Genomic DNA, 67,236 nt, shown 5'->3' with positions numbered 1-67,236 from the left:
TTTTGTCTTTGTTTCATCCACACTTGTCCTGTCCCTATTTTTCAACCTCTCCCTTTTCCTTGCTATTGGAAGTGCTGCAAATTGTATAATGCTGGTCTTTGTTCTACAGAGTCAAGCCACATGAATAGCCGTCCTGAGCACACACAAAAACACACTGACAAACTGATCATCTTAAAAAAGCAACGCCCTGGTGCTCACTTGGCCTACTTTCCACGGCAGCACTGGGACGTGGGAAGAGGAATAGAATTCAGGGGAGGATGTTCTTGCACTCTGGGAAACATTCAGTATAGCGAGTGTGATGCACATAAACATAGCCTTTGCATTGTCAACCTTAGACCGCATTTGCCCCAGATAACTAGTCCCCATGTGCAAGACTATTCTCTTTGACTTTGCAATTGAAATCCTGAGAAGATTATGCCAAAGCTAAAAGAGGCAAACTCCAGGGTGGGATTTCAATTGTCAATTCCTGTTGGATTTTATAGCATTATGACATATAGTACACCATCTGTTACGCTTTCTAGGTCTACGTCTGCACAAGTGGAGCCTACTGATGTGGACATTATTACAACTAAGACCTATGGTTTTGAATGGACAGCACTATGCAGTCACCAATATTTCTTCTCTTACACACTCTTCCACACAGATGTGTGACTAAGCACGGGGAGGTCTCCAGGTTACAAAACACAAGGGTACATTAGGAAGGTGCAGGAAAGTAACCACTCCTAACTTTAGCTAAACAGACTTCCTGAAGCGCTAGATAATCTGGGGCTTCTATGTACACCGCCTAACCAAATGTCGACATCTGCGAGGGTGTGCATAAAGAAAAGCTCCTCAGAGAAACGGGGGATAATAATCTTAGTTTCCCTCACCTTCAGTTTGCCCATAGGGGTTTAAAAGGGAGATGAAGAAATCCTATGTAAACATGCCAAGTCAAATTTTCACTTGAAATGTGACATGGAGGCAAAGGCCAACCTCGGTGCATCACTAATGTGGTTCCACACATGAGTTTTCAGTGCCCCTGGATGTAAACAATTGATGTATTCAGTCCATGGTTTGAGCACTGACTCACTATGCACACTTAGCATGTTTGAACATCTTTTTATCCACGGCTGTGCGTTTAGTGCATAGGTGAAGAGCCCGGAGAAGTCAACACGAAGCTTGTACACAATCACAATCTCTGTACTCAGTAGCTTCCATGAAAGTGAGTTTTTGCTCTCCTGAGAAACATACAAAGTTTGAGCATCTGTTCCATCATGTAGTCTTTGTTGAGAAATTAAATATTGAAATGATCTAGTGTACCATGAATGTTTCACTCACATAGTGATTAGACAGACTGGAGAGGCAAGACATTGCAGCACTTTACACTCTACTTTAATATAGTGTATTTGCTGTTCTTGACTTTAAGTGTTTTATACACCAGATTATATTGTTGTCGTAGAAAATGGTTATAATTGCTGCTTCAATTAGGTTTAACATGCATCTGTAATTCCAGTACCCACTATCATACATGCAAATTTAAATGCATGTTATGAATACGTGTGCACAAACACAATCCTCCACTGAACACAATGAGCTTTATGAGTGCAGTCCGGCTGATAGTGCACATCAATTTAATTGAAAAACAAAAAGCTCAAATTAGAGTTTTGTTTTTTATGATTTAATTATCAACTTGGTGGCATCTGTTTTGACACTTTTATGTTATTGCGCAGCATATAGAAAAAGTACTGATTTTAATTGGTTTTCTGCTTTGCAGTTAAAATGTTAGGATAAAGGATTTTCTGTCTTCCTCATCCTTTGCTCCAAGTCAACAATTGTCTCAAGGGAGAACCCCTAAGATGTTTTGTTTTTTTTGACATTAACATTTTTTGGATTAGATGAGCAGACCAAGGTAACAAGCGAGCAGGAGAAGGAAACGGTATCATCACAGAGATCATAAAATGGTGTCGTGAGTAGTCTTTTGTCCGGGACCATAGGAGAGTTCTGTTGCTAAAGGGAAGGACAAAAGCAGAAGGCGCCACGGGTATAAGGTTCCCCTGAGCAACAATGCTGAAAGTTTCATCTTGCAGCACATGGGTGTAACTTTAACTGGAATACTGTGGATCAAAGACTCACAAACAAAGTGGGTGGAAATGCTGGAGGAGTGTCTGTGCTCAAGTGAAGGACAGGTTCACTAGAGAGAACGCGGGAGAGACCATTTATGAAACACAGACCAGGCAATCAAGGCTAATTACTGAGACTGTGTGTTGTGAACTCAAAGGGCAGCATGATTAAATTAACAAAATTGATGTATATTATAATCTTTGCTCATTTTGAAAAAAATAAATTACCCCACCTGCAAAATATGTGGTGAAAACGAGCTTATCAGATATAAAACAGCATCCGACTTAAGTGTCGCCGCCGCTTCGTGCACACTCAATTTAGGAGAGAATACACAGAAGATTTTGTACCGCGTCTCAACATTCATTGCACACTCCTGTCTTCGCCTGTCATCTTGTCGAGAGTGAGGGAATTATTTAGTTCTGCTTCTTTAAATAAGAAACACAGCCTTGAAATTTGTGGGGCTTAAGGCAACTCATCAGGTTAGATTAGTGCAATGTGGATGTGTAACCTTTACACTGCAGTTGAACCTGCACATACACGTGTTATGAAAGGTCCCTGTGGCGCTCTGCTCTTCTGACATGGATTTGAAGACTTGCCACTTTATTAGCTGCTAAGCCCCCAATACTTGTTCTATATAGTGGAAGGCCTATGTTATGAGCTGGGATCTCATTGTCTTGCGTTATTAGAGGAAGAGTCTGCAGCACTCTCTTGTCCCCCCCGAGAGAGTAGCCTGACTGTTTGAAGGGAAGCTACAAGTGCAATTTAACCCATCTTATTTACAATATGATCTGTTACAAGGACATCATCGCTGCAAGGATTCACATCTAATATATCCCCTCAATGTGATTCTTTTCTGGTTTCATTGATTCACGAGAGTATTTTGTTTGATGTTCACTTGAGCCTTTAAAAAAGAAAAAAAGAAAAGTCTCTGAATCTGTCAAGTTAGAGTAGACTTGGAGATAAACACAAAACTTTAGCGATCGACACTCCAATTATGTGTTTTCAATATGTGTTTCCCGTCAAAATCAAAACAGTTGCTTTGTTCTTAAAGGTCAAAATGGTTCATTAATAAACGCGAGTGGCTAGGAAGTTCTTTGTGGTAGTATCAACCTCAGCTCGGGGAAAACAAGCAGTTTGTGATCATCACTTGTGTCAGCAGCACACACTTACCCTCCAAAATGGAAATTATCTATTGGCATTGAATAATAAGTGCCATAGTGCCATCTAGTGCACACATTTGCACACTGAAGAATGACAGACTCTGTATGTAGAACGCACACTGTGCTTACATATGTAGGCATAAAGCCTCACCAAAGAGCTCCAGCTGACAGAGAAACAACACACACTTAAAGGACAGTGTAGCATTTACACTGATTGCTTGTGTGCTTCCATGTGAGGTTTAACTACACCGAATGACCACTCTGAAAATTTCCACTCGTGGGGAAAATAAACTCGGAGACAAAGGTTTGTCTTCCAAACCAGGTCTTCGACTACCCTCAGTTGTGGAAAGCCGCAAGGATAATCTCCTTCAGACAATGAGACGATGTTGAAGGCTGTGCATGCAAATTATACTCTGCAATCTAAATTACAAAGACATACACAGACCTCAAGTCATCAGGCCTCGTATCCCACTCTTCGGGCCTCCTGGCTGTTAGGTTGCCAGAGGATACTATAGAAACAACAGAACAGAAATAATAAGAAAAAAACACATGAGCCAAAACAAGAGTCTTGAATAATTGATTGTGTTTGTCTTTGCTGTTTGTGTGTGTGAGAGAAAGAGTTAAGACTGAGGGTCTGGACAGAGCTTATGCCCCTGAGCAGAGCAGACACATCCACCGGCCAATGGTTTGTGTTAAAAAGCGGTCTGATGGACCAAGTGTGGGGGGAAGGGTATGTTTGTGTGTATGGTTATTTACTGTACGTGAGTGTAAATACAAACTGAAATAGATGAGGAGAGAAGCAGAGTTTGATTTAGTCAGAAGAGCCTTGATGAGCTCCTGTTAAAATCACAACTGTTTGTGTACTCAGTTACATGAGAATAAAATGAAGTAAAGATTTCCAGGAGAACAAATGCTTGTTGTTGAACGGCTCAGAAATAGGTGTGTTGTGAGATGTTAAAAAGTCAATATACCTTCATTTTGTCTGCGCTGGTAATGAGCCATATTTTCTGGGGAAAATGGCTGCTTCTCCGGAGGCACCATGTCTACTGAATGTGGCCCTGATCCTGGATAAAACAGAAGGCTCACCAATCAATCTCTCCAGGTTGCCCACAGCCAGAGAAAGCAGCTGCACCACATGTTTGCCTTGCGCGATAGCGACAAGTTAACATACGGGCAGCACAGTAACCATCCACAAGCAGCCTCTAGCTGTCTTATAATGAATTCCCACAGGGATGGGGAACTATCAGAGTCAGTGGTGTTACTGGAGGCTCGGAATAAAGTCAACACCTCTCCTTATACCTGATGAAGCTACGGCACGGCAGCACACACACACACACACACACACACACACACATAGCCACAACACTGAACTTGTAAAAAAATGTGAAAAGTCGAATGTACATAACAATTAGGTTGTACGGTTTGTTAAATCACAAATTAGGCTGAGATCAAATGTTTCTCCTTCACACTGTGACGGTGAATACAAACATGTTTTTAATAGTGTGCTATTATTCAAGGCAGCTTTTTTTCTTCACCGTAATTTAAAAGTGTGTTATAGAGTAAAGACTGGTTTAGAATGTGAGGCAAATTTAAAACAAACCACTTGTTTCAATTATTCAATCATAATTATCTGAGTTGCATTTAGCATCAATGCTGCAACACAACACTTCTTAAGGCTTTCATGTATTTACTGTATCCTACAAATGATGTGTGCGCCGCCTCATCACACAGCTACACCATTTGTTGCATTCAGTGAGAGGCAGAAGCTATCAAAGTAAAAGAAACCCACTGCAAACCCATTTGGTGCGGTACGGAGTTATACACGGCTCCTCGTGTAGAAGTCAAGGATGTTTTAGAGGTTCAAGTGGTTCTTAAAATAATGATGGTTTAACAAAACACTGGTGAACCATCTATTTTTAATTTGAAAGGGAACATCCTCACATCTACTAACTACAAATGGGATCAATAGGCAAGTAAGTGTTAAATGCTTACCGTGGTTAATTATGTTTAAAGACACTATTCAGTAGTTCTTTTTTTTTTTTTTAAGCATTTTAGAGAACATGTGTAAAATGTATAATTTAACACTAATTACACTAATTAAAATGTGTGCCTTGTGAGCTGGTGTAATGCCACATTCTATGCATGCTCCTTCATTTCTATGAATAGTCTTAAGACCATCTAACGTGTACTTAAACTGCAGGTACAAGTTGGTCCACCTTTATATATAGATATTGATATAGTCTTCCTAACCTCCAGGCCTCTGCTCTGCTTCTCCCCGAGGGACGCTGTGTGAGTGATGAGAGGGGATGTGGAGCCCGGGAGATGCTGGGGAGAAGGTTTTGGTGAGCTTTGGTCTTTGTGGGTGCATCTCTATTTGTTCACTTGCCACCTCCAGGACAATCTGCAAATGCGGCAAAACACAAAAGTTTAAAAGCACGACGGAGACAACGCCAACAGTAGTAATTATCCAGAGCCCATAAACCACATTTGCTTAAAATCAAGACCGGTGATTAACTAGCTTCAAAAACACATGTGACCTCTAATACTCTGTTAACAACGAGCAGTATGTGTTAACGACCACTTTTGGGCCACTATGCTATTTTAAGATGAAAAGTAAAAGATGAATATATTGGCAACTGCAAACAGAGGATCTTATGTCCTTATTCCCTACCTTATTTCAGCAGAAAGTGTATATTAGTTGTGTTTATATTAACTGGTGTACTAAAAATAACATATCTCTGTTTATTCTATTTTATCCGCTGAAATGTGGCCCAGATATTATATATTCTCAGACTTTATCAGCATTTGCCATTTTTATATTTTTTGGAATGTGACTTTTTTCCCCCCTATGGGCTATCTTCCTCCTCCCAATTCTTGACAACCTCAACCCTTTAGAGAGCGCTGTTTACAGAAAAATAAACTCAAAACTCAAAACAACTACCACAACTATAACATCTATTTTTGCATATATACTTTGCAGAGTGATTTTTGAGCAAAAATAGAGACATAATAAAGGTATGAATGCCGTACCTTTTGACGGATTCTGAGCAGAATTGGGTTGAGCCGAATTTGAGAAGTTTGTTCCCAAATGTAATATTCCCAATTTGAAGAAAACAATACAAAGTGATTGATAGTGTACACAAAAGTGCTCGGTTGACAGTCTGAATCAACAAAAAGTAAATCTGTGTTTTCCATTTGAAAATTATGTGGGAAAAGAAATCTACACAGACAGACAGATAGATGTCCACTGTGACACTCTCCAGGGAAAACAATAATAGCTTCCTGCAGTTTGCAAAACTATAAACTTTCCTGTAACTACAGTATTAACTTATTGTATGCGTGACAATTCTATGGCAGGCCTACACCCTGCATGATTATAAGAACATGATGTAGAGGTCAAGCCTATAAGACTCGAGCAAATCATTTCTTATTCTTAGAGGCCAGAAACTAAAACTAAAATGATGTATTTTAACACTACTTGTGTTTGTTTTTATTGGACTTGTTTGATAGGTCAGGTTTTATAGATCAAATAGTGAAAGACTAGGAAAATAGAAAAGATTGATGTCTGTGAAATACGGACTAATGTGCATTCAGTTTATTAACCATAGAGGTGCAACATAGCCAACAAAAATGAACTGGATTTCCATCATTTCCCCACTAGATGTCACCCACCGACCATACAATACAAACTGGGGTACTTGTAAGGTGTCATCCAATTTTGAGTTAGGACACACTTGATATCTAACATCAACAACGACCAAGCGAATACAAAAAAGTGTTCATCATGAATAGTATAATTTGTTAATAGAAGTTTAAATGCTTTACTCGCATCTGTGCAAGAACTTCAGCAATTACATATATTATCAAATCACATTTATGAAACATACCTGGCCAATAAATATAAAAATACAAAATGCCAATGCTGTTTATGTTGGCTATTTTTTGTTTATTGTATTTTGTTTGCTTCAACTTTAATCAAAATACCAACATCCTGGTGTCAATGCCATTAATCCCACCGATCAGAGGACATCTAAAGTGGCTTTAACAGGCTGTATAAGCAGGTATTGATGCAATGTAATGAAATAAAGTTCAATGCATAGAAAACAATGACTGAATGCACATTTGTTAATATGATGCTCAGGAGGATGGATGGAGCCAGGATGTGGCATGTGTGCATGACGTCATTTCTCCATGTACTGTGCGCCATTTTGGAAGAAAAAAATCTCGGATAATTTCCGTGGTCTTGACAGATCTGGACCCGAGTCTTCACACTGATTGTGGATGCTATCTATTTCCCCGAGCAAGCCTCATTGGTTGATTAGGTATTGGAAGCCGTGTACAGCAAGAGTTGCTACATGAAGCAATGGCGGGTAAGCTACTTTTGAAGGGAGGAAAAGGACCCACCTCACTTGGTGTGTGTGATGGCCTGAATCTGCAAGTTAGCTAGCCAACGTTAGCGCTGGCAAGCTAAGTTGCTAGTTGTCAAACTGTGTCACTGTCAGATCATTTCATCGCCAGACGAAACGTGATTCAGATGCAAACTAACGCGTTGTTCTTTTTTACAGGAGTTGCAGGAGGAAATGATTTCCAGTGGTGTTTCTCTCAAGTGAAAGGAGCGATAGATGAAGATGTTGCGGACGGTATGTAGCTAACGTTAGCTTGGCGGTTAGACTATAACGGTGGGTAGCTAGCTAGATGGTCTGATGATGATGATGCTCTGTGGTCTTCACATGAGATGCACGATGGCAAGATGGTCACACATGTTTTAATATAAGACGGTTCGTGTGAGTCTGTGTGTGGATCAGTTACACAAACGCCCTTTCCTCTGTACATTACTGTATGTCGCTAGCTAGCTGTATGCTAGGTGGTGGCTAAGCTATTAAAGGGGAGCGACCGTGTCCATGACGTCAATGTGCTGCGTCCATAAATTGTCGAGTGACATCATGCTTGTTTTCATTCATTCATACATGAATGGGTGTACACGTTTTGAGTGTTTGGCTAAATGTGCCTGACGCTTTATTTTAGTAAAATGTCACACACACAGTAGTATGATTCTAGCTGTCATCAGAACTATGATCGTGAAAACTGAGCTATAAAGTGTGATTCATTCTGTTGTGTGTCTATTTTCAGCTGACATAATCTCAACAGTTGAGTTCAACTATTCTGGAGAATTGCTTGCAACTGGAGATAAAGGAGGCAGAGTAGTGATATTTCAACATGAACAGGAGGTAAGACCCATGGAGTGACAGATGAGATGCTCTTCATCAACAGTATTATTTTGGAAGTTATATGTTGACTCTGTGTTTACGATGATAATGTATATACCCTGTGACTTGTGTTTGTTTTCAGTCCAAGAATCGTCCGCACCTGCGCGGGGAGTACAACGTCTATAGCACTTTTCAGAGTCACGAGCCAGAATTTGACTATTTGAAAAGTTTAGAAATCGAGGAAAAAATTAATAAAATAAGATGGCTACCCCAACAAAATGCTGCTCACTTTCTACTTTCGACAAATGGTAAGAGTTTGCTTTTTATCCATTATTTGAAACGGATGCTGCGTGATCCCTATAAGGTTCTTCACCTCTAGATTTTACAACTTTGCTATCTGTTTTTGTCAGATAAAACTATCAAATTGTGGAAAATAAGTGAAAGAGATAAAAGAGCAGAAGGTTACAACCTGAAAGATGAAGATGGACGACTCCGAGACCCTTTTAGAATCACCTCTTTACGGGTATGCTTGATTATATATCAAACCTGTCCCAACATGGCTTTTTATGTTGTTGTTTTTTTTATAAAATATTGTCTAAAAATGCATGTTTTATGTTTCAGGTACCTGTATTGATGCCAATGGATCTCATGGTAGAAGCAAGCCCACGGAGGATCTTTGCAAACGCGCACACCTATCACATTAATTCCATTTCTGTAAATAGTGATCATGAAACGTACCTCTCCGCAGATGACCTAAGAATAAATCTATGGCACTTGGAAATCACAGACAGAAGTTTTAGTATCCTTTTTTTCTTCATCGGAAAACAGATATTAGAAATGTGGCTTATCGGCCGATAGTCTCTGCGTTGTATCGGTATGAAACACAGGACTGTTACTTCCTTAACAGTGTGTTCCCAGATATTGTAGACATCAAGCCCGCCAACATGGAGGAACTGACAGAAGTAATCACAGCTGCTGAGTGCCATCCACACCAATGCAATGTATTTGTGTACAGCAGTAGCAAAGGCACCATCCGGCTGTGTGACATGCGATCAGCAGCACTCTGCGACAGGCACTCAAAGTGTAAGTACCTCCACTGTATGCTGCAATGTCTGTGTGTCAATTGATTAGTCTATCAGTGGAAAATTAATTTAGAATAATGTCATACTTATGTAATTAATGAAAACAATACTTGACAGTGTATCTAATACTTAGATTTACTGCTCTTTTATTTACATTTTGTGTATTAATTTAAGTAGATAATGTTTTTTACTTTTAGTCACACGATAAATTAAGGTTTTGAATCACTACTAAATCTGGTAGCGATAGGTGTTCATTGTTTGACGTGTTCCAGATTGTGATGATTTTTTAAATTATTATTAAAATAGAGCTGATGGGAATGATTTTTAGAATTAAGAATTGAGGATTTTTCTTTCTTTTTGTTTCAGTCTTTGAGGAGCCAGAGGACCCGAGCAGCCGATCCTTTTTTTCTGAGATCATCTCCTCCATCTCGGACGTGAAGTTCAGTCACAGCGGACGCTATATGATGACACGTGACTACCTCTCCGTCAAAGTTTGGGACCTTAACATGGAGAACAGGCCAGTGGAGACGTATCAGGTGCATAAACATACTTCTCCAGTGACTTCATATGTAACATTAACCCTGTGTGAGAACGAAGTAAGCAATATATTATTATGAAAATGATGTCTGATACAAGCACTAAATTATCTTTGTGATCAAGATAAAATAACCCATATATATATATATATATATATATATATATATATATATATATATATATATATATATATATATATATATATATACCCAAAATGAATATAACAATAAGCATGTTGTGCTGCTGTCTACCCCTCACCTGCTACCATTTATGTTAATTCCTAATTTTAAAGAATGTTTAAATCCACACATTCATCAGTTTTGCAAACATACTTTCTTGAAGCCAGTAATGAGATTGTTACATAAAATGATTAAGAAAAGATCAGAGAAATGCAGAAGGATATGATCCCTTCAACAAATGGTATGCAAGCTCCCTGTGACTATAAATAGAACAATAATAGCCTCACAGGTGTGTCTGGTTAGCCAATCAATGTAAGGGGGCAGTTCTGTTAAAGTGGAAACATTCACTGATGTAAAAGTGTAATATTTAGACTAAGTATTGTGTTAGCTGGATGATCCCTTTCACACTTAAACTATATCAATAAAGACGTCAGGCTCAAGTGAATATTTATGTTAAGTTATGCGTTTTGTTTCAGGTCCATGAATACCTTCGCAGTAAGCTCTGCTCCTTGTATGAAAATGACTGCATCTTTGACAAGTTTGAGTGCTGCTGGAATGGCAGTGACAGGTACGTGTCCATGCTCACATAGCATAACATTTGTAGCAGTTTGTTTTGTGTTCCTGAATTAGAGATTTGATATATCAATCACCTGTATGATTGTGTTTTTATTTAAGTTAATTAAGACGAACAATTTCTATTTTCTCTCTCCATCAGTGCCATCATGACCGGCTCCTACAACAACTTCTTCCGAATGTTTGACCGCAACACCAGGCGGGACATCACACTGGAGGCGTCCCGGGAGAGCAGCAAACCACGGGCTACGCTCAAACCGCGCAAAGTGTCCACTGGTGGCAAGAGGAAGAAGGATGAGATCAGCGTGGACAGCCTGGACTTCAACAAGAAGATCCTCCACACTGCCTGGCACCCCAAAGATAACGTGATAGCTGTGGCAGCCACCAACAACTTGTACATTTTCCAGGACAAAATCAACTAGAAGATTTGGGGCTCCAGAGGATAGGGCTTTTACCGTACCTGTGTAGTTAAGCCTACTACTTGTCTATCTGTATAAGAAGAAACAGCCTCGTTGTCCTCCTGGTGAAGAATTCAAAAGCACGTGTCTACTTTTTTTTGCCACAGGAGGTTGATCCATAGGCCTGTTTTTATTTTGAGTCTGAACTTAGGTTGTTTTTGCCTTTGGCACCAGGGCAATCAACATGCCCCCCTGACCCAGAAAGCCCAATTCGGGTCTAATTGACGGAATGGCACTCCCTAGAGGTCAAACTCTTGAACGTTGGTGTTTGTGTTGACATTTTAAGCCTTCATTTCATGATTTAACGACAGAACTCTTGGAAGCCCTTAAAATGACGTCTTGTCAAAGTTGTAACATCATCTCAAAGATTTTTGGGCCTTCTGAAGCACGGATTAATGGCCAATAAGCCTAACTGTAACATTCCCCCCATTGGCCATGTATTCAGGCCAAACTACTGGTGGAAGAGGCCATGAATTTGGAAAGTGGACTCGTTTCTTTTCTCTCCCCTCCCTCTTACTTTACCCCCAGTCAATACGGTGACATAATTTCACTGACTGTATCTACTCAAGTACACCTTGTCATCCACATAATAAAAAGAAACTAAAACTACAGATGTGTTTTTTAAATTTAGAAGTATGTATTAAAACATGTTTATTGCTTTGCATGTTTTTATGTTGTAGAGAGGTGGAAAAATGTCCAGTCACACCACTGTCTTTGAGCAGATCTCAAGCAAACTTGTTATGGAAATACTATTTGGGGGGGCTACCAGTTTCAGAACCACTGTGGGAGACGACTGATAATGTTTGTGTCCAGAGATTAATTTCTAGATTTTTGACCATGTGTTAGGATGCAGGCTGGAAAGTACATGGCACAAGATGGGGCCCAGGACAAAGGGAATCTGCAGCCTTAATACCTACTTCTATCAGTGACAGCTACAAGTTATGTCCCCAAACGTTTTACAAACCTCATGTGCATTATTTGTAAATCCTATTTTATAGAGTTATGTCCTCATATACTGCTGCTATATGTGGCTGTCTATGAAAACAAAAGGAGGAATATTGCACACCATACAGTTTATGTAATAAGTAGGAAATTCAGACAGGCCTCATACATGTGCCCTTATTCATTTATTAGGGATGTCACTCAAATTTGAACCGCGTATTGCAAATGTTGATCTTATCTCCGTAGTTGTGAATGCAGAAATGAAGGTTGACTACACACCATATACTGATGACATTAAAACAAACACATAATAATGCATTGTCTTTGTCCATTGATTCCTAACATGGTGGCAATGTATTCACTTGTTTATTATTTTTGACCAAAGTTCAATAAAATTTTAATTGTGTTCATCTGCATGTGGTCCTTTCCTTAATAAATCCATGTTTCTGAATATTAACTGATTTTAAAAATCACTCTGGGCCATATGTGTATTTTCCAACTTTTATTTTGTGTAGGTCGGATGAACAAAATGGACCACATCAGTCCTTAATAATTCTTATAATCACAATTGCAACAAAAAAAATGGAGCAAGCAGTGATAGATGCAATCATGTTAACACAAACTTCCTTTCTCCAAAGCTGATCGAAAAAAAACAATTATAGTATATCATTTGAATTCAAAAGTGATTTGTCATTGCAAAACGAAAAAGGCAACATCGTACAATATATATCCGTTCCCTAACGTGAAGATTTAAGGAGCAGGAAGCAGCAAAACGGTCATTTCCAGGGCAGAACAGAGACCACAGCAAGGAGCAGAGGATTGGTCGCTGTTGTGTTCAGGAGTAAACGCCATGAGACAGCAATGAAATATTCTAACTGTCCTCGCTGTTGTGAGCTAAATGGGGCACTGAAAATGATTTTGACCGTGTCACATGGCCACCTCCCTTTGATCATCCGAAGGTCCCATTTTAAGGCATGCCGAGGTGACATGGTGTCGCAAACACACCAACATCCTACTCAGTAGGTGTTGTGGGAGGTCAGACGCTTCCCAATATATATCCTAAAAGAAGAGAGACAAACATGTCAAATGTGATGGTACTGAGAGCAAAATATACAAAAATAAAAAAAAACATGGTGAATTGGAAAATTGTCCAACAAATGTATATTACTATAAATACACTGAAGCCCAGATTTGATGCCTCTACATAAAAATGTGCTTTTTTTAAGAAAGATTGTTAAAATGTTACAGAATACTAGTGATACTGTTCTCTTCTATTTTACATGTTAGGAGTTAAAACTGTTGTCCCGCTACCAAAAGTCTAAGCACAACACTGGAATCCATCATTCTCAAATTAATTGACAGGCCATTTAATGCAGAGACTAACACTAGACAACCACTAAATTATGCATGTTGTGTTGGTGCAGTTAAAAGGTCTGTTTGCATCAGTGAAGTTTCTTAGCATTAGGATAACAGGTCTATATTTTCATGTATGATTATTTATGAAAATACCAAATAAATATTTCATCTGTAAGTCAAATGATTCCATTATTTATGTGAAGATACATCAATCGTATATGGTCAAAACTCTGGGCTTTAAAAATTATTTTAAGAAGCCCTCTACAATGTCCTCTAGAGGTTCCCATTGAATATTTTTTTAGTTTTTGAAATACTGTAATATTGCCAGGTTTAGAGATTAAATGATGTGGCTTACCCGAGGCCAACAGCCAGTATGTGAGAAATGATTAATGAAGGAAGGAAAAGCTTCAGAAAATCAGCAGAGAGAACGCCTCCCTTCTTCATGACGCTGGTGTTCCTAATGCTGAGAGAGGTCGAGCGCTTAGGGTACTTCAGCAGGAACTCCCTACAGAGGTGCACATTAATATTTCACTGTTTTGAATACATTAAAAATCAATGAGTGCCAGTCTAATGTCATAACGACGCCTCTGCTCACACAGACATAATTATTTCAAATATTATTACAAATCACTGTATAAAATACATATACATATTGTAAGAGATTAGCACAATAGAGTTAATAACTTCCTATTAATGCTAGCTCTACCATCACTGTAATCAACATTACACCATCGTTCCTACTGGTGGTGATTAGTTGTGCATCAACGTGGTTCATAGTCATCAACAATTTGGATTAAAAATGTTGTAACAGTCCATTTGTGTCTTTAATCTTAGAATAATTATGTCAACTAAAATAACACCACTGAAATTACAAAGAATAATACCAAATACTAAGAGTTACTAAATTAATACATACTTTGGTGGATTGTTTTCAGGTCGACTGGACCAGTCCCAGATCCAGTCAGCATTTTTCTTCATCATGTTTTCGACTTCCCGTTTTCTTTCTTGAAAGTCTTCATCTGACTAAAAAAAACAAAAACAATTATGGACAATCAAGCAACAACTCGGCCATCATTGATATTTAAAAAGCAACATTATGCCATCACACATCCTATAAAGTATTTAGTAAAACAACATTCATTAGACTTAAATAAAAGGTCAGTGGTTCCAACAAAATCTACCTGTGAGCTGTTTGCCTCGGAGCCTCTCCACAGAAGAAGGGGGGTCAGGGCTCTGAGTGGACTGTTGTGAAGAAGACAACACGTAAGGGAAAGTTCGTAGTGTCTGTATTACACAACATATAAGAACACCAACTGTGCTTCCCTATTTTCCCCACACACCTGTTGCAGTGAGAGCTTCCTCTGGAGCTGTTTTTGCCCGATTCATGCTGTGCATCCAGCAGCATTTTCTCCATGTCACCCTGCTGGATGGACGTGGGGATTTGCTCCTGGCTTTCATGATGGCTAGTACTTTGAGAGACATTGCCACTGAAATGCAGCTCAACCCAGGAACCTTAAATCAAATACACAGTCTTAACACATTACATCTGATGGGTATCCAGTACGGTATCATTGGCCTATATAAACTCGGATTGCTGCACAGGCTAAGACTACAGAAGAACAATAAACAGAGAGGCACACTGTCCTTGGCTTGAAGGCATTTTGATTTTACAACATTGCAGATAAGCCTCATTAACTAACTAGGGCACTGGGATGTCCTCCTGGTGGTCTCTCCACATCTCGATTAAATGATGTAGTAATGTCAAACCAGATAGTTAGCTAGATACCTCGACTGTTTAGCTCAAGGGCGAAATTATGTGATATAACGTTACCCCATGTCCTCTCAACTATCAACTAGCGCTAGCATAAGAACAAGCGAGCTACAAGATGTTTGGTCGGTTATACTTTACCTTGTAAACTCTCCTCCGATGAAATTTCCTTTTGCTGCGACATTTTACTGATATGATATTGCGGGTCCACTCGTTAACGCAGTTATAGAGGCATGCGTGAAAGCGAAATGATGGCGAAATCTCAAAGTAAGTAGCTGGAGCACCAGCCAGCACAATAACAATGACGCAATGTTGTTTATCTTAAATGTGATTGGCTCGCACAGCACGCAGACCGAGTTCGAGTGTGCCACCCCAAAGAGCGCGCCGCGCATGCCCGGACATGCTTCTTGAACAACCTCAATAAAAACATGATTAACCAGTCTCATGTTAGCTTTGTTATAACATTATGTTTTCAACCGAAAGAGACCATGTCAGAATATTTTACATTTTGGTTGAACCTTACTTATTATAGCAGTTACACACACCTGTCTGAAGATGGCAGTCATTGCTCGTTACTCCCCATCTCTTTCAGTTGCTCCATATAGGCCTACCCTTTGTACAATATACCTATGTTATAAAAGCCTAACATCTCCAACTATGTAACACATTGTGACATTCTTTGGCCTACATTTTTAAATAATAAAATGCAATATTACATGTGCTGTGTTCACTATACTATATTATATGTGCATGTTCAGCTGCATTGTCTTTCTCCTTCTGTCTTGTGAGCCATCCATGAATAAATTAATGCTTTTTGGTTTAGAGTTTGTTTGCAGCCTGACCTGAGAAGCATATAATTGTATTAACCACAAAAGAAAACTACTACTAAGTCTTTACGGATTTATTTTAATTAACTATTCCTCAAGTGACTTACAATGTGCCGTATTTTGACGAGGTGAAACACAATATTGTTCCTCATTTCTTGAAGAGGCAACTCCGAATTTGAGGCTGGCAAATTTAATTAAGTTTGCTACCGTGGAGATTAGTATGACTGATTATTCTTGCAAAATTAAATTATTTCCACAATTGAGAGCGCTCATTATTCTGTGGTGTGTACTCCTTCCTGGCAGACAACGGTTTACATGGAGCTTACTAGATCATTTCAAAACAGAGATAACTTCCGTGGGTAACCACAAAAAAAGTTTTTCTCAAACAAACAGGCACGCACAAACAAGCAATACTAATTAAATTCCCTTTGGTGCTGCATCAGGATTTTGTTTTGCAATTAATCTTTTTCATTTTCTGTAAGCTTACTGTAATCAGTAAGTACGTCTATATTTTCTCTAACATTTCATGTATTTATGTGGCTTAGGACCATGATCACATGATGTGGAGCACAAACAGCACACATAATTGTCACTGTATTGAGAGAGAAGTGAATTAAGAATTATACATGGACAGTCTCAAAGAGATACATAAAATCATGTTAAATTCTGTTTACACCAGCAATGCAGAACATATGCCTTTTACCACACTGCACATGGGAATACCTGGGATTTCACTTGTAAACCAGTCAGATATATCATTTAGAGTAGACATATTAACAGATTATGGCATTGTAACTTGGTGTATGGAACTAGAACTACTGGATGCCGGCCAAAAAAGTAGCTAATGCTCAAAATGCCAATTGTGTTAGAAATCACATGCTTTTCTACATTTTAAAAACAAAGTCTATATTATTCTAATATCCAAGCCTCGTTGGGGATTACAACATATAATATGAAAAAATGTCAGTAATGTTGATTCAATCCACAATGCACATGGTGCTCAATAACCACTTAATAAACATTTCTGGAAACATAAGCGCTAAAGAATTTATCACAGATAATATCGCCAATAATATTATATTCTGTTGGTGTACATTTTTAAAGGTTTTCATGTATTGCTATCAGAATTGATGATGGATGCAATACTGGCTGTAATTATGTTAAGTGTTATGAACGTTACACTCCACATCCCAGCTCTCATTACAAAAATGCTCTCACAAGATCGTTGACATACCAGAATGTTTTATAATTAATTTCCATTGCTACAGTGAGCTATTTGCCATTTCACATGGCTTCAATTTAAAGCTATATTTTGAGTTCAAGACTGAATCTGATGAATGGTATACAGTTGTTAACAACAAAAACAGGAAAAGCGTACTTTTCTCCATTGTTGAGCTCACATGAGCAATGAGCACTGGCCACTACTGAATTCACACATCCTGTGATATCTTTAAAGAAAGAAACTCAACGCAGCTCAAACATGGGAAACGGTATCTGTCCAAATCAGGAAGAAAAGTATGATGGTGAGATGTAACATTTACAGTCACACACACACACACACACACACACACACACACACACACACACACACACACACACACACACACACACTATCCTGTCACACTGTCTGGAAGTCTATCACTGATCACCACAGATAATCCACAAGACTAAGAGGTCAGTAATCATGTTACAACGCTTCATACCGACAAACTAAAATTATCCAAAACTATAATGCCCTGGGTCTGATGTATTCCTTTACATAATGTTACTCACTTCTGTCTTGACTCCATATGTAGCAGGCCTTGTAATATGTTTATTGTAGACATACCCACTTGGTGCAAAGTTCATCTGTGTCATCAATGAGAGCAGCCATATATCCTTTCCCCAGAAACTTCCTCCAACACCTGCTGCAAACACAGTAGTGGACCGTAAACTGTAGCTACAAGACAAACAAGGTGAACAATAAATATCTGGGAATATAATAGATACAATATTACATACAATCATACCTATAAATGGTAACTTAATGCTAAATTATACAGTTGTTCAGCTGCCTTAGTGAGTAAGCAATGCTTATGTGATCACTTTGCATTGATATGGCTAACGCTACATTTGAGACATGGAGCTAGCTTGAGTTGTTACTGAATGATAAAGTAAGTCCAGTTGGACAACACTTCCTACTGTTCAGATTCCTTAACGGATCTGTTATCCAAGTGGAAAAACCATTAAATCAAATAAAATACATTTTTAACCAGTCGCTTACTATTTTCTAAGTTGTATGTTCAACAGAAGACAATTTAAGCCATATATAAACCTCCTTGTTCCGCTTCCATCTAGCACACACCACCAACGTTTAATTGCTCGGTTTCTTAAGTTATTAATGTTATTTACACTTAATTTATGTGATCAAACCATAAAGTATTGCGCTCATATTTTTTTGCTTGCGTCGTATTCAATTAGTAACCGAGGATAAATCGAGTAAGAAGAAGTGTCACTTCCGGCTACCATTTATAAAGCTACTTGGGAAACGAACTAGCTAGCGGCCATCCAAAGCTAGCGACACGAAGCATAGCGATTATATGTCGTTCCAGTTGAATGGATTAATTGTCTCTTTGAGGAATATGGAAATATCTTCAAAATACATGTAAGTGTTGCCAATGTAAGTGTTTTTCCAACTTGATTAAACAAATGTTAGCACTTAAATCAATCCAAGTGTAAAAGTATTAACGAGCTAACGTTTGTTATGTTAGTTAGCTTCATGAGAGGCACATAGTAGCTAGCTACAGCAGGCTGATATAATAATTTATTAATTAAATAAGTCATTTTATACAAAATAGGTTATTCGTCAATCACAATATAATATAAATAATGTAAAATAACCAACAATATTGTCAATGTTTCAAAACAATTGGTCCTCGAATAAAATGAGGTAATCTGCAAACCAAAAAAGTTAGCTAGCTAACCCCACTTGCATAACGTCAGCCAACCTACTAAGTTGAGTTGTTTCTAACAATATCTTAAACTTACTAACGTTACATGCAATACTTTTTAAAATTATGATTTACTTTTTCAGAAATGATCAGTCAACCAAGGGAAACCTGTCAACACCTGGAAAATAGCCGCACGAGGCTCCATCTGCTGACCAGTAGAGGTAACTGCCACAACACGCTCAACTGAAACCACAGATCAGTAGTATACCAGTATAGTAGCAATCATACATGTGTCACAAAGTAAACTAAACTGTGCGTAAAGGTAATACTATACCCATACAATTCAATTGAATATATTATTTTTAGCTTAATATTTAAGCCAGTGGATATCCAAAATCAAAAATAGATGCAAAGTCAGAGTGTGTTTTACTCTTTAATTTTGTTGAGTTTTAGAAATGTAGTCACACACAGAACCTTCCAAAAAGAGGTAAAACAATGTTGACACCTCCAGGAGCATGTGGGTGGGGTGATGTGTGGTGCAGAAGCTTGATCACGAGGAGAAGACTAGGCCAAACTGGAATTGGATACGATCGATAGCACAGACGAATTACGGTGTCCGGAGCAGGAGATTTACCAGACCTTATTTTGGTATCAGCGAGGATTCACTGCAGATCATAGAAATCATTGCTGTAGATGGTGCTTGGAGTTTCACAGAGGACAGAGTATCTCTAAATCTGATGGTGATGAGCAAGAATAATCAATGGTTTCAAACTCATTTAAATTGGAAAAAATGTAACTGGTTATTAAATTAAATTTGAACTTACTGTCATTATCACTCAAGACAAATGAGTAAGACCCTTATGTTGTGACTACAGTTCAGCCTTTGACCTTTTCACCCCATTGCCTCTTTTCTCTCTCTCTCACTCACTCACTCACTCACTCACTCACTCACACACACACACACACACACACACTCACACACACTCACTCTCACACACACACACACACACACACTCTATACCCTAAGGCACAGAAATTCAGAATATCCTGTAAAACAGATGTTGTTTATAGTATAAAATGTCAGAGATTTTCATATGCTTAAAATTAGTATATCATTTCTGTTGTGTCTATAAACAAAGAGGAGGTCAAATATAATTAAATTAAAGCATAAATGAGTAAAGAGTATATTGGCTGTCCTAAAGAATGAACTTCCATCTGTTGATACATTTGATATAATTAGTAAATTCCACATCATCCATGCGCTTTAGCTTTCTTAACTCTTAGTGGGGTCCTCATTCCCCTGGGGCATTCTTGAGCCTGCTTCCAGAGGAGAATGTTTTGCTTTTTAGATGAGCTAAGAAAATATAATAACCTATTAGTTGGCTTGTTTTTCATCCTAAATACCAATAACAAGAATCCCTTTCTCATGGACTAGACATCCGAAATGGCCTCTAATGGGGCCAATCGTGCAGGCAGAGCCAAATGGCCTGGCAAGTCATTCAGAAAATACTCATATTTTCATGTTGTCAAGCTGATAGTGGGTCATTTCGTAATTGCAGTCATCTTGTGCATACTTAGACAGCTAGAAATATTGTAATTAAATACAGTAAACACATTGAGAAACGGAGGCGTAAAATAAGACTTCTCCTTGCGTAAAATGTTCATCTCAGATGCAATGGTGAGCAGAGGGAGTAGAGAAAGTAACAGATTGCATGAGGCAAATTAAACAGGATCTTCCTGCTGCCCCCTCACAATGTTATTAGATTATCTCACATCCTTATCAATTCAAGAGGGAGGAAGTATTGTATGCCCCAGTGTGCCTGATGCATTGTGCTCAATTCATAATGAATGACCCAACATTCAATTAAGAACACTCTATTCATCACAAGCCATGATTTAAACTTGTTTGTATGGTCTTGAAGCCTATGTCTGACTCTGTGCAATGCCTATGTATGGGACGCAGTCTATTCTCTTTGGTCTTTAATTGCCTTTATTGCCCGAGATACATGACGAGCAGCTTTAAAAAGCACTTATTGAGCTGTAGATGGGAGAAATAAGAAGGAAATGGAGAAGTCTGACCGGGGAGCTGTGTGAAAGTTCTGCGAACGCCGGCCAAAAAGGGCTTATAAAGCATAGTTTTATTAGCTGTGGTGTCACAAGCATAAATCGTGATGCTCTGTAGTGGCCTTTAGAGGGGGAAATAAATCATTATCTCGGCAGAAAGTGTGTGTGTGTGTGTGTGGTGTTGTGCGTGTGCGTGTACGCTGAGAACAGCAATAATAACTGACTGTTTACAGTTTGTAACCAAACGTAATTTATGGTGATGTGGAGTTCGGCACAGAAGATTGAAAACTAGCCCACATTTCAATGACACATTACACATTTGAAAACCTTCAGTAACGTGACATTAATTGACATTTACCAAACTAATCACAAAATCATCTCTTGATGATTTTGTTTCTGATTTCCACTCTGGGTATTTTAGCATTTAATCTCTGTTGCTTGGAGAGAATTTGCTTTACACATGTAATGTATGCACCCTGCTGCTCAAGCACAGCGACGGACTCCTTTATAGTTGTCGTTTTAATTGAAGAATACATTCAGATGGTATTGACTGCACTTTAATCTTTCAAGACAAATTGATGTGCCACGGATCAGGGCCAAGAAGAAATAGCTTAAGGATTGTCTTGCGAATGTTTCATGGTACTAAATGTTACATAATGTTGATTGCTCAGTAATAGTCTATCTACTTGTTTTTAAAATATTCCAACAACCATTATAACCTATTGGAGTTTGTTTATTTTCACTCTTCATTCATGCTGTTATGACGGGGCTTTTATCCTGTACAGTTTTAAACATATCGATGCCAACTGTCAGCATCCGTCCTAACAAAGTCTTGCGATGATTTAACAACCTTGGGAAATAGCTTTATCTTGGACAAATGATCATTGCCACAAAGCCTCAAATACCAATGTTTTCTAATAATTCTCGTGTCAAATCGTTCGTGGGAACTCTATCAGCAAAGAGTGCATCTATAGTTTACTATTTGTGGTGAGTAAAATATGTTGTATTTTAAGACTCGGTGACATGTTTGAACCCAAACATGTGTACCGCAGGAATCTCAAGAGTCCCAGAGAGCAAGTCATGGGAATCACTCTGTTATTAACTGTAAATATGAGAGGTTATTGCTGGAAATGTTTGCTAAATTAAATTAAATTAAATCAATTATGGATGGTGCATTTAATTTATTTCAGGTTTGCAGACTGATAGTGGCCCAGAAGTCTATTTGTTAAAGCAAAGTGGATGTAAATAAAGGTTAAAGTGCTGTGAACAGTGTGCGTAAAAAAAAAAAGAGACTCGATGGGGAATGTGGATATCAGACCACATGATAAGCTTGTGTGGATATTAACCTCTCAGTGTAATTTGAAGCAGCCACTCATATCTCTATCGCTGCACGGTTTTTGTTTGACTCCAGGGGCTGATTTAATGATATCCTGATATGAAGGGCTATAATTCATGATAAACTCAATATTGTTGTGCCACCCGTACCTCGGAGGCGTAATTTTCTTTTCATATAATTGTCATGTTCTCGTGCTTGTTATGAGTGAAGGAGATTGTTGGTGGTTAGGGAATAATATATTTTGGGGTAAAATTTGCTTTTATGTGCTCTCGCTATTGTTTGTGCTATTATGCAATAAGATGCATTATTTTCTTTTTCTTTTTAACTATGCAATACTGTAGCATAGCATGTATCTACTTTTCTGAATGCCTTTCTCTCATTATGATGAGGGGCATACTTTTCAAAAAGCATTCGTCGCTTCAGCATGACATTTCTCTTGCTGAGTAATTGCTGTCATGAGCACATGATTAAAATTTCAGCCGTAATGAAATTATTGGCCATGTTTGTTTACAAACGGTTGACATTGTTGTGGATATATTTGTAACATATTGCACATTATTATATTCGCGGAAGACTTCTCTTCAGAATCTTTCTCTTCATGTCTGAATCACAGTCGGTCGGTCTTTAAAGCCTTTACAGTTTGAAGCAGGAGAACCCAAACCATGAAAGATGGCTGATAGTTGACTGATACATTCAAATGCGGTTACAAATGACATGTCGGAAATGTCTCATCCATGTTATCACAGTTGTACGATGTAAACTCACAGGGTGTCGCTGAAATACTGCACGTTAGATAGTTTTGCATGATTTTATAACACAAACATTTAGAGATGTGGAAGTACACAAAATGTTAAAACACAAACATGCTACATTTCACATTTTCTTTCAAATATTCAATAAATATATTTTATAATGCAATATTTACACTGATGGGAGCCTTTATTATGGATGACCAAAAAAATGCTGTTTTTAGAAATGCATTACATTTAAAGATCTTATTTATAAACTTCTCCTGTCCCTTTTACAGAGGATCTTTTTAAAAGACCTTCTAAAGTCATTATTGAATATAGTGTAAATAACAGGATTCAGTGAGCTATTGCAGTAACCGAACCAGAAGAACATTTTGAACAGTGTCTTTGGGACACAGCAGGCGTCACACACAGCGGTGAGGGAGTATGTGAAGAAAAAGGGGAACCAGCAAAGAACAAACACTCCCATGACCACAGCCAGAACAAATGTGAAGCGCCTCTCCCTGTACTGCCTTCCTTTCCACTTGCTCACTCTCACACAGGGCTGCGCCTCTGGCTTCAGACAGGTTTCTCCAGGCTTCACCTGAGCCATTTTGGTTGTTCTCATACCCCTCTTCTTCTTCAGGGAACATAGGATGGTCTCATTCCCATCAGACGAGGAGGGATCTTCCTCCACGTCCCCCTCTTCCCCCTCCCTCCCTTCTCTGTCTTTTCTCTCCAGGGGGTCCAAACCACACTTTGTGTCTGCGTTGCCATACTCTCGCTGCCTTTCACCTGGCGGGGCTCTTGTTCTTTTCTTGGCAATCTGGTATATTCTAATATACACCATGATCATGATGACGCAGGGTGCAAAGAAAGAGGCAGTGCTGGAGAATATGATGTACCATTTCTCCTCATTAATTTTACATTCAGGGCTGTCTTCTTTACCCTTGTCCTTTTTCATCGTGATGAGTGGAGGAAATGAAATGATAGCCGCCAGCACCCAAACTATGAAGACTGTGCATTTAATCCTGCGCGGTGTCCTTCTCAGGTTGTACTCGATCGCCTGAGAGACGGACCAGTATCTGTCCAGGCTGATGGCGCACAGGTGAACAATGGACGAGGTACAGAAGAGCACATCCAAAGCCAGGTAGATTTCACACCACACTTTCCCAAAGTACCAGTAACCCATCAGTTCATTCGCTAAAGAGAATGGCATCACTAAGGTGGCAACCAGGATGTCCGCACATGCCAGAGACACTAAAAACAAGTTCTGAGGTGCTCTCAGGGATCGGCTGGTGATCACAGCGATTACCACCATGACATTGCCAAACACAGTTAGCAGTATGAGGATGCCCACCAGGATCGTTAAAGGCACAGTGGTCTGCACAGTATAAGGATGCCTGCCAGGCAAAGTCTCATTTCCGCTGGTGAAGTTAAGACAACCCATCAGGATGAGCTGTGGTGTCGATGATATCGTCTCAACAGTTGAAGCTGTGCTTGCCAGCAGTTTATTAATATAATCCAATCAAGAACACGGCATCAGAGAATTTAGTCTTTTCATTTTGTTCCCTGGAAGATCTTTGCTGAAAGAACTCTGTGCTTCTTTCCTCAGTGAGAAAATGCACTCCAGCCAACAGAATAATGAGAGTGTTCTTCTTTACATTAAAAAAGACCAAAAATATTGAAAGGAATAAAGGGAACTTAGATGTATTCCCAGTTTCCCACATGAGATGAGGATTTTTAAAACGGATCTATTCTTTAAAAAAATATTTTAGGATAAAAAAACTTGCTGTTAAGTCCCTTGGAAGACGTTGCATAAAACAGACTTACATTGCAGATAGTGTCGGCTCAGGGAGGTCTTGTCATCTGATGTGGCTGAAGTGGAGAGTCCGTCTTTTTATATCAGCTTGATCTGACGCTGAGGATCTGTGATGCCGGCTCCACTTCAGTGAGATCAGGAATGGGCGGAGTTCATCTGCTGCTGGAGATTTAAAAGCAATTTGTTGTTGCTCCCAGACCCTGAAACCATTAGCTGATTATGACATTAACAATATTTTTGATTTATAGTAGTAATATCTGTACTTTATTAAATTACAATGGATTAATAGCACACTCTTTATGGTTTTGCCGTTCTACTGTATGAACAAATTGGTCAGATATATCCTGTGAGAAAAAAAGTTTGAAATAATACCTGAATCTGCGGAGAGGATCGGAGCCTCTTACTGAAGAGATCAGTTACTAGTAGTGTGAGAATAAGAGCAGTACTTTTACAGGAATAGAGATTTCAGCTAGACAAAGTGTGCTTTCCCGATAACAAAATAGAATAAATCGAAGTAAATGCAGACATTATAATAATGTACATAATGTGTTTTCTTGTCAACTACTATGCACATTTTTTTTGCTGTATGACATCTGTAAACCAGTCTTAATTTATTATCTGCAAAACCGTATGTGTGACAGATTATGGATATTCTGTCGAGGACATCACTGATGTTGTGACTACATGTCTTAAAGGGGTAAAAAAGATGTATGATTTTATTTATGGAGCACTCCAACATGAGATTACCATTACCATTGTGTGTGTGTGTGTGTTTTTTTTTTTTTTTTTTTAAGTAATTCCAAGCATGCAAACCAGCATGCATTGCTAGTTATCTACTTAAGGATTGTTATGTAATTATGTTTTATTTCAACTCAGCACACATATTTTACATTTAAAAAAAATGTATTAGATGTAAAAGGGTTTCTATAAAGAGATATATTTGAGTCTTAGTGCTCTGAGGCATCTCTATGCTAGTCAGCTGACATCCATACTAAAGTACAAAGTCTAGTATGTGTTGTTGTAGCACAGCTTCGCTGCAACATGTGTGTTTGAGGAGAGAAACACACATATCACCTAGCATACCACACCATCCTAGCAGGATAATCTATTGCAGTGGTTGCTAACCTTTAATTTTGACCGTTTAATACAAAGCCATGTATGTAAAGAAAAAATTGTCTTTTTTTAATTATTATTTTAATGTATGTAATGAGTTGTGGACTATTATAAAAAATTAAAAAATGTCCCTTACACTCTCACACTCAGACAGTATTAATTCAACAAAATGCAAATAATTAGTTTTTTGGTTCTTTAGTCACGTTGTCAAGACCCCTTAGATTATAAAATGAGATTAGAGGTTAAAAAAATGTTTAATGTTAAAAATTTAAAAACGGTCACAACACCAACCGTATACCATATTATGATATGACTATAGTTGCAATATACACAGTAATGCAAGTTAATTATAGCTACATAGCAGTCCGGTAAATGATCAGCAGACTGAAGATACTACTGTATTGTGGATCTCCGCTGGGGACGCTAACGAGATGCTCTTCTCTTATACTTTTTATGATCTCCCTTGTTATCGCGAGAAAGTCTTTCGCCGACTTCCGGTTGGCTAATTGTGTACGGGAGGAAGGAACGCTGTACTGTTGTTCTTTTAAGCATTCAGGCAAATTGTCGACTTCAGATTTGAGTGCTTGCGGTATTTATCAGTTAAGAACATTTACACCGAGGTAAGATTACACCCCGACTCTTTCTTTTTGTGATTGCCCCTCGGCTGCTCTTCGCTAGCACTAGCCGCCGTCCGTCAAATTGACGTCGACGAAAGAAGGCCGGGGGTATTGCTAACCGTTTTAGCGCCAAGCTAACGTCATTGTTGTGACCAATTTCATGTTTTTCCTTTCACGTTAGATTAAAGGTAACCAACGTTTCACTCGTATAGCAAGTATTAGTCACTACACGAGCGATATATGTGTTTACATCAATGCTAATGTATGGTAGCTCTCTAATATAAGATATTTACTTTTTAGCTTGTCGGACGTGCTAACGTTAGCCAATTTAACTGGAAAACGCTATTGTTTTTGTAAACATACAGATGTCTGAAGACTTGGTCAAGCAGTTGAACAGCTACAAAGCCCAGCTACAGCAAGTAGAAGTTGCCTTATCTACCGACCAAGAAAATGAAGACCTCCTTAAGCTCCAGAAAGACTTGCAGGTTTGTCTGAATGTTGTATGTTTTAAAGTGACTTATTGTATTTCAAATTGCTGGATTCGTCTAGAAGCAAAAAGAAGCGGTAATAATTTTAGGTTTATGAGTAAATTAAAACCTAATCGTTATATTTAACCAATACTGAATATTCAGTGTAGAAATTAAATGCCACTGAATTTAAAGCATTGCAATGTTTTAATAAACCACCAATCTGAATTTATATGGTTTAAGCTCCTCGCTTTGAATTGAATTGGTTACTATAATCCTTAAGGCTTTTTTTTTTGCTTTTTCTAGTAATGTGAAATGTATATTCTTACATTTAAAAAAATATACATCCTAGATTACGAACAAATATTATTTTAAATTCCTTTTCAGAGTTTTAAAGTGTCAAGTAGGAATTGCCATGGTGTTTTATAGGTGTTTTCCAATTTATATCTCTAAATTGCTAATCTTGAATTGTGAATTATGTTGCAAGGAAAAGCCAAAACACTAAAAATACCAATAACCAATTTTTCCCCCAAAAAAAGTGGCCACTCTTTACATCTGATTGGGTTTCTTCTGTAGGAAGTCATCGATTTGACAAAAGACCTCCTAACCTCACAACCCGCTGAGAGTGCTTCCAGTACCAAGGGCTCAGAAACGGTTCCACAGAAGCATGGCTGGAAAGTGGGGGACAGCTGCCTGGCTGTGTGGAATCAGGACGGACAGTGAGTATCACCAGCCTCTTCTTACATTTCATGCAACCGCATTGTAAATAGCCCTACAATTATTTTTTATCTTTGGATCATACTTTATTGAAAAAAATGATCTTATGAAATATTGTAAGATAATTAGTGCATTTTGTTTATTCAGATAAGGCCAGTTTTTATTTGTCAATTAAAAAAAGATTTCACTCACTGAGAAATTCCCCCAAACCACATGATCCACACCGCAGGCCTTAGATTTTATTTTTTGTTTCTGTGTTATGATGTTATTTCGCAGTGGCTGATAATTCAGCAGTTGTCAGTCAATATTTCTAAAAACATACTTATTATATTGTGGTGTTCTATTCATATTCTACATTACCTATCACGGCACTTGGTTGTAAACCCAAGACCCATGAAACACCTTCTTATTTTAACAAAGGTTGTTTTACCTTCGTTAGATAATGAGGTGTTTAATTGTAATCAGCTTGTAAAGTAGTAGATAACAGATCTTAAAATATGAATAAACAAGTGCAGAGACAAGCGGCTGTCATTTTAATTTCATCCATGCTTAACTTTAAGGGGAGCAAAAGTATGTTTGTGGGAAATGTAAATACTCTAGGCAAATTGTTATCATAGTAAAGGCTCAAGGAATATCCTATAGTCTCATATCGCACATATTCACTTATCATTAAGTTTTATATATTGGTTTAAACATTGCTTATTAAGTAGAGTATTTGGCTCATACTCACCTGCTTACAGACGTGATTCTTTGACAGGGTGTATGAGGCTGAGATTGAGGAGATAGACCGGGAGAACAGCACCGCAGCTGTAACCTTCGCCGGGTACGGGAATGCTGAAGTGATTCCTCTGCAGAACCTCAAGGCAGTCGAGGAGGGAAAACATACGGACGAGGATGGGAAGCCAAAATCAAGGTACGAACTAAAAACTATAGTGTCTCTCACTCACTTAATGTGCGACCACTATTATATATATATATAATGTGCTTACATCCTGCTTATTATAGTATTTTAATGAAATGAATATTGGGATTCATGTTACACTGCAAGTTACACCTAGTTTTTTAATTGGTTACCTTGGTATTTATAATTGTAAGGAGCTCCCTTTTTTAAACTGTATGACTATATTTCTAGAAAATGATCAGTAATTCAGTAAACACTACGGTGCCATATTCATATTGCCTTGTAATTACATGGGTGCATTTCCAGCCCAGGTTGATCTAATAAATCAAATGCTGACTTTTAAACGATGTCTGAATTTGATATTTAAACAGGAAAACATGGGGATTCTGGAAACATCTCTTAAGCAATCCACCAAAATCAGTCTCAGCTACATGCAAACACCGTGCTTCATTAGTCCTTGTTGGTGGGAAATTACATCTGCCCCAGAGAACCCCAAATCAACATGTAATTAAAATTAAATTAAATTAAAAATGAGAACTTTGAGTCATTGTTTTGAACAAAGAAAGATAGTTTCTATGCACATACTAAGGAGTGAGACCTCTTAGTGTGTGCTCTTTTAACATAGATTTTCCTCAACGGAGAAGGCTTCAGCAGAGTTATAGTTAATATACCACATTTCAGTTAATACAATGGTTCCATGAGTGCAGTATGTTATGTTAACTGTATGTTAGACTCACTAATGTTATTATTACATATTTGTTATGTTGTTTGTGATTGCATTTGTACGTCATTGACAAGATTGAAATGTTTCTCTTCCTGCTTTGTCTTTCTAGGAAAGAGCAGATAGCAGAGCAGAGAGAGTATAAGAAGAAGAAAGCCCAGAAGAAAGTACTGAGGATGAAGGAATTAGAGCAAGAGCGGGAGGAACAAAAGTCAAAGTGGCAACAGTTCAACAACAAAGCCTACTCAAAGAACAAGAAAGGACAGGTACTATATTTTCTTTTTTCTCAAGGCCTGAATTTATCTGAGAGTGCTGGGAAACCCACGGTGCATTGAGCAGACGCAGTGCACAGCGGTTATACTGTAGATGTCTCCTTCCTTTTGCTTTCTACCATCAACATCAGTTAAATAAGAGTCAAACTGTGAATTCACACAGTTGCATGAATCTCTTATGATTAAAAATGACTGGAGGGGCTAGGTAACTTGAAACTAGTTGCTCACTGTCCATGAGTTTCTGTTAGAAGATTGTGTATTTATATAGTAAACAGTTATCCAATCATTTGTTGTAATATAGTTGGAATGATTAATGGTGGCATTTTGTGTTTTTCTAGGTAAAGAGGAGCATATTTGCATCTCCAGAAAGCGTCAATGGAAAGGTGGGAGTGGGAACATGTGGTATTGCAGACAAGCCAATGACCCAGTACTATGACACGTCAAAATACAATGTCAGACATCTGATGCCTCAATGACCTGATTTATTCTGTATATAATAATCCACTGTATACTACCTGTATCAGTGCTTTCCATTGTGTTTATACATGATTTACGTTTCCCAAGTAAAGAAAGCTTTGAAAGGAATTGCTTGCACACCATTGTTTGAAATATTGATGTAGTTTTCTTATATATTATGTAGGTACAACAAAACAAAAACAAAACCAGATAGGGGGGGTTTTCCCTGCACTGGAACAAAGTCACCTGTTTTGTAAGAACAGGATCCGGTGTTGTAGATAAACCGTATAGTTTGTTGTTTGTGTCCAGGTTCCTCTGAGGCCAAATACCTGCTAAGATGAGGATAAATATACACCCGCAGATTTGGTTTGTTGTACATTTTGAAGCTGGATTTTAAATACTGACCCATTTTGGGGGGGGGGGGGTCTGGAAGTCAATAATGCTGATTTGACATGGCTGAATTTACGTTTTAATTTCTATGTATATAACAGTGAAATAAACGTTGTTTTGTTTTCAATTTTTTAAATAATTGCTTCCACCTCATTTTGACCATTTTTACATTATATATTCATTGCTCTGTCGGTCCTGTAGGTGGCAGTAAAGACTTGTACCATTATTAATAAATTGAGCATCATGCGGCAACTGTTGATAACGGCCCCTTTTCCCATTTATGTCACACACGTTTAGTTTGACATGTCAGTCTTTGTTAGTTCAGGACGCTTAATTGAGAGGGTAAACTACAGACTTAATTGATTTGTATAAGTCTAATGTAAGGCACCCAGGATTTGAGCATCAATGGTAGGCTTACCAACAAAAAAGACAACATTGATTTATGTCTGGGTGGTACAGGTTTATTAAGATTCCAGGGACAGTTATCAGGTAACATCGTACTAGCAGGGGACCAGCAGCATGTTTTGCAAAAGGTCACATTGGATGGCTGATTAAGCACGAGAGAAAACATTCTGGGGTGTGCTTTGACATGTCCTTAACAAAAGTCTTTTTCATAGTGCATTTTATAGTTTCCCAAACAGGTTGGGGGGGGGGGAAAAAGACCTGTAACAAGGAACTTTGTGCAATACCCATGTTAAGACACAATTTGGTGGTGATCTCCTTAGGACTTGGACCAAAACAAAATGCAGATAAATGGTCATATTGAAATGCCTTATTTGGTTTCATGGATTCTAACAGGTCAGCAGTGCAATTCTGTGTCAAATATACATTGAATTATTAATGGGTTAAAGTCTCCAAATTTCAAGGATTTGAACTTGTTCTGTTTCTGCTACAATACATAAAATATACAGTAGTAAACATTGAAGTATAAACCAAAATGAGTATTCTGTAGTGTGTGTTGTTCATGCTACAGACATTTCTTAAGACTTGTCAACCCAAAGCACATTACAACATGATTAGACAAGCTACATTCAATACACATGCACCATAGCTTTTAAAAATCAATTAGTCATTTTTACTGCTGAATATTAAAACTGATACTACTACTACTGGAGCAAGTGGAAAACTAGCAAACTGCGATTTGGTGTTGGACGGACAGAATAGTGCCATAAACACAGCAGACGATAAAAAATATATGATAAAACTAGACGCTTTATTGCTTTCAGCCTTGTGCTTGGACAAGTGTGGGATAGCTTATTACTTTCAAAATAAAATTGAATTTGTGCGCAGTGTGAAAGATGTGTTCTTTAAACAAAAACATTGAGTAATGCATTAAACCTTTAGCGCTGCGGGGGTTAATTGTTTTTCATGTCATGTAATTTGGTAAACATAAAAAAACCAAGACCTAGCTACAGTGAAATTAAATATACCAAAAAATAAATACTATAATCATAAGAAAAATAAATTAGAATAACAAGTGTGGACTACACCACCTGTTTGGATACGACTGTATTTCAGTCAAGAGACGGGACGCCACATGGGTCAGTGATGGTTGTGGCTCCTAAAGCAGAGGTTGTTGGAGTGGAATAAACATTTTGGAATGCAGACATTGTAGCCCTTGCCACTGGCTTGTACACTGACAAGAAGTGATGTCTGGATATATTATCCTAAGAATTGGGGCAATGTTTTTACAAGGCAAATGGAGCAAACATTCCCAATGGTGAGCTTCTAGCTGGTATTGGGTTTTAAGTGTTTTTTTTTTTTGCTGGTTTCAGAGGATCAACTTGACTAAAAAGGGTAGAGGTTCCCCCAGTGTTGGACACTGGTGTGGTCATGGGTTGTCTACGGGGGGTCAGTATTGAGTGCAGGTAGGGTTGATCTCAAGCTGGTTAAACGGATAAGGGACATTCAGGTGATTGGTTAAGTCAACTCTGAAAACGAGGAAACTATAGTGCCAGTTAAATTTGAGGCGGTTGTGTAAAATGTTTCAGACGGATGTAGAAGAGCCCCTTGGTTGTTTTTTTTGGAAGGAGACATTTTCAACGTTTAGACTTGAGTTGAACGTAAGGCTGGTTCAAAGGGTGGAGTAGACGTTAAATTTGTCAGGTAAAAGGTTGGGATTGAGTCTTGTGTCTTCTTCTGAACACGGTTAACCTAAACTGCAAAGGGAGAGTGAGAGCTGTAGGCTGGTACTTTTGAAAAGGTGAAAGCCATAAAAGACTGCAGCTGAAGTGAAAGCATAGGCTGGTGCTTTAAGCAGAGAAGGCCAGTTTTAGACTGCATGTGGAGTAGCCCTCATCACTGGCTGAGCTCTGCCGGCTGCTGTGGTCATCCAGGTCACTTGCACCACTGGTGCTAACGCTGTCCATTTCTCCATGGGAGAACTCGGTGCTTTCCACATCAACTTCAATCTCCTCTGCTCCAAAAAAAAAAAAAAACACAAAATGAATACAGATTACATTTCTGAATCATGCAAGTCAGAATATTTTTTTTAATTGTGCTTGCCTAAGTGAGTATGAACACTCACCTCTGTCAGACTCTGAGCGGTCAGAGTCCATGCGGGAGCCCAGGCAGACCCTCTCCCAGTCTCCATGAGGCTGCAGCTGGGAGAGCTGCCTCTGCAGGTGCCTCTGCTCCCTCTCTAAGGTCTCCAGCTGGTGCAGACTCCTCCGGTCCATCTCTTCAAGTTTCTGAATAAGAGATAATTGTATTGTTATGTAAAGACAAATCGACACTATCAGTGCGTATGGATCCAATGTGGTGTATTAATCACAATTAGATGTTCCTCATGATTAACTATACGTATGAGAGGATGGAGAACTTGTCTCGGGTGCGGTGATGTTCATATGTAGTTGAAAAGAACAGCAAGTCGCTGGTTGGATTGAAGAGGTGGATACAAGTGCAAGAAGGCAGAAGGCAGAGTAATTGCTTTATGGGTTTTGTTATACAAATGAATATGAATCTTGTCCTACTTTTGGCAGAAACTTTCATTCTTTGCCTTCTTAGCTCTAATTTATTTAAGCTTGGACATTGAGTTTCATTTGCGATGTTCAATAGTGGTTTTAAATAAAGCTTGCCCGTATGCTTGAAACGACACAAACAAACCACTTGAATGTGTCTAAACAGGCCAACAAAACACAAAGTCTTGAAGAGGCACTATGACCTTCAGTAATCCAAACACTTCACCCCAATCATCACATCTGTTCGTGCTATAAATATAAAACTGATTAATGCTACTATAGTTACATATTAATAAGTACTAACATTGCTGTATGCGAGCCAGCTGTCAAACAGGATTTACTGCTTGTGGGGGGGAAAAAACAAACACTAACAAAAAAAAAAGATGATATTTGTAAAATAAATACTGATTTGGGATTGAAAATCAGTTAAATAAGACATACTGTATTGTTTCTCACAGAAACATGTGCTGTATTGTATCAGTTGCCATGCACGGCTCATTTCCTCTAATGTCTCCCATGTTGATTCTCTAAATTACTGTACCATAAGGGAGATCTTTGCACGAAGGCACAGAGGGATATTTCAAGAGGGTGCTACGTTTCCAACAATCAGAAATACAATAACATGACTGGAAGTATCGATGGCTTTGACTGGAGTTTGGTCCAGCGATGCACGTGAGAGAAGCACATTATTCCTGTCGCACAATACAGGTTTTGCTTCCTGCTGCTCGCACCTGTTCCACCCTTTTACTCTCCTACACAACCTCTGGTTCCAAATATAAAAACCCCTCAGCAATCAGTGGCCACATTTCATGGACTTTAAACAGGCAAGTCCAAAGTCAACAGTTGACATCATATAGTAGGTACTTGATCCATTTCCCCCCCCCCCACCCCCCCTTTCTGTAATAAACTCCCACAGACTGCTGCCAGGATTGCTTTCATATTGCAGCCCACAATCATCCCTTTACTGCTTCCCATTGCTCGAGCCTGCACAGACTGGGCTTTAGGAAATCCGATATTTCCCCAAAAAAATATCTTATCTGGCTTAGACCGTAGCCCTCAGGGGAGCCAAAGTGTTGAGTCTCGGATGCTCCGACGCTACATAATCATTTGTGCAGTTCAGTACTCAGTGCCTCATAAATGCAGGCAGTTCTCTCTCACTAAATATAACATTTAACCACTTCTGATGGGAGGCGAGTGACACTTTAGCACCAAACCTGCGTCAGTTTGCCATAACGTATGTTGTCCTTATACTTTATATTAGAACTGAGCCACAAGGCTCAAAGATAAGGTAGGAAGTCCAGCCCCGTTTCCTCTCCCTGGTGTGTATACCCAGTCATCTATGATTCTAAAATAATTTGTCTTTGTTGAACTAACGCACCTAGGAATGTATAGAATTTCAAAATTGATCGAGTTCAGGCTAAATATTGAGCGGCCTATGTAGACAGTGGAGCTGCTCTGTGTTCATAACTAATGACAGTAATGTATCACAGCAGTTTGTACCTCCACAAGAAACCACAGGCTGTAGGCCACCGAGGCTCAGAGCGAAAATACAATTTTGTTCTAAAAATAAAAAACAGGATCAGTGTATTGACTGGTTGGGCTTTTGTTAACCATCACTATGGATTCACATAGGAATCAAATGGGTGCAAGGAGCGTCCCCTTGTACATCAAAGTTGTCCTCTGTAGTACTGCAGATCTATATGTGCTGTCAATATGACATCAGTCATTTGTTTTACTCAGGGGAGCAGCCAGATATCTCTTAATTATAGAAATATATGAGTGAAAGGCACAAATTCTATTTTGCTCTGTGAGCGTTTAACACAACTACGTAGGGAATAGATACATTTACATGTATTCAATCGGCAGAGGCTTTTGTACATAACTATATACAAAAGAAATGCATGTTTATAATGACAATTGCAAACAATAGGCTCTGTCAAAATGTCATCAGCGTCACAGTAGATTTCCACATGACGACTGTTGCTGCTGATACTTTCCCAAACTGGCATTAGTGACCGTTAACAGTGGGAACAGTACTTGAATACGTTAACGTCATTACTAGTGAGCACAAAAGATGACAGAATGTAGCCCTTAATCCCATGAGACTGTACAGCAGGGGCTACCACACCTTGATATGTACTTTGGCCTTGTTGAGCAGTCCTAGTGTGGTGTGCCGACTGCAGTCTGGTCCCAGAGGGATGAGGGACTTCAACCTCTCCAAACACAGGCGGAGATGTGCTCGTCTGTGGGAGGAGACACAATCAAGACGGGTCATTTATCTTAAGGGACGACATTGCACGGAGTAATGTGCATCGTACAGCAATTATACAGACAGAAAGATGAATTCCCAGACTAATACATCATTGTCCTCTGCGCTGATTCGGATTAAGTCAGATTATAATATTTCCTTCTCATCCAATGTGATTAGTGTTGTAATAGTTGAGGCAAATCACTATTGGATTGGAACAATTGTAATAGTAATAGCATTAATCCATGCTGGGATGAGCAATGTAACAATCAAGGTATTCAGGCACTTGATTTATCTGTTTATTCATGCTGCTAGTTAACCGCACCATCATACTCCTTTGCAACTATGTATAGATCTGTCTGGACACAGATTTAAAAGCTGCTGAGGTCAGCTCGATACCGTTTCTGATCCGCCGAGGCCTCCGGGCCTGTGGTCTGAACGAATGCAGAAAACTGGCAAAGGACACTCACTGTCCTTTCAAATAAGGGAGTAAAATGTAGGTCAAGTTGTGATGTCATCTCTTCTCTCTGCATTGGCCACCATTTTGTAATATAAAATAAGCCTTTCGCCTGAAGATCACTTAGTGCATCTCTCAATCCAGGATTCTCACACACTTGATTTGCTTTTTGAAGATTAACTGGGAAATGTAATTTTAGGATAAATGTGTCCTGACATTTATGTCTCGCTCAAAGCAGAATCTGCCTCATCCTAGAGCAGTAGAAGCGAGCTACTGTTAGATTTGCGTCTGAGAATCTCTCAGGAAGAAGCCCTGTAAACAGACGGTTTCCATTTGCTGACTAGGGAAATGTCTGCATGTCCTCCAGGAACAGTGCTGCCACTGAGGCTGCATTTCATCTCCCTTTGATTTGCCTCGCAAAATGCATACTGCCATCGTACACAATATGTGAATTTCCAAGATGCCTTTTTTGTTAGTCCTGTGATGATAATAAGCTGATTTATAGGCCTGCAGTGCATCTCATTTTGAAATGGTATGCACCAGGATATGCAAACATGGCAGAATGGAGAAAGTGTGTGGTTTATCAGCTTGAAGCTCCATTTTGAGACAGCTGGCTCTTGAGATGGACTCCCTGTGTACCTACATTTGCTAAAGCAGTTAAAATGCTGTGGATATTTTGTCTTTCTCTCCCTCCTCTGGTGACTTGCGCACGTAACTTATGCATTTATAACAAAAGCTGATTGAAGTAAGATGGCAATAGAAATCTAAGATGACTGCCCACATCATGCTTCTTTTCCATATTCCCTCAGTGTAGTCTACCTTTCAGTACTGACTGTTTTTGTCATAAAATGCCTACAAATAACCTCTTTAATATTGTTTTACTCACCTATTCTTTTCCAGTTCATTGTGTGCTGACCTGTTGAAATTATAAACATATTAACACAACTGTTATACAAGTCTTAATGATGCAAAATACAACACATTATACAATCTATATGTACAAACCTAATCTAATAGTTACATAAACTAATGGCGGTGTAATCGTGCTATACACCATACTAATACTATGATGTTAATGTGCACCAGGGAGGATTTAAAATGTATTTTGTAATCTATATATAAATGACGACAGAGTATTCACATCTACTATATTTCATGCTAGGACCGTTTTCAAGACATTAACCTACCTATTGTGAATATTGTCCAATTTCCTGTTCTTGAATTTACGCTGTTTCTGTTGCTGTGCGGTTTCAGTTGCAGGATATGTTGAGGCATAACCATGCTCACATTCTGGTGAAGAAGAAGATGATTAAAAATCATTGTACAGTTTTTAGGAATGTGCTCTGTGTAAAAGGCTTCACTGTGGCTTGGACTTGCATGATCGATGTGACCTGATTTGAACTCTAATTCTAAATTACATTCTGAAACTACATTACCGGTACATATATTTGGCCAGTAGCAACACATCCATGGAATTAAACTTGAAAACCCTTCTTTTTTTTTTAAAGAGGGTATATATATATATATATATCAATACACTCATGCATTCTATTTTTCTAAGACACATTTCTATTCTAGATTTCTTAGTGTAGCTTAAAAAACGCCTACAATTCCCATGAATCCTCCTTCCCAGTAACATACGACGTCAGACGTGAACCTGTCTGTGATTGGCTATCTGCAGTGACTCGCGCTGGAAACATGTGTGCCGACCAATGACAACTTTACAATTTGTTCCATGTGGAAACCATGTGAACAACACATACAAGGAAGCAGCAGCTGCTCCTGAAAATGATAAGTGGGCTTTGAATTGGAAATGTTTAGAGGAAATACACTCTAAATCGCAAGTTTGTGTACAACATGGTCCTTGGATGCGATCTTTTAGTTGTTGAGGTGGATTCGATATTTTAATGGGGTTAGCGTGAAATGAGCTGCGATCAACTGAGATAAAATATTAAATAGGAAATGAGAAGTCTGTAACATTACAAATAGCTATGCTACATGAATTTACTTGAATGTGCACTTATGCAAGCCTATTAAAAAAGGATGAATGAGTCGTGCTTATTCATTGAAGCCTCCCATGATCTGCAAAAGACCAGTTTTCATGGCAGCAGATAGATAATTTAGCTAAAGCTATTGTTGCAATAAAACCTGTCTCTGGCGGTGCAATTTCTTTCTGAATTTCAAAATGTAGGACATTGTCTGACTTATTTCCACTTGCTGATATTGTGTGTATCGGGTCGATTAGACTACAGTTTTTCCAGTAGCAGGTGAAATATCATTGGCTGAGATACTGTCGGGCCAGCTCATCTGTCCGCTGCGCGTCTTTTGTCGCCTTCGCCTCTTTTGTTGTCTGCTCGGCGCATTACGTGTTAATATCCCCTACTGCCAGTGTTTACTTACTTCCGTTGTTCTTCTCGACATTTTCTATGTAATTTGCTGCATCGAGCAGCACTTGCACGTTCTTCATGAAAGTGCCGATTTGGTCCATTGCGGAACATTTGGAGTATAAAACGTCGCTGAAAGAATAGTCGGACAATTCTCCGAAATCCTGCTGGTCCATGGACACATCAGACTCCGACAGAACCTCTTCGAGTTTCAGCTCGCTGTGCTGTCGCATGTACTTTACCATTTTCACTTCAGGCTTTTTTTTTGGGGGGGGGCTTTGACAAATAAGCAGCGCTGGAATTGCTCTCCTTGTCCCGTCTGTGCTCTGAGCGGATGACTGAAATGAACTAGGCTCGATGGAATTGCAGTCCTTAGCCTCAGCCACTTGCCCTACTTGGTGGATAATCCCTCCCACTAACGCATGCACATTGCATTCATTGTCAACTGTGCCATAATATATCCTCATTATCAATACTGCAGGAGAGGAACAAATAACACACATAATGCCTGCTTTCGTTTGTATCAACTCTGCTTTATTTCACTTGACATAAACTGAATATTGATGACAAATAAGAGCTGCCATTAATGTGCATACAGTCTGAATGTTTGTGAACAGACTTTAAAAGTGAAAAGCATTAAGACCACATGACAACAGTCAGTAATAATAGTTCAACCTGTATATCAGGGTTAGTGTGATGTGCTGCTGATCTGGTGATTTGCTTACTCACTGCATCTCAAACTAAGGAGTGTCTAGGAGTGTTCTTTCCCCTGGGTGTGAATGCAATACATTCATATTATTTCAGAGGTAGTTTGAGATTATTTATCTTTGATAATCCCATTGCTTTCCCCAAGCTTTGTCTCTTGTTTTCACCTCAGCTCCTCTGGGTTTGTTGTAGAAGTATCCAGTTCTAGAACAATTTAAACTTGCATGGAGAAAGTAAAACAGTGAGATTATGATTGATGTCTGAATATGCAGGTGCTGCTTCAGTGGACGACATAGTGTGACGAGTGTGATAGTGAGAGCGAGCATACTTTCTTAATCTTTTAAAGTTTCCTGTCCTTTGGAAAAAACTAGCCGTAACATTTGGTTTACTTCTAGCTTGATTTTCCACTCCTGCTGTCCCTTTTGACTTATTAAGAAGTCATTTTTTTTCCCACACCATGAGGGGATGGAGGAGGACGGAGTGGAAAGGGCTTGCCTTTACGAGGCTAGCCATGCGTGCAGGGCTGTGTTGTGCCTCTGAGACAATGGGTGCAGATGGCTGGCCCGCTGCAGATGTGACCAGGCCTGTAACGGACGCCTGTGAGAGAGCACACCCTCCTATGGAGTCTATTTCAGCTGCCTGGCAAGGCCTGACACACACACGCACACACACACACACACACACACACACACACACACACACACACACACACACACAGAGTGCTAATCTGAAACAGAGACGCACTCTTTAGTGAAAAAGATGCAAAGGTGTCTTATAAAATCCCAACAAACACAGGCCTCTTTGTGGAACCCTTTCTCTGCTAGTATGCATTGATCCATATCATGAAGACTCTTATTTACAGGAGCATCTTCCGCATAACTCCGATGCAAATGTGAAATCAGACATCGTCGTATCTACTGCTACCCATATGCTCAAAAGGAGAGATAACCAGAGTCTGACGTTGGACAGAGAGTTCAGGGAGGGGGTGGGTGGGTGCTAAACTAACAGCATTTCACCAGGAGATGGCTCATCTTTGCTGTGAGGCTCGTGTGCAGGCCGACCGACTGTACGAGCTGCACGCTGATAGTGTCAGGGTGGAAAGCTGACCCGCTGTAGGTTGGTGTAGAATGTGACCCCAACTGGAGTAATCTGAAAAGCCTGAGGATTACACCAGTGGCTCGGCTGTCACAGAGGAGGCAAAGTCACACGATGCTTGTGCGTGTCTGTGTGTGTGTGTCTGTGTGTGTGTGTGTGTGTGTGCTCGTGTTTTTGAAAGAATGTGCCAAACATCCCACGCTGGTCTCACAGCAGGGAGCATAAGGCATTTGGGATGTTGTTTAAAGGGTAAATGTATTTTTTTTTTCTATCAAGAGCTATCTGTTTATCTATAGCTAGCTAGCTGATTCTCTCCTCTCCTCACATGCTGGTGGTCTAAAAGATGACGGTCTCAGAGGAAGCATTGTGCAGCAGCAGTCTCCTGTTGTTTTAAAACAATAGCTGCACTTTGCCCCGAGGTCACAGCATAAGGACAATCCGGCAGACCAGACGTGTGTCACCTACTCCTTAGCACGGCCAGGACACGGAAGAGCTCAGCGCTAAGCTTTGTCATCGACACATTGAAAGGGATTGTTTAGATAAGAAGTTTGGAGCCTGGCAGCAGTCGTGCATTTTAGATAAGAAAAAAGACAAACCTTTATTTTTTATTTATTTTTAAGGGTTTATTATTCCCATGATTTAAGAGAACTAATACCCAACAGCTATTTTCATTTTTAATTTATTTTTCGTATTAACTGCCAGTGTGTTTTTGTTAGCATAAGACTCATACATATGTCTTACTTCAAAATCTAATGTTTTCTTTTTATTAATTTAGTCATTTTTATGCTAATTTAAATGCATCACCTTTTGACCTCATCTTCTTGTCTGTATGTCGTCTCCTAGGAGAGGTGTGTGTGTGTGTGTGTGTGTGTGTGTGTGTGTATAGCGTTGGGGGTGGTGTAGGTATAGATCCTGTCACTCCCCCCACATGAACACCTGTTGGAGACACCAAATCCCCCCTTTGTCTCCACATCCCCCTCGCAATGGATTACCATGACAACACCCATTCATATCATGACTGAAGACTGATTATACAGCTTCACACGGTCAATTATCGCTGAACAGAATGCATTGTTTTAGGGGGACGCTGCTTTAAAAAAGAAAAAGGGAGGCTGTGTGGTGTAGTTTTCTAGAAAGCCTCATTTTGTACTTGACATGTTGCGTAGTCTCTTAGAACTGGAGTTTCACACTACACCAGACTGAAATAAATACACATGTATCACAACCTCATAAAGAAACCCTCTTCATGTTTGAAACTCGTATTAGAGTAAAGATAAGAAATGGTAACATCGCGTACCTTTTAGTCAATAAAAAAAGAGAGCAATAAAACAGTTGTGAAAACATATCTGAGCTTTTATTACATTAGGTGGAAGGCCATTTTAAAAGGTCTGACTGTAAGGGAAGGCGACTGCAATGTAAAGCACCGTGGACAAAACTCAGGCGATACAAATAGCAATGTAAACAATGCAGGAAAATACAAGCACTAGGCACACGAAGGACATAAGTAAATACAATTTGTAAACACGATGCGCTGTGCATGTTCACTAAATGGGGAGCTTAATTACGGTGAATATAAAATATGATAAAAGAAGTGTTAAAATATTGTTATTAGATTGTACTGTCACATTTCTATGTTTCATCGTTTTAACATTTGGTTCAGCGTAACAAAAGAACTTCACAAAAAACTATTTACAAAAGGCAAAGAGTTCACTCCCTTTTTGGGTCAAAACAAATCATTCACATTGTTGACTGGGATGTAAATATATGGTCCTCTAATATACTTAATATCAAACTCTTAACGGTGGCTATGAAAGACGAGCTTTCCACAGCATATTGCTATCGACTGACAAAACCCATCACTTTCAAACTTCCTGTGATTCGGTCGCCGCGCTTTCGTCGTCGACATCCAAACGATCAGTGATATTCTAGTCACAATCACAATAAAGCAGCAACCATGGGAACAATACCACTGACATAAATGTAAAAACAATATGAATTATTACTGAATCATCAATCACAGCATGTTTAGTATAAGAGTTAGTAGGTAAAGTAAATATTAGTAGGTAAAGTAAATATTTACTATAAAATCATTTATTTAACTATCAAACACTATATTGTAATACCTATAATAAAAACCAACATATATTATTACAAGATAGTAAAACTATGACTACGTCCAGATAGAAATCGTACTTCTTATGAGGCTGAACGTCGTGTAATCTTGACGCGTTCGGCCGCTGTTACACTACACTAGTGTGATTGTTAAATTGTTAAAACAATTTCCTTAGCTTTCGGTATACATTCAACGATGAACTTGTGCAAAATAAAATCACAAATACGTAACTGTAATCCGATGTTTTCATAACCTTTGATATCCATTTTTAAACCCCATTAAAAATATGGGTAATAACAAGCAAGTTTTGTTCATTTGATTTCATTCGACTGAGCCCTTTAGGGGTGATGAATCACACATTCTCGCGGGACGAAAAGCGTCCACATTACCATCTGCCGGCACTTCTTGGAAAAACTTTCACATGAAATAATATGAACGTAGGAAGCTGTGTAAAAACAACACAGTCCTGCGAGACTTCTGACTAAATCATAGTCTCTTCTCCTGTTTCACTTCCCTTCAACAAGCTGAAAATTAAGAAGGCAGTTCAGATGTTTTCCTAGAGAAACACTAATCGTCGTCGTTGTTGTTTTGTTTTTACAGTAAATGCCTTCAGGCTTCTGTTTTTTCTTTCTCATCCTTCTTTTTCTTGCTCTTCTTCAAGAATGAAGGTGTGCGGAACTTGTTTTTCTTTTTCTTGGGCGACTTGGTTTGGCTCTCCGGGGTCTCGGCGTCCCCCGTCTTCTCGTTCGAAGTGATGGAGACTTCCACCGTTTCCGAAGTGCTCACACTCAGCTTGGATACCTCAATGCTCAGATCCTCGTCCGTCTCTTCCGAGTGGTCTTTCCCATTGGGTATTGTGTCTGTCAGAAGATAAAATCCAGTGAGTGAAGAGGGAAGTGGATCATAAGTGCAATCACACTCACACACACACACACACACACACACACACACACACACACACACACACACACACACACAAGCCTGTAATACCTTTTTATACTTTTCATTTGAGACATTCCTCGTCTTTTTATAGATGACACCAGATGGATATAAAACACAGAAACATACAAGACTAACTAATCACCTTGTTTAGCTGGCGTCATTAAGGGAGAGAGGGAGAGGGAGATAGTAGAGCCATCAAATGTCGTCATCTCATCTGCATCGGTGGCGTCGTCATCTTCTGTAAAAGGATTTAAGGTCATCAGAGGTCAGTCATTCATTAAAGCTCATGTTCATGCGAGTATATTAGATGGAACATATTGATGTCGCTCAGGATTGTATTTCTTTCACTGTTTTGAAGCCGTAAAATAATCTACAGCCACGCAGGCGCGTCTGAGTACTTAATAATAATAATAATAATAATAATAATCTGATGTTTAGGAGGTAAATTGTCTTAAGTTTAAATGCTAACATTTGCTATCTGCTTGCTCAAGCAAATGTCATTATTCTTTTTACCCATAAACCAAAGTACCAGACAAATGAAGTTGTTGACCCGACGGTGGCGGTAGAGGAAAGGTCGGGTAATCAACGTCCCTAGACCCATGTCGCTAGCATTCCAAAGAAAGACTTAAAAAACATTAAACACTAACTTTAACAACGACAAAGGTGCTACTCTAATACACAGCTGTAGAAGCGCTTCCCTCCTGCACACACGTGTTCTCCTCGTGTGTTCTCCTCGTGTGCAGTCGTAACCAAAACACGAGTAGTTTGACGCGACTTTGCGACGTCTTTGCAGCTCATCTCTCACCATCTGTCAGCTGGCTTCACAACTCAGAGGAACAGTGGACTGAAATATTTCTTCCGCATGCATTTTTTTTATTGCAGGAATATCCTCATTTCATTGAACATATAGTTCTAACATTTCCTCCAGACAGGAAGGAACCAAGTATTCTGAACTAATGAACTGCCTGGACGACGGGCTAATGAGACGGCTTCTGTGTGGGTGCAATACAGCAAACCTTTGGATGATATAAAACTACAATATTATCCAAAAATCATCATTAAAGACATCAAGAAATTGCAATTCATGCGATCATCTCTAACGTGTCTCATTTTAAAAGTCAAACAAGTTCACTTTTATTTCAGAATTCAACTCGTATTTTAACGCTTTCTCTTTTTGGCTCGCTCGGTGAAGTCAGAGATTGCTGTTAAGATTCGAGATTAGCTTTTGTCTCTCCATCTCAATTTCTTTCGTGACCTCTGTGACTGCGAAGGATTAACTTCAAAACATCATACACTCATAATCTACATGGGATGATGTCAGATATGAAGCTTTGTGTAAACCCAAGTAGGATTAAATTAAGTCGAGGTTTTCTGCGCCTCTAAAGAGCAATAGTGCACTTTAAGGCTTTGTAACATTAAAGAAAGAATTTGACTACCGTCTTGGCCTTGCTGCTTTCTTTCTACCAGGCTCTTGTATTCCTCCAGCATCCTCTCTGTGAGCTCATTGAAAGGGTTGGGAGGAAGAGAGCGAGTGTGCTCTTCGTCTTCAACGATGAAAGCCTGATTGACAGGAGACAATAAAAAGACATTAGGGACAATCCATGTAATGCATTATTCAGTGAATAAAAGTAATTGCTCATATGGAACAACGATGACTGTTTATTCATTTATGTTTACAGCTTTTCCAAGTTGCTTCGCGATTTTTGTAAAAAGAATCCTGTGTGCAGTTCTCAGATTTACGGTTCATTTTCTTACGGTAAATGCATTTCCGGTTGCTTTCAGACAGAAATCAAATGTAAAGCAGGAGATGTCTTCGTCTGTCACCAGACAGAATTGACCATTTGATCACATTAATATACGTTATTATGTGTTTGCTAATGGGATTTAGTGTTAGGAATGGGCCCTATAAGGTTTTTAGGGTGTCAGAGGACATTATCTGACTATGTGTAGCCACTTAGTCCACCTGTTGCTAATACTGTAAGTTGATTGACACCCACTGTTAAGGTAAAAGGACTCACCTTTGAAACTGAGACACAAATTGCACACTGAATAAAGCATAGTCTAAATGTCTGTGCATTTATTTCCCTGTTGTTGTTACTGTTTTTGCACTTGATGGAACCTGATGTTTGCTCTCTTTTTTTTGTCTTTAGATGAGCGCGATGTTTTTGTCACTTTTGTGGCAGCGATGAACCCGTTAATAAAGTGCGTCGTGTTGTAGTGCTCAGCATAAAATGCCGTGGCGATTGTCCTTAGTGTTAAGAGAACTGCAGCAATGTTTTCCAAAATGTGCTGAAGCAATTGAGAAAAGTGCAGACCGTGACACGTTCTGTATCATGCAGTGCAGTTTTTAATGGTTGAATATACTCACTGGGCCTTTTATGGTGTCCACAACAATGCCTGCTAGTAACTGAGATTTTGGTCCGGCAGTCATCATGTCACCTCTGTGCTGTTGTTTTATCTGAACAAATGTATCCAACAAAATCATATTCAACTTCAAGAACTTTTGACATTACATACAATATCTGAAAGCTATAATACTACACATGAGAACGTGACGTTTGTCTGACATGCTTCTATAAACACTCAAATGACAGAAAGAGAGTTCTTCAATAGATAATCAGCTTTGTGATTGAGTCTGTATGGAATTCAGCTTCCATGCTAACGTATAGGGATTCCTGTCAGTAAAACAATTAGTCAATTAATAGTTTATTCTACTAGTTTGATCTACAAAATATAATTGGCAACCGTTTTGATAATTAAGCTTTTTTTTTTGTCAATTTTCCATCGAAAATGAGAAACGTTCCAGTTTTTCAAATGTGGGGATTTTATGCTTTTCTTTGTCATATCAACTGAACATGTTCGGGTTTTAGACTTTTGGGTGATTAAAACAACCAATTAGGCAACATCAACTCAGGCAGTGGGAAATTATAATGTCAAAACAATTAATCAAGAAAATTGCTAAAACTAATAATTTGTTAGGAGCAGCCATATCTGAAATATCATATTGATCAGCTTCAATATATTCAACCAATTTCTATACCGTAGGTTAATCCCAGAGAATGCCATGTTTAAATAGTATTATAACATTGCATGTCGTGTGAAAATGTGAAGATGTTTCAACTGACCCGGTTCCTCTTATCCAAAACCTCTGTGGGATTAGTGTTGAGTGGGACAAACTGGTTGGGGTCCTCGATCTTTATTGATGTGCCGACGCTATTGCCTGGCTCTGAAGACTTCATCCACTGAGAAAAAGAATAAGTACAAAGTCAAATTTGATTTGAACCCTGTATTTATCAAACTGGCCACAAGAGGGCAGGCTAATACAAAGGAAAGATCACCATGTCACTATTTCCTGCCTGGCTAAATTGTTCAATTTCTTGTTACAGTTTGACATGAAAAACAACACACCATGGTCTTGGTTCTGGGGCTGACATCTCCGCTGGGTGAGTGTTCAGGAACATTGACCCTCAAGTAGCTGTTGGGCGAGTTGAGCCACCGGGTCCTTTCTCTCTGCTGCTTCTGCACCATGAACGTCAAGGGGCTACGCAGGCCCAGCTCACTGTCCTCTGGTGGCACAGCTGACACCGTGGCAGGGATCTCCACGTCGTTCTTAGAGCGGGGCTTTTCACGGACGATGGGGTTCCTATAAGAGTATCCTGTTCTGTATCCCTAGAATTTTCACACAAAATGGAAAGATTATTCTAACACACTAACTTAACTTTCCTTTGCGAGAGGTGAAATATGTTCTGCAGTATTTTGTACTGATCTTCAGTTTCTATTAAATATGAAATATCAACTACAAAAGAAACACAATTCAAAGGATGCACAGGCCACCCAAGATCCACTTACACAATGCTTCTAAATATTTAAACAACGTTGTATATACAAACAGCGCTTTTTTGCAGATGTGCCCAGTTTCAGAGGGAAAAGATACGACTTTGGTTTGGTTGTGTTGTTCACAATACATCAAAGATGAGAAAGACAACTAGAAGACTGAACTCACAGCGGGTGCAGAGTGCAGAGTGCAGCCTGAAGCCGGCATTACAACACTACAATCCAAATCAAAATTGGCGTTTTCTCACAGGCGATATGACAAGTTTGCCACCAAAAATAATCCCTGCTTTGGGCTTTCATCATTAACTCACAGTATTGTTCACAGACTTTCCAAATGTTATAAGTAGTAGCATTTTTTGGGTATAGGCTTGATTAACATATACCTAAACAACAGCAGGAAGCCTCTTGTCAGTATCTGTTACTCCACCCTTTTGGCATGGACACACAAACCTCCTGTTGCAGTGAGTGCACTGGCTATTTGCACGCAGCGCCATATTTTACACTCTTGGGAGAAAAACGGCAAATCCGATTCTCAAATAGAGCACACTACAGTCCTTGCCCTAAGTGATGGTGTGGGTCTGCCCACAGCCCGCCTCGCCATCTGGAAGCTATGATTGAGAGGAGTGGGCGGGCTATGATCACACAGCTGCAGCCCACTCCAGCCACAGTTGTTAGCGAGAGAAGCACACTCAAATGGACACAGTACATCTTCTTGACGTCTTCTGTGTCCAGTCCACAGAACATGTCAGAGCCTGGTCGTTAGCAATGTGGTTAGAATAGTTGGGTTTGAATTGACAGAAGTGCAGCACAGCACAGAAACCTTCAAGGTGAAACAAGACCTGCAGAGAGCACGACGATATTATTAATACAAATCTGTAGTGAAAAATCTTTCACACATTGACGGCTGTCATAAAGCACTATAATCCAATTACACACATTTTTATTTTGAACAAAAAACGTATTTAGTTTCATTGTGTTCTCTAATCAGACACTTCCCGAGGAAGCGCCTGAGACAGGAAACTCAAAGCATCATGGGTAAAAGGCACAGGGTCAAGGTTCACTTACCAGGTTGTCCAGCATCCTCATAAGGGACTCGAGCTCGGCCTCGCCCACTTTCCACTTGACCTCATTGTCCATCACCAACCCGGCAGCGGCCCCTCCCCGAGTCAGGGGTTTAAACTTCTCTCTGTCCAGGAGCACGAGGTTGTCCGCGCCGCCTGAACACCCCAAAGCATTCACCTGAACATAGGCAACAAAATCATGCTGGTATACACAATTTTCACTTCTTCTTTTTTTGTTATAGTAACAAGCCAATTTGTTATTCCGTGCAAAGTTACTGATGTTTCTCCCTAATGCATTAATTATGATTCCGTCGTGTCAAAACTTACTTTGACAGATAATATTAACTTCAGAATGTTAAATATTGTCTCCCAGATAACTTAGGATTTTCATTTCAAAACAATTGTAAATATGTCATCTGGGCTGTCAATATGCGTCAAAAACAATAGAAAAACAAACACAGTCCAGACACAGAAGGATGATGGAAAACAACCCCCCGACTACCTCCCTGACACAAAAAAACAGGAGTTTCTCAGACTCACTGCAGGGATCCACATGCTCTGACTGTGAACGCTGCTCTATAGCATATATTTGACTTTGTTCAAACATTCTGTATGTTAGACATTACATCAGCTTCCATTTTAGGCGCTGCGGTGATTCTTTGCTATTTGCAACCGAGTCTGACTCATTCGTAGAAAGGAATGAAGGAAAGATGTGACAGACATGATAAGATAAGGTGCTTCAAATGCCATCGGTTGAAATGTGAACAATTACAGAAGAGATTTATACACGTGTAGTTAGCTTGTAAGTGTGTAAAAGTGCATCAATGCCACATTCAGAAATTGCTCTGACCTGAATAATACGAGTACATGTCATTACCAGGAAGAGGCAGTATGAAGAGTATAAATCAAGCTTTTTATACCTGGATTTCACAAGCTTGCTGTGAGTGGTACACGTAGTAAAAAGCCTCTTCTATCGTTTCTCCCAAAGCGAGCAGCCCGTGGTTCCTCAGGAGCATCACCTGAAAAACAAACACTTTGAGCTGCACTAAAGACACACAAAACATACACACACACACACACACACACACACCTGATGTCTCACCATAATCACCCCAACACACTAAACTAATCCAGCAGAGCCAATACAACAGAATATCCACAAATGCTAATTACATTAATCAATGTGCGCATTAATTAGCAAATATTCTCAAATCAACAATGAAACAATCTCTGCATCTTAAAGAGAAAGTCCATGAAACTAAATATACTGTTCATTTCCATTTCTGGTCATTTTGGACTGTGAAATGTAAAACTATTAACACCATCAACTAAGCTAGCTCCCTAAACTGAAGATATGAGCAACAGGTGTTTCTAATATCTAATATAATATATATATTAAAACAAGGATGTGTTATATGCTTGTCTGCTATCTGGTGCAGAGTTCAATGAGAAGATTGATGCCGCTCTCATATCTGTCCGTTAAATATAAGGCTGCAGCCGATTAGCTTAGCTTAGCTTAGCTTAGCTTAGCATACTGGTAGCTATCAGCACCTCTGAAGCTCACAAATTAACACGTTATATCTCTTTTGTCCGTACAAAAATGAAGTTTGTGGCTTTACACGGAGGTTAAGTGCCGCACTATTTATTGTCAGCTAAGAAATAGTTTGGCACAAAACCCCCGGGCAGATTTTTCTTTATCTTTGGACAGAGCCAGGCTCTCTTTCAGCCTGCCGCCAGTCTTTACGCTAAGGTAATCATCTCCTGGCTTTAGCTTCATTTTTAGAAGACAGATATGAGAGTAGTATAAATCTTCTCATCTAACTTTCAGCAATTGAAGCGAACAAGCGTATTCCTCAAAATGTAAAACCATTAAATTAAAAAGGTGTTTGTAATATTCTGTCCCCTTCATGTATGGTTAAGTAATCGAGTAGCAACATGAAAGAAAGAAAAGGTATTTGTAACAAGACATGTGTGTAACATACTTCAGTTCCATATTTTATACTGTATGCACATGTATTCATTCATTTACATTTACTAACCAACATGTAGGAATAACCTCATACACAGTTGTGCGTGCAGTATATTATAATAGGTCATGACTTCCAACCAGTACATGAAAGCCTGCATTATCCCATGAGAAAGTGAGCCTGACACTAATGGAGTCCCTTGGTTTGACAGTACCTTGGCATTAGGGCCCAGAGCTTTCTGAAACTCCACCTTCTCCTCTTTATTATCCAGGCTGCCATGGTAACCAAAGCAGCTCACATCTCCCAGAAGCAAAGCCTCCTGGGAAATGGGCAGGATTCCACATTTCATGGAGGACACCTGTTAACATGGGATAAAAGCAAGTAAGGCTGTGACGCACCGACGTATAAATAGAGCCACATTTTTTGCTATTAGGCACAAATAAAAACTTTACACGGAGATGGTCATCATGTGCTGTGCATTTAACAGCCGAGCTTCAAAGGAAATGATAAAAGCACATTACAGAGTGTCTGCATCTAAAATAAGTAGCAGGGGGCTGCTTTTAATTCAGCCTTTTCCTCTGGTGCAAAATAAGCATTTAGCAGCAGCTTTTATGCTTTGATTAAGACGACGCTCATTTAATATCGGCATAGAGCGTACTTACAGCAGCTGTAGCGGGGGTATGTATGTGGATTAAACATCTCACATCAGGGCGCATTGAGTAAATGGCAGCGTGAGGAGCAAATCCAAAGTTGTCAATACCCAGATCAGTAGAACCCTGGTCCACCACCTCACCAATAATGTTTACTTTCACCTACACATGGCAGGAAAAAAAGAGGAAGAATCAACATATTGATATTTCAGAACATGACAGAATATTTTAAAATACGAGACCAGTAAGTAATTACATACAGTATGTTGAATTATTAAAATGTAGAATGTTCTCGTAAACAAACAAAGCTATGTTTACATTCATTTATTTCTACACAATGTGTCCATCCTTGAGGCCCAACTACCTGTTGAATGTGTTTATTTCCTCGTAAAACATTTGCAAAGCCGTTATTTATTGTTTTCTGGAACCTCCTTTTTAATTTTCTTTTTATGATTTCATAAAATATGACGATAAACATTCAATAGAAGCTTCAAATGTAAAATAAATGACATTCTGTACCTAATTCTAAATGATCACTAATCAGACTTATACTATATATATATATATATATATATATATATATATATATATATATATATATCATATATCATATATCATATATCATATATCATATCATATATATCATATATCATGTCATAGCTTAGTGGTCTGGCCTTCCAAACCAGAAGGTCGTGAGTTCAATACCAGGGCTGCCTCTGAGCAGGGTACTTAACCCTGAGATTGTCCCTGTAGTTAGTTCACTGGAAGTGCTAAATTACCTGTAATGTAATATACAAGTATGAGTTGTCGCTGCTAGCCCCAATCAATAAAATATTGGTTTACTTTTCAGGAGTGCTTACATTTAATAAAGCGTTCGATTGGAATTTGAGCACATGCCAGTTATTATGTCCTTCAATAGAAAGCTCTTTCTCTTTGGCTGTACACACTAAACACTCACACATAAACATTCTTACTGCACTTACACAACCTACCCTACTTTGTTTTATTTTAGTGTATTCATTTAATGGATTATCAATGACGTTAAGTGTGACTTTACCCAAAACAAATGTGAAATTGTTAAAATTCCATGACAAAGTCTTCTGCACTCATGATTGGAGAACAACAACAAACATCCAGCCAGTGTGCTTACCAAATTTGCTGCCGTGACCTCAGCGAAAGACAGACCTCTTGGACTGATAAGAACATGGTCCTGCTCTTTACTGACACGCACCTGAAACAAATTGAACGGGTGATTAAAAAATCTAGCGCTCTAATTGACATTATTTTTCGACTGATTTGCAATCGCAATATATTTTGCGATATTAGAGGGAATGATCATCGATACATCAGTAGCCTATTCTCATTTTCATTGAAAAACATTAAAAAAAATAACTATGGTGATTTCCAATCTGTACCAAACAACGGTGTTTTCTTCAGTCCGTAGAATATGATGAGTAGGCCAGGACATCACTGCAGCACGACAGTATTTCATTTAAAATGGAGATTGGGTCTTACTGTGGGAAACTAAATCTCTACTCTTAAAAAAGGTATTTAAAATGGGTTAACAGCTACTCAGAACAGGAAGAACCTTTTAACATATTCATAGGTGCGAGAAACTCTCTACCACAAAGGAAATTTCTCTTCACTCTGAAAAACTCAAGAAATCGCTGTGTGGGTTGATAAAACTGACTTTCTAGGGTTTGTCTTTAGGGAAAAATCTGAGCTTCAAATCTTGACATCACAGGTGTTCATCACATATTTCAGTTTGAGTTCTTCCTGTTGGGGAGCTGTAAATATTCTCAAATCTGACTTTTTCCAAACTATAAATAATATTTTGGGCTCTAAAAATAAAGAGGTATTCCCCTTTAAGCCTCCCAGTAGCCAGAAAACATGAGGCACCCGTAAAGATACACAGATCGTGTGTGGCATACATAAGCAGATGTGCACTAGAGCGGCGAGAAGCTGTGAAGTTGTACTCACAGTAATGTAGGAGCTTGTAAAACGAGACCAACTGAAGAGGTCAACGAGCCTGTAGAGGCTGGCCAGCCTGCAGCGACTCTCTTTCTCCCCTTTGGCAAAGGAGGGGGACTCGATGCCATACAAGTCATTGACTGGAGTCACCATCCCGACACCTGCCACAACATTGAAAACATCATCAGTCATTTGCCATGCATCAACAACATTACATTTTAAAACATCTACAAGGTTGTTAACATGGTTTACTTCCACTGTCTATAAAGTTCAAGTTTGTCGCAGGTCCCTGGGAGTCTACACAACTGAAGCAAAAAAAAAGAAAAGAAAGCCTTTTCTTAGAAATTCCCAACGAGAAACCGAAGGGTATTTTCAGCCCGTAACGCCATATAAGGACATTTAACGATACAGGACACTATCTTTTACAGCCACTTTAACTTTTTTTTAAAGAGCAGGTCTGACTCGGCAACCTCATAGCTCTTTTCCTACAGCGGCATTTTTCGCAAACATTTACAGTTTCGATCGGCAAACTTTTTTTTAAATTGAGTGACCTCCACAGAAACATAAGGCTAAGAGGTTAACGCTAACATAATTAAAATTGCAAACTGCTGTAATTCATTACCAAGACTGGTCATGAGGACTGCCTAATCGAAACACTGACAATGAAGAATGCTGTGAACAGCTTTCTGCCGTTTCTGCTGTTTCAGGGTTGCTCGGTGTCACAAGAGTCTGACAATTCAGCCTCTGACGATGAAGATATTCAGCTTGCATAATACACAGAGTATACACACTGAATGACAATCAGACCCGATAGATGGAGACATTCACACACACACACACACACACACACACACAAACAAACAGTGAAGCACACTGCGACTCACTGATGGGTGAAGTCAGGGTACCAGCCCCTCCCATGGTGCTCGCCATGACCAGGTCAGCAATCTGCCTCAGAGCCAGGAGACCTGTGGTGTTGGTGCCCTTCGTCACATGGTCCTGAATTAGGCCTTCCAACTCATCTTTAAACACCTGTAGACAATAAGAAGTAAAGCTCCATTAACCTAGCAACACTATAAACACAACCTTAACCTCAGTCCGAGACTTTCTCAGGATGTCAGGGAGCACAGCGTGCTTATTACAGCGGTACACAAATCAACCAAAGAGCACTGGAAACGTCTTTGTGTGTCTGAGAAAGGGGCTTGACGAGAAGCAGGGGGGGATCGCATTAAACCTCACAATCAATTTTTGCCTTCAATAGTAGCCTGCGAGTCTTCTTGAGACGGCACTAGTTGTTCCTGTGTGCTGCAGCTAAGCTCCAGCATTCTGCTTCATCCGACCACGGTTCCCATGGTGATGAGATGAGCTCCACTTGTTGGGCCTGTTATGCAATCGCAGATGAGTGTGGGCTCGTCTTGTTTCCATGCACTTCATCGGCATGTGTTCATTGTGCCTCCTTGCACTTCGTCTAACCAGACTGCACGGCTCTGAGTCTGAGATAATATCGGGCAGTAAAATGCTCCAATCAGGCCTAAAAAACAAAAGACTGTTTTCATTATTGGTCTAAGCGATAACGTGTCAGAGAATTGAGAAAATATTCCGACCACCAGTCCAAAACCCAAATAAATTCAGTTTAATATCGTGTTTTTTCGTTCCCTTTGATCAGCTACATTTTGTATATGGAGTATGTAAGAGATTAGGATATGAAGCATCTGGTAAAACACCAAAGAGATGATATTTATACACACACAATATGGGGGTTTATCTGTGACAGTACTTCCATTGTATCTGCAGCGTACACTCATATCCAAGCACAGCGGAGTGCATGAAATAACCTTCACATAAACAAGAACAAAACAGTTTTGAGTGACGGCCTCTCCTGCTTTAAAAGCGCTGTTTATTACTCACACACACTGAAAGCTTGTGTGTAGGTGGGCACTTATACAAAGCTGCGGGCTACATACTGGACTATGCAAGATCTGGGTGACCCTCTTCTTCTGCTCCATCATGTTGAAGTCCTGCCTCAGGTCCGGAGACAAGCTCCTGCTGCGGAGGTACTCTTGGTCACTCTCGTCGCTCATGCGGTCAAAGTACCGCTCCTTGGGGTCGTTGCTGGACAGGGACAGGGTGAGAGACCCCGTTATCTGCCTCACCTCCACCAGACTCATGTCTTCACTGCACCTACTCTTCCTCTGGGATCTGTAAGAGAGGATGAAACATCGCTGCTTACTTCACATTCAGGCTGTCAATGCAGCGACTGGCGTGCTAATAGAAAAGAGACTGTATGGGTGACTCATGTAATTACAGGGATGGAGACAAAAGCAGGGACATTGTTATGATGAATGCTGCTTTGTGAACACAAAGCTGATGATGTGCAAAAAGGATGAGTTCGTCACTGTGAACATAATCATGGACCTATTTTTCTCTCGCACAGAAGTAAAGCTTAGTACAGTTTAATAACAATGCATGTGGACATCTTCCACTCGCAGACGCAACACCTCTCATTCCTACAAGTGTGTTTTATTTTCTATCACTTCATGTTTCTCGTTCAGTCTCTTTATTCTCTGCACAGATAGAAGCCAAGTCATTAAGTGTGAGATAAAAGAAGCAGCCAGCAGCTTTAAAGCATTGTCAACAGTAAACAAAGGTAGGCCTCGTGTATATTAGCCAGTTTGAATAGCAGTTAGCACCTTTAGTGCTGCCCTGGTACCTGGATGTGGGGGTGGAGGGATACAGGAGATTGCATTACTATAGGCCTGCGAATGAAACCTTTTCACTGCACCAAACCAAATGCAAACTTTTACTGCTGGATTAGCAGCAGCCTGTTTTCCAGAGCACTCGGTGCATGGCGTCAAACTACAACTTTAAAACCATTTATACTGCAAAAAAAAAAAAAAAAAAGCACAGCGGGAGGGGGGGATATAATAGCCGAATAGCTTTACTTTTGAGACTTGTACAATCTCCATAAAAACAAAGCGAACACAAACCCACGAGGAGAACACTGTTACTGTAAGTTGAAAAATTACCTGAAACAAAGTCCTTGAATTAACTATCTCCCGGACGATGTTGATGTCGAATTTCTCCGACAGAGGCTTTGCAGAAATGTGGATGAATAAAACCCAGACGGATATTATTCCCAATTCGGAGACATTGTGGGGAAAGAGCGCAACTTGGTGCTGATACAGTATCCACACTGAGCAGGCTGCCCGCTGCGGGTGAGGAGTGAGATGAAGAAGAGTGGCTGCATGGAGGAGGATGTGGGTGTGTTTGTGTGGGAAAAAGGAAAAGTGACCATGTGACTTGACTTATCCACCCACTAGGCCTTATGTATGCAGCGGGACAAAGGAATGGCCACTCAGGATCAGTTCCGCTTTCTCGGCTCTTCTTTACAACACTCACTGTAGTCGCTTTACTGTAATATTTCTTCACGAGCTTGTCGTCTCGCGACCTTATTTCTGCGGTACTGTTTGATCTTTTGTGGTATCCATAACATCCCGCAAGGAACTTGTTATAAAAATATAAATAAGTTGGAAGCAGGGTTTGTGATTTCTTTTTTTTTTAATTAGTCTTCTTCTCTGTATGCGTGATTCATTAACTCCTACCACTTCGTTTCATAAATAACTGAGGCTCCTGTGCTACTGCAACCCCTCAGTAGAGGTTTTCATCAAAGCTATATGGTCTAGCCATAACAAAACAGAGCACTTCAAAAAAATTGCTTTCCTCAAAAAGTGAGTGCTTCCACCAGGAAAAAAGTTCTCTAAAATATAGGATGTTTGCTCAATGCTCAATGAAACGCAGATGTTCTCTCTGGGAGGAAAGACAATGCTCTTTCTGATTATTGTATTCACATTACAGTTAATTCAACATACACAAACCCAATGTATTCTGAATACATTAATATAATGGTTTTAATTAGCTTACTATGTGCATCCCACTTGACTGTATCAGACATATTTATCCACTATTTGATCACTTTGAACAATCAAATGTTCATCGCTGAAAGTGCTGGTTTGCTTTCTTAGAAGTCTTATATGTTGATATAGCAATAACACCAGCGAATGGAGCCTCTTGAAAACTCTTGCACGCTGCTTTTCTTCAAAAGAATTAAATTACTTACTGTAAACGGGAAATAAAAGCAAGATTAAAGCGAATGTGAAGCTGTGCAGATTTATCCTGATAAGGGAGCAGGGATAGCCTCCTCTCTTCTCACCACCTCTCAACTCTTTTCTGCCTTGCTGGCCACTCTCTCCAGAGAGTACCGTAGCAATATTTAAATGCACTCCATATTAAGTGAACGCAACTCTGGAATCTCTCATTTTCTCAGCACCCTGACTCCTGCCAGACTAAAGAGTTATTACCCCTTTAATCACACACAATCAGACACACTCACAAAATTATTGGGAGTAAGGGAGAGAAGGATTGGATCACTGATTGACATAACAATGCCAGGAAACAGAGTGGAGTCTGGGAGGCGAAGCCGATATGTGGACATATGGGTTGATGTAATGAAAAGCAGAACTTTTTCACTCCAGAGCTGTGTGAACCCTCAAACCCTGAAACCCTGCCTCCCTGTTACTGGCAGAGCTCCCACAGAAACCACATACAGGCTTAAATGTCTGCACACACACACACACACACACACACACACACGCACACGCACTAAACACACACAATATCCTCCCTCCCGCCAGCTCCCGCATTCTTGCTGACTATTTGAACTTTCCAGCGAGAGCAGTCTATCTTGGAAGCATTGACCAAATGTCAGGTGTTATTAGTCGACGTCTCGTTCATACAGATTACTGCCGAAGATAATGATGTCCGCAGATAAAAGACACACCTTTGTCATGTCACAAACCAGCTAGTCTATTGGAAACAACGTCCACACACACACACACACACACACACACACACACACACACACACACACACACACACACACACACACACTGTATGCTACCAGGATGCATAGTGAAAGAGACATCAGTACAAAGAATAATAAGCAGTACCATGTTGTGGTTGAACTCTGAGCTTCAGAGAGAAGTCTGGCACTGTGGCAGGCAGAGCTGAGGAAGAGGGGATGCATGAAACCACCTTTTGACCTGCAGATATTCTCTTTCTTAAAGTTTGATCTCATCGCTACTGCTCATGTGTTTTTTGACAGCACGGAGGGTGGTGCTTTATCTGTTTTTTCTGAACTCGGGAAAAGCTGAGAGATCTTACATGACATAGCCTGCAGACTGTTCAGTAAGGATATATGGAAAATGTAGAGGAGGCCACTGAAGGTTCGGGATACCGCCTGCACTGCTGTACTTGCTTACACATTGGTAGTGTAACATATTAAGCGTGTAATATGTCATTTCCTGCTACTGGGGGTCTCTCAATCATAACAATAACAAAAGATGGAGTTTGGAGTTGTGAAGTAGCGTGGGATCATGGGAGTTGTTGTCTTCACCACCATTGCCATAATTGCAATGTGCTTCTTAGGATTCCTTCATTGTTCATCGCTCAGGAGGTTTTTATCCACAGAGGTCTCCTCCTCTACAAAACAAACCAACCCGATAAAAAAAGTACATTTATGACAGCTTTTGGCACACAACTACAACGCTGATGCATGCACAAGGATACGTTGACATTACAGGTGATACAATGAAACGGACCCTTACCTTGATTACAATTACGTTTTCTCTAGGTTTGAAAATTGTGGGAATGTAAGTGCACAACTCAAGTAAATACATGACATAGGTCTAGTTATTTTTAAACATTTTAATGCGGAAATGCTACATAATATACCTTTAACAATGTATGAGCGTGCATGAATTGTAAACGCTAAATAAGTAAAAAGACCTGAAAATATTGTATTAAAAGCAATTGATGATTTAGCTTTTTAATATTATTTTGAATACAAAAAAAGCATGGATTATGTTATTGAATATACATGTTACTCCAGGGATTTAGTATTGCACTTGTGTAAAGTTGGGGGACTTATGAGGGATCCAGTTAAGCTCCAAATCTCTTGACTTTATGGGTTAAGCTCCAAAAATGCTGGATCCTACACTTCCAATGAAGTAACTCCATGGCGTATTTCTCCCTCCCTACCTGGTAAATATGGTGAAGACATCTTGTCTCCATGCGCAAAATAAGATAACCCTGATGACATCAAAATTAAATGATCTGTCTTTCTCAAATTTGACAAAAGCTCCTTCAGAGCCACAGAAGACATTATACAACTGCTCCACAGTTTAAGTAGCGCTGGTCCTATGTGAGTCACATTGGTGAAGTTTCCCTTTGAATGTTTTGTCTTCTTAACTTTTTGATCCATGATCATTGTCACATTTGCACAGAAAATATTGCAAGCTCTATTAAAAGTCAAACAAAGCATTTAATATTTCAAGCCTCATTTTTTTTCCACGATTCTTTGATGACTTGTCTTATTTAATAATTTCCACACATTGTAACTGATGATATGGTTAATACTGGACTACATCAAAGCATCAACGAACGTCTCTTACAGCTGTAAAATTCTGTGGAATGAAAATAAATAGTTTGTCTTTAATCTGACGTACGATGGTTTGAATTCAGTGTGTACTCTCAGGTACCACAGATGTCACTAAAGCACTGAAGGACAGCAATACATACTGTACAAGGAGCCTGCTTTCAGTGGGTCTTTGTCATCATCAAGGTTTATTGGGACCGCTCAGAAACCACTAACGTTCTTAATTTTATCTAGCCATGAGTGTCCCATCGACATACAAGACCTCTTGTTCATCGTGATCGATGTGGAGTTGGAAAAAAATGACATCTTTGTCTCAGGCCTGTTCCCAGCATTGTTGCCATGGTAACCAATGCTTATGCTGTCTCCTGTAGAGAAGAAGAAGAAGAAGAAGAAGAAGAAGAAGAAGAAGAAGAAGAAGAAGAAGAAGAAGAAGAAGAAGAAGAAGAAGAAGAAGAAGAAGAAGAGTGTCTGCTGACATCCACTTTTAAAGACAAGAAGCTGCTATCTGCTAATGCATGAAAAGAGAAACAGAACTCCTCCAGTTTATGGAAATACAACGAGGAGAAGCATTACATTATTCTGCCTCGTTGATTAATTGTTGTTCCTTGTAATTAGAGCACGAAGGGTCATCGTGTTCCCTAATTAACCAAGCCATACTGTGTTGATAACCATTTCTGCTAATTATACGTATATAGCTTTTTTTGTCAACTCAACCTGACCTTTGGCCTGACCACTAATCTTCCCAACACAGCTGCACATTGTCCGCTATCAAAAAGCTGAATGTGATCATAGACCGCAAAGAGTTTTAGACCAAATCTTACAAGCCTTCAATACTCTAATTACTAACTCCAGTTATCTGCGATTCTCCAGGCATTATGTCATGCAGACAATATCATTAAGTCAATATAACTCTGTTTAGATTGCGTTCTTGTTGCTTATGAAAGGGTCTGTCTTACATGATGGACATTTGGACAACTGGAATGATTTCTCAGAGTATCATGCAAACATAGAGTGATGTAGCTGCATGTCGCTCTTTGACTGGAAACAAGAACTTCCCTACTGTAGTTTTCTGGGAATACTGTACATTTAAATACACATTTGCATTAAGTCAAACTTGCACACAAAGCGTTTGCATCGACCTTGCAGAGAGAAGAGAACTTGTACCGCAGAGTCTTTATTTCTGCTACCAAACAATGCCATTGTTTTGATAACTTCACACAGAATATATCACCGCGCAACTTTCTAAAAATGGCCCTGCTACACTCCCACAGCAGGGTGGGTGGCAACAACAGAGCACACTTTGAACCTGAAACAATTTACATTGTTACAGTTGGAGCGGTGCCTTCCACAGCTTTTGGGTGTAGAACTGCATCGGCACACAGATGCACGTAATCACACACACACACACACACACACACACACACACACACACACACACACACACACACACACACACACACACACACACACACACACACACACACACACACCACAGTTGTGTGGAAAGAGACAGACATTGTTTACCTAAGTGGAGGAGCTGGCTGTAGTCCCTACTGTGGTTGTCTTTGGATGGCGTCCATGTTGGAGATCTAGATGCTTAGTGTGTGGCTCACTTTAACTCAAGGGTTGAGGTAGCGGTCTAGGCTAACAGATCCCTCCTATGTTGTATCCAACACTCTGGGAAAATTAAGTGTTTATTTTAGTAATGCTGTAGAATTCCTGCAAACCACTAACATTTATGCAAAGAACCTGACATTAACTGCAACTGAAAAATACCCACATTTAGCGCAGTAAAAGGATGCCATTTATTATGAAATTCACTAAGCGAAGAGCTGATGACATAAAATGTAATCTAACGGAAAATGTATATAATAAAAAATGTGAACAGGAACAATTAATTGTACGGGTGAAAGGTTTTTGGGTCATGACCTGCTTTTTCAGTTTTATGGCTGTCTATTACTCACATCACCAGGCACACACACATTATGAAATCCTGCTTCTGCCCCAGCCCCACATCTAAAGTCAACAAATGCTTGTTCGGAGTAATCTTTCTTGGGGTTGACATTAATTGAAAGCAGCTGTTTGAAGCCTCTGCAGCTGGAGTTGACGGTGCAGCTGCAGACAGGCCTGTTTAACAATGAAGACCTACTACATTACAGGTCAAACTTCAATGTTAAAGCAAAAAAAAAAAGCCGTAAATAATTGTCTTAATGCGAAACAAGTTAAAGCGCCGGAACCATATACACCATGTTTTGATATTCTGAAAATTGTTTTACGAAAAAACACATATCCCCATGAGAAATGTCTTTCTCATGAACCATAAAGTGCACTTCATCTTCTATCAGCGTCCTGAAAATAACCTCTTACTCTCCCAAACCTTCAAAGCTCACTGATCACAAAATGACACCATCCACATACCTGATCTGCCTTGTTCCTAGCTCCAGCAAACGCCTGTTTCAATTGAGTAAAAAGGTTAAAAGAATACAACTTACAGTGTTGGTCGTTTGTTACACGTATCTTGCAGGAGAATTCTTCAGGTTTTTCTTCAAACTCCCACGGTTCCAGCAGTTGCTAGCTGTTTACATTATCACTTTGAAGAGGGTCATCTGGTTTCCCAGAAGAGAGGCAACTGCTGCTTGCCTCTGATCTCCTGAACTCCCTCGGCTCCTCTGTGACGGCGTCTGCCTATTCTCACAGGAAAGCAAGGAAGCTTGTCAGAGGAGGTTCTGGAGACCAAGCTTTTAGATGGGACTGGACTGGACAGAAAAAAAAAAAATGGGTGGGACAAGCTTCCACCCACGACATATATTTATATACTTTATCCTTCCTCGCTGTAATGCTGGCTAATTTCCCTAGGTAGTAAGGTAATACTAAATATTGTATTAAGCAGGGAATACTAGCTAATCTGTATCTAACTATAAATGGAGGAAAACTGTAGCAATCTCCTTCCAGGCATATCTTTCCTCTGCATATTGAGCGTGCTTCATGTTTCTACATTTTGCTGTCGAGGAGGACATTGCACACAGAATGCTTGCCCGCTATCACCTCCTCCCACGTACTCTCTAACAGTGAGTGAGTAGGATGTGCCGCTCTCCCTCTTTACGGCACCTTCTGAACACACCAGCCATCTGAAGAGTGCACGCTGATGCTGTGGAGAAATAGCAATAAATGCACAGTAATGACAAATGATTAAACAGTATATGTGGGATGCATGGCCATGATCGGTCTGTCTGGGTGCAGTTTCAAAATCTAAATAATAAGAGCACTTAAAAACCCATTAGGAAACACCAAGGGAGTGAAATATATAATCTCCGGCTCTGCTGTGATATCTATAATATATCTATAATTTTTATGTCCTTGATAAGCATAGATATTGACTATCTAAATTCCAAATCCAGATGCTTTGGAAGAGAACAGGAAACTGTCCTCTGATGATTTTATTTAAGTTGGCAGCAACTGATGAGTTAAATATAGACGCTTCTCTTTTCCTCCCCACTACGCTGTTGTTGTTGTTGTCTTTGCACAGGCTGATAAAACATTCATTTCCTGAGCTTTCTGCAACCGCCGAACCACTCCCACTCACAGGACGGCCCCAGCCAGAGAGTGCGCCCGGCGAGGTCAAAGGTCACAGTCAGATGAAGACAAGTTATTAAAATAAACATCCAAATGATGAAGCTCAGAAAGTTCCTCAGTACCTGCCATAACTATGAGCAGTTATTGCCTTTTTATTATACCACCACACACCCACTCAGAGAGAAAGTTTCTGAATTGATGCCATGTCTGGTAAAACTTGTCAAACAATATTCCTTCACTACACTGCCATCTAGTGAGGACTCTGCACACATAATGACAGCAAAAGATGTCGCCTCTCCTCCTGCGTCTCCTCCTGTCACAAACACTCATGCTCTCTCTCTCATTTCATGTTTTTGGACAGGCTGAACCAGCTATCTGGAAAATCAAGAAAATAAGAAGCTCGGGGCAGTAGAGGCAGGGAACGTCACTCTCTGGCTGGTAGCTTACGGCTGTGAGGTTGCATGCTTCAGATTTGGGAAAAACATACCTTAGTTTGTTTCTGTGAGGAGTGTCAGTCAGATACTTTGTGTTTTTGACATGCTGGGGAGAGTAGAACTACAACGGCAAGTGTGTTCATTTCGTTATTTCAATAACTATGTTTTGTGTGATTAAGACACTTGAGTTAATCACCAGAAATGACAAAAAAAACATCACTAGAAATCGTTTGTATTCAATTGTGAAGGGAATCATTTGGATTGTTATATAAATATTCTATATATATAATATACTATATGCAATAAAACGTACATATTAGAGGTCAAAGAAGTCAATCCTTCAACTATATTCTGCAGTGGAATCCCAAAGTATTGTTTTTGTAGCAACTTGTTCACAGCAAATAGCTTCCCCTCCCCCCCTCCCCTCCCCAGTAGCCCTTTACTGAATATCAGATTCATGAGTATTTAAGCATAAACATGGCTTTGATATATATGAAAGATCTTCTTAAGGTCAGAGAGAAAAGTGGTGACATGATCACAAAAATTGGCTACAGCAGGACATTACGCAGCACATGAATGAATATGTCAGGTATATTGATGTATAGGATGTGACAAAAACAGCTATAAATAACATTAGGAGATATCGGTTGTATCTGACATAGCTTGTTATATAAGCTCCACAAATGACTTTAAAGTGCATGAATGAAACTAATGAGCTAAACTTTTGAAGGAGTTATTAGGATTGGATCAAATATATTATTGCTTTAGATGTGGTTCATATTCTCAGAAGTGAATCCTACAAAGCAAGTTAAAAAAAACCAACTGTTTTTCCCCCTTGAGAAGACACTAGAATATTGTATGTGTTTCAATGAGAACAAGCTGGAACATGCTTTGAAACTAAAGAGTGTGACAAGTTAAGACATTTTTTTAGCCGATATTTTACAAAGGAAAGCTTTGTACTAGAGACTGTGACTTGTCAGAAGCACTGGCATCAAACCTAAGCCTCACCTTAAAACGTGTAGCACCACACACACACGCACACACACGCACACACACACACACACACACACACACACACACACACACACACACACACACACACGTTTGAGATCGCATCTCCTTAATCTAGCAGTGAAAGGATGATCATCGGGTGGCAGTGGCAGAGATAGTCTGATAGTCTGTCAGGAAGATACACTGCAGATGAGACTTTCTTGAACTGCTTTCATGTAGACAACAACACGAGTATGCAACACCAGTGTTTGACTCTGCTGCTGCTGCTGCTGCTGCTGCTGCTGCTGCTGCTGCTTTGGTATTAATATAATTTTTTTGACTTTTTATTCCTTTTATTATAGCACAGTTAGATAGACAGGGAAAGGGGGTGGGGGAGAGATGACCACATGCAGCAAATGCCCACAGGTCCCATTGGAAGGACTCACCCTCTGTACTTGGGACACCCGCTCTACCAGGAGAGCCACCGGGGCGCCTGCTGCTGCTACTTATCTCAGAGCCCAACAGTTTTGTAAATAAATCAAAGCTCCTCCCCCGGGGCTACAGAGCTATGGTCTTTGTATTCAAGAGTCTTTGCACCGTGCCATTCTTGTGTTGTGCTCTTGTAATTCAAGCCCTCGCCAAGACGTTTGCTTTGGTCATTTACACCACAAGCTCCTTCGATGGAAACACACAGATAGGATGAAAATGTTAATCAGGCTCCCTTCATTGACTGGCTGGACCGCTCTTGGCTCCCTGCAGCCCCTAACCAGAGCTCAGTGTCTGCCCCGCTCGCCACAGAGCAAAGAAACAATGGCTCTGATCTAAAAGGCAAATCCCCAAGTGGGGTTTCACTTTATGTTTGGAAGGACAGGGTGCTGTCAGGCCATATTCCCAAGTACTTGTAAAGGCTGTCTGGGGAACAAAGCAATTAACTGTTGTAGTGGTTGTGATGGAGCCAACGTGGATCCGCTGCTGCTTTTACTCTAGAAAGTTCTTTATTGATTTTGATCATATCTGATAGCATAATTCTCTGCCTTCATTTTCTATCATTTTTGTTGTGTATATTATGTCCAGCCTCAAAATATCTGGAAAAAATGGAGAGAGAAAAGCTATTAACTTCCATAATGGTATTCATTAGCTGCTTGCTCCAGGTAATTTGCTTGACAACAGACAGCACTATGGCGTAAATGTTTGATTGGTAAAGGACTCACTCCTAAAATGACCCCCAGGTAGCCTAATGGTTGTTGTAGATATAGTGTAATTTCCTTCTGCAGCACCATAATAAAGACAAAAATAGCCCCATTCTTTAAACAATTATGCCTCTGTCATCCCAAACAATGCTAATGGCCTCAGACAGATTCACTCAGGAGGACATGAGGCACTTTTCCTAACCCTAGCACTCTGGTTTAGTCTGTCGTTGAATTACCCCCTACACTGCGACACAGATTGCTAAAGCAAGCTAGTTTGAGGAGCCACAATATCTCCTGAGGTGACTCCGAGCCTTAATTACCCGAGGAACAGAGGCACAGATGGATATCCAAGACAGCGTCTCACTGAGTACCACGCTGCCTTAGAATCCCTGTAAGGCAATTACTACTCCTGCAAAGAATCACGATGCAGGGTAAAAGAAAGGAAAGCAAACTTCTTTAAAATGAAAAACATTAAAAGCATATCCTCTCCTTTGATCATCATTTTCTCATCCTGCAGTTCTTTAAACCTGGCCGAAGCCCAGACTGGAGGCATCAGACTTAGTAGTATCAAACTGAGAGGGACTTTAAGACTGCAAAGCTCCGCCAAAACCTGCCCCCACAACAATTACACTCAAAGACAGCATTCCTGTTGTGTCATTTATAACTTAAAATTGATTCCCCAGGCCTGCAAACAAACCCGCAGCATTTGGAATCAAGCCTCTATCTGCCTTAAATTCATAGTTATGGATTAAAAACAATAACTGTCTAATGGTGGAAATCCTAGATCTGGAGCACTACCAAAATGTAATCAATTGTTCTTTGGCTGGAGGCCTACCTGCCCAGATAATATCATGTAAATCCATTCATACATTTTGAGATATTTGGTAGAACATAATAACTAAGAGGCGGGTTTGAGATAAATATTTAACACATGCTAAGAAACTTTCTGTATTTTCTAGGTCAGTGAACGGTTTCTGACATTAGGTTTTAAAACATAATTATTTCCTCTAGAAGAATAACAAAGGAACATGTCATTAAAAAGTACTTTCACTGACTTTTAATGACTGAGATGATGATGTGGATGATCACTCCTCTGAGGGCTGTAATACTTTGATATGCTATATAAGCTGTAAGAGTGATCCAAGAACTTTCTAATGTAAAACAATGTTGAGAAAGAGTTTAATGTTAGGATGTTTGAAGCAGGTTTTCTCGCAGACAGCACAATTTGTTACCTTTTTATTGTCCCCAGAGTGCTCAATTATTTGTTTGATTTTCCTGAGCGTTTTCAAAGGAACAGAAGTATTTCTGAAATTCCCACCCTGAGAGTTCACATTACCTACCTGGTCATTCAGATTCCTATCTGGGAGAAGATCAAAAAACATTTTTGATGTTTCAGCTGAAAGAAAAAGAATATTTCAGATTTGTTTGGCGCACAGTGTCCTCTCAACA

General features: G+C 39.5%; 6 protein-coding genes across 14 annotated transcripts; 2 read left to right on the top strand and 4 right to left on the bottom strand.

The window, feature by feature from the left end:
* The first annotated feature begins 7,434 nt into the window (after positions 1 to 7,434).
* On the top strand, positions 7,435 to 12,646 carry LOC115019882 (protein phosphatase 2, regulatory subunit B, delta). 2 transcript variants are annotated; one of them, XM_029449567.1, is made up of 10 exons: positions 7,435 to 7,672; positions 7,826 to 7,900; positions 8,391 to 8,488; positions 8,610 to 8,775; positions 8,878 to 8,990; positions 9,089 to 9,266; positions 9,386 to 9,550; positions 9,916 to 10,085; positions 10,742 to 10,833; positions 10,981 to 12,646. In XM_029449567.1, the coding sequence occupies exons 1-10, from the start codon at positions 7,624 to 7,626 to the stop codon at positions 11,258 to 11,260; spliced, it is 1,386 nt and encodes a 461-aa protein (XP_029305427.1). In that variant the 5' UTR covers positions 7,435 to 7,623; the 3' UTR covers positions 11,261 to 12,646. The 2 variants fall into 2 exon arrangements, with proteins under 2 accessions (XP_029305427.1, XP_029305428.1); XM_029449568.1 differs by having other exon boundaries at positions 7,437 to 7,630.
* Positions 12,647 to 12,725: 79 nt separating this feature from the next.
* bnip4 (BCL2 interacting protein 4) lies at positions 12,726 to 15,677 on the bottom strand. Its single transcript, XM_029449569.1, has 6 exons — positions 15,504 to 15,677; positions 14,935 to 15,106; positions 14,776 to 14,836; positions 14,511 to 14,617; positions 13,950 to 14,099; positions 12,726 to 13,297 (listed from the first exon to the last, which is right to left on the bottom strand). The coding sequence occupies exons 1-6, from the start codon at positions 15,544 to 15,546 to the stop codon at positions 13,255 to 13,257; spliced, it is 576 nt and encodes a 191-aa protein (XP_029305429.1). The 5' UTR covers positions 15,547 to 15,677; the 3' UTR covers positions 12,726 to 13,254.
* Positions 15,678 to 18,694: 3,017 nt separating this feature from the next.
* Positions 18,695 to 30,859, top strand: smndc1 (survival motor neuron domain containing 1). 5 transcript variants are annotated; one of them, XM_029450285.1, is made up of 8 exons: positions 18,695 to 18,833; positions 19,263 to 19,340; positions 24,299 to 24,397; positions 27,165 to 27,284; positions 27,843 to 27,985; positions 28,741 to 28,896; positions 29,718 to 29,871; positions 30,216 to 30,859. In XM_029450285.1, exons 4-8 carry the CDS (start codon positions 27,165 to 27,167, stop codon positions 30,351 to 30,353), a joined length of 711 nt encoding a protein of 236 aa, XP_029306145.1. In that variant the 5' UTR covers positions 18,695 to 18,833; positions 19,263 to 19,340; positions 24,299 to 24,397; the 3' UTR covers positions 30,354 to 30,859. The 5 variants fall into 5 exon arrangements, with proteins under 5 accessions (XP_029306145.1, XP_029306142.1, XP_029306146.1 ...); XM_029450286.1 differs by having other exon boundaries at positions 18,719 to 18,848; XM_029450282.1 differs by lacking the exon at positions 24,299 to 24,397.
* On the bottom strand, positions 23,360 to 25,004 carry LOC115020324 (alpha-2A adrenergic receptor-like). The gene has a single exon (XM_029450279.1). It carries the CDS (start codon positions 24,695 to 24,697, stop codon positions 23,519 to 23,521), a length of 1,179 nt encoding a protein of 392 aa, XP_029306139.1. The 5' UTR covers positions 24,698 to 25,004; the 3' UTR covers positions 23,360 to 23,518.
* A 303-nt stretch (positions 30,860 to 31,162) lies between the features above and the next one.
* LOC115020325 (max-interacting protein 1-like) lies at positions 31,163 to 39,109 on the bottom strand. 2 transcript variants are annotated; one of them, XM_029450280.1, is made up of 6 exons: positions 38,789 to 39,109; positions 37,576 to 37,678; positions 37,275 to 37,304; positions 35,812 to 35,926; positions 33,251 to 33,413; positions 31,163 to 33,142 (listed from the first exon to the last, which is right to left on the bottom strand). In XM_029450280.1, exons 1-6 carry the CDS (start codon positions 39,015 to 39,017, stop codon positions 32,976 to 32,978), a joined length of 807 nt encoding a protein of 268 aa, XP_029306140.1. In that variant the 5' UTR covers positions 39,018 to 39,109; the 3' UTR covers positions 31,163 to 32,975. The 2 variants fall into 2 exon arrangements, with proteins under 2 accessions (XP_029306140.1, XP_029306141.1); XM_029450281.1 differs by having other exon boundaries at positions 31,163 to 33,139.
* A 2,795-nt stretch (positions 39,110 to 41,904) lies between these two features.
* add3b (adducin 3 (gamma) b) lies at positions 41,905 to 62,355 on the bottom strand. Of its 3 annotated transcripts, none has more exons than XM_029450275.1 (15): positions 62,093 to 62,355; positions 55,072 to 55,306; positions 53,995 to 54,139; positions 53,120 to 53,271; positions 52,290 to 52,370; positions 51,152 to 51,301; positions 50,704 to 50,847; positions 49,443 to 49,541; positions 48,527 to 48,700; positions 47,036 to 47,296; positions 46,753 to 46,869; positions 45,996 to 46,085; positions 45,064 to 45,187; positions 43,770 to 43,865; positions 43,295 to 43,545 (listed from the first exon to the last, which is right to left on the bottom strand). In XM_029450275.1, the coding sequence occupies exons 2-15, from the start codon at positions 55,273 to 55,275 to the stop codon at positions 43,295 to 43,297; spliced, it is 2,088 nt and encodes a 695-aa protein (XP_029306135.1). In that variant the 5' UTR covers positions 55,276 to 55,306; positions 62,093 to 62,355. The 3 variants fall into 3 exon arrangements, with proteins under 3 accessions (XP_029306138.1, XP_029306135.1, XP_029306137.1); XM_029450277.1 differs by lacking the exon at positions 62,093 to 62,355 and adding an exon at positions 56,134 to 56,414; XM_029450278.1 differs by lacking the exon at positions 62,093 to 62,355 and having other exon boundaries at positions 41,905 to 43,545; positions 55,072 to 55,275.
* Positions 62,356 to 67,236: the final 4,881 nt, after the last annotated feature.

The sequence above is a fragment of the Cottoperca gobio genome, chromosome 15 (genome assembly GCF_900634415.1).
Source record: "Cottoperca gobio chromosome 15, fCotGob3.1, whole genome shotgun sequence".
Classification (NCBI taxonomy): Eukaryota; Metazoa; Chordata; class Actinopteri; order Perciformes; family Bovichtidae; genus Cottoperca; species Cottoperca gobio.
Note: the sequence above shows the minus strand (reverse complement) of the source record. Positions and strands in the feature narration are given on the sequence as shown.

What these genes read in the sequence shown, in the direction of transcription:
- LOC115020324 (XM_029450279.1), bottom strand. Translation starts at nt 24,697, where the DNA reads ATGGGTTGTCTTAACTTCACCAGCGGAAATGAGACTTTGCCTGGCAGG.
- LOC115020325 (XM_029450280.1), bottom strand. Translation starts at nt 39,017, where the DNA reads ATGGTAAAGTACATGCGACAGCACAGCGAGCTGAAACTCGAAGAGGTT. An exon ending in AATGAACTGGAAAAGAATAG is followed by an intron (nt 35,927 to 37,274) that starts GTGAGTAAAACA and finishes CTCCTCCCACAG; the next exon opens with ACGAGCACATCTCCGCCTGT. An exon ending in CCGCTCAGAGTCTGACAGAG is followed by an intron (nt 33,143 to 33,250) that starts GTGAGTGTTCAT and finishes TTTTTTTTGGAG; the next exon opens with CAGAGGAGATTGAAGTTGAT.
- LOC115019882 (XM_029449567.1), top strand. Translation starts at nt 7,624, where the DNA reads ATGGCGGGTAAGCTACTTTTGAAGGGAGGAAAAGGACCCACCTCACTT. An exon ending in TATTTCAACATGAACAGGAG is followed by an intron (nt 8,489 to 8,609) that starts GTAAGACCCATG and finishes GTTTGTTTTCAG; the next exon opens with TCCAAGAATCGTCCGCACCT. An exon ending in GGCCAGTGGAGACGTATCAG is followed by an intron (nt 10,086 to 10,741) that starts GTGCATAAACAT and finishes GTTTTGTTTCAG; the next exon opens with GTCCATGAATACCTTCGCAG.
- add3b (XM_029450275.1), bottom strand. Translation starts at nt 55,275, where the DNA reads ATGAGTCTGGTGGAGGTGAGGCAGATAACGGGGTCTCTCACCCTGTCC. An exon ending in ATACCCCCGCTACAGCTGCT is followed by an intron (nt 50,848 to 51,151) that starts GTAAGTACGCTC and finishes CCATGTTAACAG; the next exon opens with GTGTCCTCCATGAAATGTGG. An exon ending in AAAGCAGCAAGGCCAAGACG is followed by an intron (nt 43,866 to 45,063) that starts GTAGTCAAATTC and finishes ATCCTTTTACAG; the next exon opens with AAGATGACGACGCCACCGAT.
- bnip4 (XM_029449569.1), bottom strand. Translation starts at nt 15,546, where the DNA reads ATGTCGCAGCAAAAGGAAATTTCATCGGAGGAGAGTTTACAAG. An exon ending in ATCGGAGGAGAGTTTACAAG is followed by an intron (nt 15,107 to 15,503) that starts GTAAAGTATAAC and finishes ATTTGATTTAAG; the next exon opens with GTTCCTGGGTTGAGCTGCAT. An exon ending in CCGAGGCAAACAGCTCACAG is followed by an intron (nt 14,618 to 14,775) that starts GTAGATTTTGTT and finishes TGTTTTTTTTAG; the next exon opens with TCAGATGAAGACTTTCAAGA.
- smndc1 (XM_029450282.1), top strand. Translation starts at nt 27,165, where the DNA reads ATGTCTGAAGACTTGGTCAAGCAGTTGAACAGCTACAAAGCCCAGCTA. An exon ending in GTGTGGAATCAGGACGGACA is followed by an intron (nt 27,986 to 28,740) that starts GTGAGTATCACC and finishes ATTCTTTGACAG; the next exon opens with GGTGTATGAGGCTGAGATTG. An exon ending in GATGGGAAGCCAAAATCAAG is followed by an intron (nt 28,897 to 29,717) that starts GTACGAACTAAA and finishes TTGTCTTTCTAG; the next exon opens with GAAAGAGCAGATAGCAGAGC.